Raw genomic sequence first — 72,089 nt, 5'->3', positions numbered from 1 at the left:
ATTGGTGGTGTTGCGTTATAGGTCTGTACGCATGTGTTCTCGCCTTCGCTCCGAGACTTGGCCGCTTGCATGTGTATACATCACTCTGACATGGTGTCCGAGAGAGCCGCTGCCTGCTGCCGGGGTTTCTGTTTTTAACCACTTCTGGCCTAACTGGTCCTACAAACAAGACTAATCTACTGCCAAACCCCTCTAATTAATTTCAGAGTTGGAGTCGGAGCAGACAGGCTAGCCCAGAGAATTGATTTATTAAGGTTATGAAGAAGAATCCTATAATTGCACCTCTGCCAATTCCATTTGTTAAGTAAAACCTGTAGAGTGGTTTATGAAATATGAATGGGTGCGAATCTTTCACAGGCACAAACTTTTAATGAGTCAACAGAGAAGTGAAAGTAAGAGTCTCCCTTTATTTTTCCAATGTGTAGGTAATACCATCTACCTGTGGGAGTTTCTTCTGGCTCTGCTGCAGGATAAGAACACCTGTCCTAAATACATCAAATGGACCCAGCGGGAGAAAGGCATCTTTAAGCTGGTGGACTCTAAGGCTGTGTCCAAGTTATGGGGCAAACACAAGAATAAACCAGACATGAACTATGAGACCATGGGCAGAGCTCTCAGGTCAGTGGAACATCAGGGATTCTGTTACTTAGTAAGACCAATCCAACAAGATTTGGTCAAACAAGATAACAGCCTGCTAAATTTCGAACATTTATATTTCTCTAAAACCACAAACGCATTGGAATTGTGGCTGAGAAACACAATCCCATGATTTCTCTGTCATAGGCTTTTGAGATGAATTTGTTGTTTTTTTTTTTTTAAACAAATAGCATGGAAAAAATTTTGAATGGACACATTTTTGCCAGTTTTTCTTAGAATCCTTTTTCTACCAAGAAGGCCATTTTTTTTTTGAAAAAATACAAACCTTCTAGAATAAGTGAGGCTGAGAAAAACGTGCGCCCTGAAAATTTGATTGTCCAAATACATTTTTAAGCACATTTCTTACTTCCCATTGTGTCCATCTACTCCTTTAAGGTATTACTACCAACGTGGAATCCTGGCCAAGGTTGAAGGGCAGCGTTTGGTCTACCAGTTTAAAGAAATGCCCACCGACCTGGTTGTCATTGATGAGGAAGACAGCCAAGGTGGCGACACCAGTCCTGGGTATGGAGGACATCGTGCTATTCCTCACAACAGGGGTCTGGGACGAGGGGCATCACGGGCTCAGAGTAAGGGATCTGGACACACACAGGTGAAGTCTGTGAAGAGAGAGCCCAGCCCTACTCTGTTTTACCAGAGTAGTGACGGCAAACAGGCTGAGCAACTGCTTCAGACGGTACATGTCCTTCAGCCCAACCAAGGAGCGGCTGTTCCCGCACCCACTGTTAGGTGAGTGGACTGTTCACACAGCTCACACAGCTCGCACACACACGCACACACACACACACACACACACCTTCTGAACACTAATACACACATATAGACCCACACGTGAAAAACACCCAAATACTATAAATAAATATATTCAGACAGACAAAACTCATTTGAAAGTTTGAAGCTGATGTGTCTGAATGCAGTGTACACACAATCTTAAAACTGGTTCATTTGATATTACTTGTCTGTATTCATTGAAATATTCAGGTAAATGTGACTAAACTTAGAAAAGAACATGAAGAACTTGTATGTTTATGTAACTCTGCATCTGTGATGCAGTCTGGGGCAGCAAAGGTAGAATCTGTGTCATGGGTGGTTAAGACTTTATTTAACAGCCAAAGATTGGTAAATGAATTATTTTGAACTGCTTATACATCAAAACATCGCAGTCTCTCTCTCTCTCTTTAGAACTATCAACATGCCTAACATGGTCTTAACATCCGGAGCCCAAGGTGGTGGTCCCGTAACCCTGCAGACTGTTCCGCTCTCTTCAGTCCTGACCAATGGGGACTCCAGCCATTGCTCACCACCTAGAGTTATCCTCCACACAGTGCCTTCCTCCAGCCCTGGGGGCAAGGATGTCCTGACCATCCAGACAGCCTCTCTAACCACTGCTGCAGGCAGCCTGCCAGATGGCTTGCAGCCACAACAACTCCTAGTGACTAGCTTAGGGTCTACCGTCGGGGGAGGTATTAGCACCACCGCTCAGGAGAACTCCCTCAGTTGCATTCCACGGTTGGTCACCCTTAACGCTGCTGGGCAGCCTGTGGTGGCACAGCAGCCTGGCACAGTCATCGCCACGGTGCTGAAGCCCAGCGAGCTACAGGGCCTGCAGATGAAGGAGGAGCTGATTGATCCGCAGTACCTGTCCCTGGTTAACAGCACCCCCTACTGCAAAGAGGAAGAGGAGGCAGGAGCAGCTGAGCTGGGCTATAGGACTGTGATCATTGGCGCGGCTCAGGAACCTGCCCAAGCTGTGAATGGACATTCAGAGACAGCTATGCAGCTGACCAGCAGTCCCAGCGAAGGCCTCACCCCAGTGGAGGAATTGGAGGTACGAGGAGAGATGGCGTTGAGCCAGGAGCCGGTAGCCAAAGAGCTGCAGGGGCACCAAGACCAGCAGGAACTTCCCATTACTATTGAGCTCCCCACCTCCCACTTCATTCAGGTTAAAACAGAACCGACTGAGACCTAGACCAGAGGGCTGGACCAACAGTTGGATGCTGATACAACCAATAAATTAATTCCCCTTAAAAGAAGACCAGTCTCTCTCCTGTCAGAATTTTATTTCAGAACAGGGGGATTATAATTTATTTGCTCTTAAATGTCCAAGGTTATGTTGACCAAGGGCTAATGTTTACTCACAAGAGTTGTGATATTTGTGCCTAAATTTGAACGTTAAGGGATAGTGATAGTAATATAAAAGTGACACTGTATTATTTCATTTTTTTGGTTTTTATTTTTTTTTTGTCCCCTCTGAACCCTAAATGTACTCAACAGGAGAAGAGCCATTTCAGCACCAGGGTTACATTCAGCAAACGTGCCAGTAAAGATATTCATCTCTCCATTTGTCTTACAGTATCTGAAAACACATCCCATTAGAGAAAACAGTTTTTGTAAACAAACAAACAAACAAACAAAACAAACAAACAAAGAAAGAAACAAACAAACAAAGAAACAAACAAACCATTGGACTCAGGTGGAAGAATACAATTCCATTTGACTTGAGGGGGTTTGGGAGCTGCATACGCGACTGGATTTTCTCTGTGGAGAGGATGTCACATTTTCATTGTGACAGGAAACAAGAACACACACCTCACAAATTTGAGCTAAAAGAGTGCCTTAGGAAAACAGTTCAGACATGTAGAAGGATTTGGTCAGAATCAGCTCTGAGGGGGAAAATGGATGGAGTGACGCATTTTGACTCATTATTGAGATGTGTGCAGACTCACATGCCAACCGTCTTATTACAGCACTCACCATGGTATTCTCTCTCAATGACAACTGGCCTTAAAACAATGTGTTACTATGGAAATGGGCATTGCCTGTCCCTGAAACAGTTCACTTTGAGACATGTTTGTGTCTGCATACAGGCTTCTCACTGAATGAAAGAAAGAAAGAGAAAAACGAATATAAATTAATTCCTAGAATTTTTTGTTCTGGAGATATATTTGTCCCAGTTCAGATTTAGTCCTGTTCATACAAAATGGAATACAGTATATAAATATATAATTATATAATTTACAATTGAGATTCAATTTAAGACCAAAATTTATTTATTTTATGAATTTTAAAATTCTGTATAAAAAGACTCATTTTTTATTTGCTACATGTAAGGATGATGCATTTATGCAGTATAAGATAAAACAATATTACTCAAAGCAGGAGACAGAAATATTTGTGTTTTTTATGTTGTGTGTCTTTTTTTTTTTGTTTAAACATTCCATGTAACCCTGCACTCTTTTAACATTTATGTATATTTCAATATCAGAGGGTAAAATTGAAAGAGTAGCTTGATAAATCTGATACTATGTTGTCAATATCAACTGTGATGTGTTTAGATTATTTTGTAGAATTATAGCTTTGCTTTGATTTCTACTTTTGGGTTGGCATACTCCATCTCCAACAGACCACGTCAGAATACAAAAGCTAAAATATTTCATGTTAAATTCCACTTTACAGTGCTTGCAGCTCATCACATATTTATACTGAGTGCAACCAGAAATGTGGCACAGTGCTACGTAGATGTATGAATTCTGTGTATTTGTGGTCTCCCCCTTATGCAGTCCTCTATTTATGGGCTTTACAGTAGGACATTACTGATGTTAATACTGAATGGATTTTTCCAAGGTAGCACATACCATGCAAATTGTGCCTGTTTTCAACTTGTGCTCAGGTTTTGCTATAACGGCATTTGTGCATGAGGCCACTGCTGGGCAGTGTGAAAGGTTGGAGGACCTGGACATGATGAAGTCCTGAACCTAAGGATAAGCAGTAAGCCCTTTCTCCCATGTTTAAATAAAGGATGGATAAAACCCATCTCTACCAAAGAAGTTTGGCTGTGCGCGGACAGTCAAAGCAGAATGTCATGGAATATTATGTCATAATGACAAAACGTTATGATGAATTCATAATGATTCTTTTTTTTTTTTTTTATGCTAGAAACGATTGTTCATATGCAAAACAGGGGTACAACCTACTTGTACCAGGTCCATTGATCGTACAAGGTTTTAGCTTATGGGGTGAAGAGTATGTCTGCTATTTTGTTTTCTGCCTTTAATTTCTTGTAGCTTTGGGTTTTTTTTTTTATTTTATACTCCATACGCTTAAAGTAGTGTAGCGTTTTTTAAGAAGGCATTCACAAAAGGCTATGTAATAAAAACAAATTTTGTTAAAATGAGAATCCATGTGAGTCATATTTTCTGCTCCACTGAGAATTCAAACTTTATCTGACAAGCTGGCTGCATTGTAAAACCATTTGTATAACCCAAAGAGCTAATGTATTCACATTGTTCCAAACAGGTCTGATCCCTCCAGCTTTCATTTTGTGTCTCCTCTCTGTTAACATACGTTATTATCCAGCTTCTTTTATGATCAGATCCACAGCTGAAGTTCTCACACTGTCTTGCTGAGAGTAATGAGTGTGGAGGAGAGCCCTGTTTCATGCCATATGTCCTGTTCTTCTGTCCCCCTGTTGAGTTGGGGAGTTTTAAGAGCTTTGACTCAAGTTGAAGAGACAGCATGATTGCAATCTGTTTAGTATATGAGAAAACAAGAAACAAAATAACAGTTTACACAACTTGACTCAGAACACAGATTATCCTCTTTAAAAAAAGCTGGAGAATAAAATAGAGAAAGAACGTTGACGAATTCAGGGTATGCGTTCATGTGGTCTTGGAGTAAAAACAAAACAAAGCAAAGCAAAGCAAAGCGAAGCAAAACACATTTTGTTTGTGTGTGTGTGTGTGTGTGTGTGTGCGTGCGTGTGCGTGTGTGTGTGTGTGTGTGTGTGTGTCTTCTGTGTGCTAAGTGTACGTGTAAGAATGTGAGATGTGAGATTTATAGTGCGCTACACAGATTTTAGACTGCCTTGCAGTCACATAGCATATCAATACTGCTCTTTGTGAGGCGTAGCTAGTAGCAAAGATGCAAGTGCCAGTGTGTGTGATGTGCAGATGAGTGACTGGTAGTGGGGTGTGTGGTGGGTAGTAGGGTTTAGGGGTTGCTGTGACTATGCCAGGGGTGTGTATCTGCAGCTGGCAGCTGGTCTCAGCTCCATCTTCCAGCCCTTAGGTCTCCTCACACACAGCTGCGGAATACACAGCACTCTAATACCACCTGGCAACAAAGACAAAATAATTACAACAAGCCAAAACAATGGCAGACTACCACCGCCAAGATGAGACAGAACCCAATAAATCAAACATGACAAAACTGAAAGACAGACAGGCAGTTTTCTGACATTCTCTGTCAGCATAGTCTGTAAAGCTATTCAAAGACAGAGAAGGCACTTTCAGTTCAAGCTATACTATCTCTCCTCTCCCTTGCTTGCTTTCCTTTGCCTGTCATCCCCACCCCTAAATGCACACACACACGCACTCAGACAGACACACACACACACACATCTCACAAAACATTTTGTTGAATAATTCTATATAAGAAATCAGTATTATACACTTATTGTCCATGCTTTGTCTGGTGCAGCTTGACATAAAAGAGGGAGCCAGACGTGGTGTTTGGTCTGTAGCTCAAAACCACAGAGCACCAATACCTGAGCAGGACATAGACTAAACAGGTTTTATTGTGATAATGGTGTGTCCTGGCTCCAGTGAAGAACATACTGCAAATTTTCTGAAATATTCTCATCTGCTATGAGATCCTTGTAGCTCTGGAAACATAAGCCTGAAGAAAAAGTGAGCGTTTTGAGTGATGCAGCCTCTTTCTGCATCACTCAAGGTGAAGCTATTGAAATAAGATGAACCACTGTAATCACGGATATTATGACTTCCGGAAAAGAATCACTCATACCAGAAGACCAGAATACATACTGACCAAACAAAACAGCTGCAGCTTGTTGGTGACAACAATGGCTCCATGGGATATGCTTTCTGAGATCCTCATCTTAGGTCAATTTACTAAAGGATGAATGTAACAGGATTTAGTTTTGATAAGATCATGAGAATAGAAACAATGATTAATTCACTGAATGCATTAGCATGGGTCCTTATCTTGAAAATGTATGAGGGTTCCATCAAGCTAATAAGACCTTGTGGAGATTACCGCCATTGTTTCATAAGGATCTTTTACGTTCAGCTAATATTCCACTGTAATTTCCACCTGTGACCACAGGATGACAGTCTTACCACATCTCAGAGCTATGAGTGCAAATGCCAAAATACGTTTTTTCCCCCCCTCTTTTTCTCTCTCCTCCATTCACTGAACACTGTGTACTCTACTTGTGTAGCACCATTTCCCCTTCAGCCTTTCTGTGCAGCAAAACCTACAAAAATAAATGAATGGACACATTAAAGAGAGGGGTATTTAAAAGAGATAGTTTGGAGGTAAATTACAATACACTTTTAATGTGCTCGCGAAAGGAATTCATTCATATGCCAGCCTCTTTCATGGCTGATCCTCCGGCCATGCAACTGAATCTCTTTCAGTTAGCCAAACCTTGGAGACAGCTACTGTATCCTGGAGCAGTGTTTCTGTCAGCTGCCAGATCAGGATGGTAAACAAACCAAAGGGTACATTGTTCAATGTTTCTGTTTCCCTCTAAAGAAACTGGTCAAATGTATGGTAGGCATGTAGAGATTCTCCTCAAAACAAAATCTCATTGCTAGCACTGTTTATTTACGTATTTATGTGTTTATTGTTATTATTGTTATTATTACTACCATTACTACTCCTCCTCCTCCTCCTACTACTACTACTAGTACTACTACTACTGCCACTAGTACTACTACTATTATTATTATTATTATAATTATTATTATTATTATTATTATTATTATTATTATTATTGAAATAAACAGTGTTCACACTCGGAGTTGCTCACATTCAGAACAACAATGATAATTCTGAGATATAAGTTTTATTAAACACTTGTCTTTAACAACCTGTGATCAGACTTTGAAATCTGCAGCTACAGATATTCATGTCTATAATACAAACACAGGCATGCCATCTTTTTTCCTTCGGATCCTCTGTCACCATAGTTACCATTTTAACAGTTTCTAGATTTATATAGTCAAAATAAGCAGTGAGTCATTCTTTTGTCCTTTTCTTTTAAACTGATATTTAAATAGATATGATAGACAATTGATATTGACAGTCCTTCGGTGTAAGGGTCACTAACAGTTTCTGCAGCTAGACAGAATTGTATGGAAAAGCAAACTCTACTTATGATATAACTTGCCTCACCTTCTTTGGCTTAAACGCAATTATGTTACAAATTTCTGAGGCTTCTTTGGGAGTCAAGTCATGCGATTCCCTGATAATGACTGTATATTTCTGCAGGCCTCGCTGGATTGGCAATACATGGTAGGTGAGTTAATCAGTTTACACTATGCAATAACCACACACACACACACACACACACACACACACACACAGACCAAGTTGTTCAACAGAGAAATTTTAGAAAACAAGAGCTGAACTAAACTAAAAAAATTTCTGTCCACAGTATTAAAGAACTGAGAAACAGAGATGCATATGAAAGGTGTCATGTAGTTTTCAGTATTGTGTCTGAAGGTGTCGAAACATTTAAGCAGTTTAATTCAATCCTCCAACTAAACATTTTGTTCCTTTTGCTTGTTGACCAATAGTCTACCTTTGGTGTCTCATTCTATTGATTCCAAGAGAAAATATTATGGCTCACTTGCTGCAAGCTTTGATCTCCTGTTAAATAATGCACGTTTCAAGAATAGAACTTTGAATTCCTCACATGGTATTTACTCAGACTTTTAGAATCCTTAAAAAAGATCATGAAAAACAAGAAAAATAATGATAAATGCAAAAAATACCCTCTCATAAATCACTCTGGATTATTAAATAATTAAAACATGCATTTAACTTGTTTAAGAACCTTTTACCAGAAATCTACAGAGCTAAATTTGAGTGAACTCATTTAAGACAAGCTATTGTTACTTTTCATTCTTTTATTTATTTATTTATTTATTTATTTTTTTTAAGGTTAATTACAATACTGCCGTAAATATTGCTGCTCTGGAATCAAACATTCAATGTACAAATCAACATGATCAACGCAGCTGCACAGCACACAGAGTCTTACTGGCTAATGCAATGGAGGGTTGGCTGAAAAATGGCAAACTAGGCATGTTAACTCATCACAGACGTGATTAAAACTATGAAATTAATAATCATAAAAAAGTGCACATCCACAAAACATTTTTAAACCTCACTAGCTCCCTTCAAATAAAGATAAAAATGGTTACGAGGGGGATTTTGAGAGAAATTATAAAATAATCATTACATTTTTCAAAAGCCTGTTTCACAAAGTTTTAAGAATGTGCATTTTTTATGCATCAGTTTTAAATGGAGCGTGACGTTAGCTACCACCTCTGTGCTTGTGTCATACTTGATACGGCTCAGAGGAAGAGAAATAGGACCAGGTTAAACTGTGTATAGTAGCAAGTTAATTGGCAGTGAATACTACTCTTTACACTCTGCTTGCTTGGCCTGTGAAAGTAATGTTGATAGGTATTCCTGTCACAGTACAACTGACAGGCTATCAGCTCAGAATTACGATTAACTTAATTCATTGCAATTGTATCAATATCTCAACGTTATGATGATGAACTTTGATTCTGTTTCACTGCTTTACTTATTTTTGTTGTGTTTTGCTTACATTTTATACAATTCAAAAAAGTTTAAAAAAGCAGTCTCAATCTTCTTCACAAGTTCTTGTTCTTGTGCTTGTTCTTGTTCTTCTTTTTTCTGTTCTTTTTCTTTTTCTTCTTCTTCTTCTTCTTCTTCTTCTTCTTCTTCTCCTTCTTCTTCTTCTCTTTCACTGGCAGAAATGGGCTTGCTCTCAATGACAGTAGTAGAGGCATAGCTGTAGAATTTCCATCTTTCTAATGGGTAGACTTGATTTACACGCTGGCACCTAGCTGGGCATGGTCAGCTGTGTATGGTTTGCACTTGATTACACCTTTTTGGCATGGCAAGTATGGCCAATTAATCAAACGCCATGGTATTTGTTTTCCCCTATGATGCAGGCTGCTGCCAGACGTCAGTTTCAGCGACAAACTGAGGCCTTGCTGCCTGTGATACTGAAGCAGCTACTTGTGTGTATACTGAGCTCAAAAGCTTGTTCTGGTCAATGGACATGAAAACTTCCAATACTGCTATTTTGCCATACTCCAATCTCTAGTTAGGCCCATGGGAAGACTGGGGCTCTATGCTAGTAGCTGACTGACTTCATTGCATGAAATGTTCCTATTTGGTCTGAATCAATGTCAAGATTAACAATTAACTATAGTTTACACAACTAGGCTTTCTTGATCCAGTGTGGATGCATTCCTATAAAAGGGGTGGATCTAGCACAAAATCCAATTAGTGTGGTCTACATTGGCTAAGAAGAGCAGTTAACCATAATGAAAAATTTGGACTTGTTCAAAAAAGCCATAAATGCCAAAATTAATATGATTACTGCTGCCTAGCCAGAGATGTGTAGAAATGAGACGGAAAAAGTATGTTATGGAGAAATGAATATAATGAATAGCTATCATGATCCATGATTTTAACAACATTTTCTTATTTTGGGACTTTTACAGCTTCAATACACCTTATAATTCTCTCTATGGTTTCAAGTGCAATGGTATTACTTCATCTAAGCAGTATATACAGATCAAACGTAAAGAGCTTACATGTAGCAGCCGGTGATAAAATGTTTTAGTCACACACTCCATGGATGACACATACGGCAAAAATAGTGTAATCATTCATCACAGCAAACAGGAAAAAAATGAAACAAGTCCACCCATAATGGAGGAAAGGTAGAATCTTCTGGCTCAACATCCCTGGAGGTGCTTGACTTGCACACTTCACAGCTCGGACCAGGATGGACGCAGGTTTATGTGTTGTATCCTTGCCAAAAAATGTCTGAGCATCACCACTGTTTGTAAAATTTATATATGTTGGATAGGTGTTAATGCATTTTTCGTCTTGTTCATTTAGGCCACTTATTAACGTAGCCTATTTATTAATTTATATTCTGGCATGTTGGCTGCCATGCTAGCTCAGCTGTTGGGTCTGCAGATAATGCCTACCAAATCTGTACAAGTAAAAGTGCCCAAGCACATGACTTAGATGAAGTGTCTAGACTTGAATCTACTCTTCAAAGGCTGATCCATACAGAGACTGGGACAAAGTTCATAGATTTTGAATTAAGATGTTTTAAATGCTGTAATTTCATAAAATAATAATTTTCTTCTTCAGAGTGTAAATTTTGGTTGTACTTTTGACCATTTATATTAGTACATGTAGTATTCTTACCAAATATATTTGTTAAATGTAGCTAGTTATATGAATGCCAAACAGAATTTTAAGGAAAATGTGATACCAAGGTTCATGATACCAGTTTCAAATCTGTTTTCATACTAAGGTGATCCTGTGAAGATCTCATGGTCTGAATTATTGCAACTCACCTTTCATCTTCATTCAAATGGCCCAGTGAAACAGGAAGTGGTGCAATAAATTGTAAATTTTCTTCCCACATCTAATAGGAAAAACCCACAGATTCATGCTGTGTAATTTAACATGGATTTCTACAATTTATCCAGTTATTAGACTCTTAAAAGTCGCAGAGAAACCTGAAAAAGGCTTTGAACAATGGTACATTCTATGCTGTGAAGGGGAAATGAACTGAGACTCCTCCTTGATTTTTCTATGGCAGTGCCCAGTCTCTTGACCAAAACAGAGAGTAACTTCAAGTTGTAGTTCACAAAGAATGTTCAGATTTCTGAAGTTATTAATTATGAATACAGTTTCCTAGCTGAAATGACTAAGGTAAGCAAAAGAAAAAAATGTCTGGTTCAGTGATAAGATGTGGCAAACCCTCCGAAAATGAAGAGACCTAAATGAATGACACCACTGTTTGTGCATCATGCCGAATGAATAATAAAATAACTTTGTTAGATGAGTCATTTTGCCACCTTCAACATCAATTAAACACAATTCTTCACATGGTATAACTTTTCAGCTATATGACGTGAGACTGTCGATCAATTTTGTCGTTTGTATAAAAGCTTTAGGAGGTACATCATCATCAGTCTGTCTTTATTAGTGCATTGGCACTTAAAAGAGTTAAGATTGATCACTAATGAGGTTCTTTTTTTTTTTTTTTTTTTACATGTCTTCTCCTTTTTTCACAGTTCAGTTGTCAGGTGTGAGTCCATACCATTGATGCTCTTTCTAGTCACGCATGATTGAACTTAGACCATGTTGTTTATTACAATAGCTCGAAGCTCTGACTTTCAGGCGATCCAGCAAGAAGACTAGTTCCATGAAACATCAACAAACCTGGCAATAGCTAAGACTCTCAGTTATTGAATGAGAGGAATTTCAGCATGAGTATGAATCTGCTGTACTGTTCATCGGATGTAAGTAAACCTTTTTCCCTCTATCACTCTATGACGGTGGCATCTCAGAAAAGCAATTCCAAGTTTCTCAGTATTCAGTATTCGACTCCTCTTGCCAACGTGAATGATAGCTGTCAAAAACCTTATCTAGTTTTAACTGAAAAGGAGGTAAAGAAAAAAACCCAAAACTTTCCTTTATAGGGATATTCATGTAAATGATGTAGCAACCCTTCTGTTGACATCACTTCACAGCCATTTATTGTAAAATCTTGAGCTTGCAATTACAGTACCATTAATGGTAGCCTTAAAATCTAACATTGTGGATCTATGTACGTACTGAGAGTATGGTTCTGCTTAACACTGATTGCAGAAGGGCTGTATTGATGTTTCTGAGGTCTAGGACTTTTATTTCAGCGTTATCTTTAGAGGTTATTGAGCTTGTTGTATTTAGGCAGTTCACTTGCACATCTCTGCATCATTGAACATAAAAAATAACTTCAAAAGAAAACATGCTGAGTGCTGTAAATAATACATCAGAAAAAAGGCTTTACAGTGTTATACACCATATTTTAATAACATACCTACATAATTTGAGAAAGATCATGCAAACTACTAGTTTAAGGCTACATTAGTGTTCCCCGTCAAACTAAGAGGACCTAATCAATAAATGATTTTCTGTTGGCAACTCTCAACACACCTATTACAGAAAATGTGGAAAAACAGACATCAAATAAGACATATTATACAAACCAATATAATTTTACAGAAATACAGAATTACAGAAATTCTAAACAGAATGTTTAGGCACTGCATAATTATTGATACAAATTAGAACTGCTTTGACTTTTTAATTGTCTAGATGCACAAGAACTAATACAGATGTCATGACAGTCTAAATACCCTGAGCTGCATAGCACCACTCAGTTCAACACTTATTTCTTCCAGGTTTTTCTGCATACTTCTAGACTCTTCCAAGCATGCGTGCAATCCACCAGTTGCAGGGCATAACAATCTGGCAAATGACTCGGCCTCCTTGGTACCAGTATGGATATGGCCAGAACCCACGCAGAGGCTCATGGTATTTCCGGCAGTAGCGGTAACCACGGCGACAGTACTGGCAGCAGTAGCCTTGCTCATCCAGGCTGTTGTCCAGTTGAAGTCCAATTTCACTCTGCAAAAGGCATAATGCGACAGGGTCAACCTGTATCTGCTCTCTCTATATACAGAGCGGTGACACATGAGCGATGGACTGATTTCAGAGTGACAGTGGTCCTGCTTTGAAGGTAAATGAAGAATGATTTAAAGGGAGAAGAAAAATATCATGGGATAAAAAACCCCCCCCCCAAAAAAACCCTTGCTGTGCTACTTGATGTCACAGGCGATCAAACCGGTGTTGGCCTTGATTTGAGCTGCAGGAGCATAAAACATGATATAATACCTCTGACCTTTCCATTGTGCCTCTGGGAACATTACTTTCAACTGTATCTGTGTTTCAGGAGTTCCTTACCAAACGCCCCCCACCCCTCCCCAACCCAGCGCTCCATCAAAGTACCTTTGACACTGCCAGCCACTGCTATAATTATGCTATTTCCTTCATCTGCAACCTCACACTCCCACGTGAACAACTGATGCTTGCCCATGGAAAGGGGCTTTTGCCTCCTAATTTGAGCCCTCAAATGAACACCCCCCCCCCCACACACACACACACACACAAGGCTGCCTGCTGCTCTCTCCTGACCTTGCCATAAAGAGGATGGCACACTCCTAAAGCAATTAGTGGAGTAATGATCACCTAACAAGGATGTGCTTATTTGCTCTCTCTCAGACAGGCCCTGAATTTATATAAGGGGCAAATGAAACCCAAACGAAAGGTAAATTGGGTTGAATTAATGGCCCTTGGCCTTGTCCATTGTGTGTGTATCTGTGATCACGTATGTTTGTGTGCTTGTGTGTGTGTGTGTGTGTGTGTGTGTATGTGTGTGAGTGTGTGTATGTGTGTGTTTGCCTCTCGTGACACAGCCAGGCTGAGTGCCATGGCTTTGATCAGCCACAGCACTGAGATGGATTCGGAGAAGTGCCACTTAACTCCAGCGTAGTGGCGTAGGCGACGGCAGCCTTGCAGTTTCATTTGACTGCATTTCAATCCCCAGCAGCAGACGCCTCCTCCTCAGAGACAATATATAGCTATTTGACTGATTAAAAATACTCCATTGTGAATCCATCCACCTTAATTGATCTATGTTACATGAACGGATATAACAGATGTTTGATGGTAAACTGATGTAAAAGGCTTGTTTTGCTTGACATCAGTATGTTTCGCTGACAAGCGTGGTTGTCATATGGTCAACAACATGGTGTTTTAAACTTTGTTGGTTGTATATTGCTGTCACTGTTTACTTTTCCAGTAACACTTCGAGAGTGTACACTTCGCATTAAAATACAATGTTGACATTCTTTTTAAAATGTAAGATGTAGGAAATAATCTCCAATAAGTCATGTAATTTTTCTTTCACAGTGGCACTTTCCTCATTGTCTATTCTGTATTGAGGTACCATAGAGGTCATTCCAATCACGCTATAGCTTTCAGGACTGCTCTGTGCAATGATGAATGAGTGGAAAATGACTTTCGCTTGATGATGAGCACTGTAGTATTAGACACCACTAGACAACGTCTGCTGCGTTTGATTTATTACACGGCCAAGTATATGTAGGCAATTAGAGATTCATGATGTTTGTCAGGTTTAGGGTCGACAATGTTGAGCGAACGATTTGTCGCAACAAAAACAATACACAAAACGTGCCAGCAAAATCGCTGATAATTTTATCAGGTCTGCACAGCGACTCCATTTGTGTATTTGGGAAAAAAAAAAAAAATGGGTGTAAGGAAATATGATGTGTGATTTGAGGGAATGAAAAAGATAGACAATAAAATGTATTGTTCCCCAAAGTCTTGTTCATCAAAGCAATGACTTTAAGAGAGTATCACTCACACCACCTTTGAAACAGCATTTATAAGGAAACACAGCGGCAATCAGGAAAGGCTAGCAGGGGAAATATCTTGCACTCACAAACAGGCTGCATGTATTGCAACAGAAGTCATCAGAGCTGCCTCGCAGACTCGCGCTCAAAACAGCCCCTTAAGTTTTAGGTCAGGGGTTTAATACACATAATTTCGTGAAGTAAAAAACTTTGTGTGGCTTAAAGGATTGTGCCGTCTCTTCTTCAGTTTTCACACCTCTAAGAGGTAATTTACTCACTTTTAATTGCTTTTAAGAGATCAGACATGTATTCAGTGAAAATGATGTTAATATAATAACATATAATTCAGCAAATCCCACACACAATTAAACTGCGCTAATCTCACAAGTAAACGTTCTCAAGTGTTTTTAATACCTTGTTTAGACCTCGAGATGTATTTTTGTATTCATTTTATTTATTTTTAGATTGAATTTAGGGTTCTGAAAGAAGTCATACAAATAAAAATAATGTTTTTTGCCAAATGAAGAATGTTTGGTCTTGTGCGGTACAAATATGTACAATGTTGTTTTGCTCTTTGTGTCCTGAAAGAGTTCTCGGAGGTTCCTCGCACCGTTAACCCACTACCGCCTAACACCTCAAGCCATTTGATTTATGCAAAATGGGTTTTAATTAGCAATTAACAGGCCAGAATGGCCCTGGGAGAGTAAAATGAAGGTGAGGACACTAATGTCAAGTGGAAGGTTTGGGAGGCTTACATTTAAGCTTGGCTTCATTAGAATCAGCTCTTTGACTCCCGTGTAGACCTACTCGTTCAAGTGCTAATCTTATCTTTGGGAATAACCCAAATCATTTTTGTGGTTCACAGTGAACCCAGCCAGTAAACAGCATACTCTGAATGCTGTCAGGTTTACGTGAGCCATCCGGTCTATGGACTAGCCATAGCAGCAATATCCATTCAGTGTAGGTCAAAGACGATAGAGCAGTTTTTCTATGCAACAGGACAATAGTTATGCAGTTTGACAGATATCAAAGGCTCACTGTGTGTCAGCATGACTGAGGCAAGGAAAGGTCAGTAGTGCATATTTCGCAGCATGCATCACAGGAAGTTCTGATGATTGTATATAAAAGCTTCACAATGGGAAAAAGACCAGCAGCAAAGTATGAGTTTTGCTTCGTGTGGTCAGCAAGGTGCCAGCGAAGAAGCGGTCAGAAGCGGGAGTTGACACTCTGTGGAAAGGTCTGGAATATCTGGCATCCTGCTGGCATCGACAGGACTCCAGACTCCAATTACTGGGAGCCACTTGCCTTCTGATGCTTCACAAAGGCCTTTTATTATCTCTGGGCCCACAAACACAGGCTGGGAGTGCAGTGCCGTGGAATGGGATGCACTGGTATGTATTACTGAGCTGATAGAAGCCAGCTATTTCAAAAGGGGGAGTGGGGTTTCATCTCTGGCCTGGCTTTAATTATACGGAACATTGCTGCTCAGCCTGCTGGACCAGGCACGCGGGCAAGGCATCGCTGGTCCTGTGCAGATAAATGTTAGTGTATGGAACTCTTTCTTGTCTCTGTCTACCCCTCCCCTTCATCTCTCAACTCAATGGAAGTGACTGTGTGTGTGTGTGTTTGCCCGCAATTGTGTGTTACTGTCTCTGTGTGTGTGAAACATGTGTGTTCTTGGTGAGTATGCAAGAGTTATGTAGGTGTGAGTCAACGGTAATTAATCACAGAACATCCACTGCACTTGTTGGAAAAGAGGGTCTTTTGCTGCCAGATTTTTCTCGCCTTGATAATTAAACCTTGGTTAATAAATGTATCCATTCATTAATGAGTGACCTTGGGAGGGCTTCTTTGTACATCACTAGCTGCTTGTGTTTGAAAAAAGAGGGGGAAAATCAAGAAAGAGTCTTATGTGAGCTTTGGGGAAAAGTTGCTGCCTTTGAAGACTAAATATCGCTCTCCATTAACTGCAAGACATTAAGGGAGTCTTAAATGAACTGGCCTGATTTTAGCAGATATATGGAGCAACTGCAATGCCCCATGGTACACATAGTCCGTTTCAAGTCATAGAAGGGGATTTTGACTAATGAACAATTTATGTGAAGAAAGGGAGCATGACTAGCCTGCTTCGTTACAGTCAGTGTGCATTATAAAGCATGTAGACTGGATCATCTGGTACTTACATAGTCATTTACTGGCAGATGATCAAGAACATCCCTGGTTTCACGCCGGCCTTTCACCTCAATCTCGGTGGGATCCTCAACATCCTCTACATCGTGAAAGTCAGCGTCTGTATCAATTTAAAACATAAATTAAAGGAATATGTGCTATCTCTATAAAGTAAATATATTTTGAATATATCAAATATTTTGTCTTTTGTGGCATGGAAGATTACATGCAGAAATGGTGAATTTGGGTAGGAACTGAAGTCTGTTGCTGGTATGAAAGCAATAGATTGTAAGTCATTTATTTATTTCCAAAAACTTCTAGGAAGTTAACAGGAGGGGGACATGGGGCATTCTAGGACAACTTTTAGGTCAATAGATTTTCTAATGAGGCAAAATAGCAGTGCAGCCCAGAAATATTGAAAGTGTACAGCTGCAGTACCTCTGAGAGGAGATGGGTGGATCCAGTGAATAGGCAGATTCTGGCAGATCTCCCAGATTTTCGAGTTGAGAAGAAAAGCTCTGTTAGCAATCGGCTCCTCAACAGGAATCCACACCTGGGACTCCTCCACCTGCATGTCAACGTCTCCTGTCTCACTCACCTTATCAGTGTACGTACACAAACAAAACACACACACACACACAAATTTAGTGTGAGATATCATATCAGTTTCAAGTTAATGCCTGGAATAAATGAAAACCACTTCAATGCTTTAAGAAATCGGAAAACTTATTTAAGCCATTTACATTAAAGCGAGAGTGAGGTGGACTTTCACCAGGCTGCTTGAAATGTTGGTCTTAATGACATAGAATCTGACACTCAGAATTAGTGAATTCATCCCTAACCTGTACATAATTGTTACATAACTGTTTTGTAGTCCAGAGAAACCTGACAATTGGTAAAATGTCGTTTTTGATTGATCCAGATTTCTGAAAATGTTGAATTGTTCCACGTAATTTTTTCCATTGATTTTATAATGATACTTAAATAAGACCCATAGTAATGACTTTTATGTCAGTCAAGAGAAACAGTGGATCAGCAGTTTCATTTGTTGAAATACTTTTTTATCAGTTTTTTTTAACATTTATAACTGAATCTGTGCTTGAGTGATCATAGGAAATATGGCAATATGAAGATGTTGTTAAGCTTATGATAGCAAACGAAGGGGAAGATACTGTTTTGGTCTGTTTTTGTTATGTGAAAGTAACAAAAAGAAATTTTTATTAAATTTTCAACAACTTACAAACAACTTTCTTAGAAAGTACAGGGTTTCCATGATCAAATACTTGACTTTTTTTTTTTTAATCTTGAAAGTGAATTTTCAGTCTTTCACCTGAGAAGTGTTTCTGGGTTGCCTTAGAAACACTGCAACACTCTATAGTATTTTAACAGTATACGAACTCTACATTTTTCTTCATGTCTTACTGCAAGTTGCACCTGTTGATGGAAGCTGAAAGTATGTACTGGCTTGGTAAGAGGTCAGACAGAGCTATAGTCACTGCCCTGCAGTCTCCATTATCCTGTGGGAACCCATTCTGTCACCCTGTACCACACACTGTTCTCCAAGAACCACGGAGACCCATGCGAACACTGAACTCTTTGACCTTTCTGAAAAACCACAGCAAAACCTTTTTTGCGCTGCGGGCAAGGCCGGTGTTGCATTTTAATTCTTATGGCAAGAGGAGAAAAAGTGACTTTAAAATGACTTTACATGTGTTCCTTTATAGACTTAGGGAGCTGATATTATATGTTGTTAAAGGTACAGACAGAGTAAAACTATGTAACACAGTGTCCAACTCCCCCCTTTCCTCCCATGCCCTCTGAACACTATTAATATGCTTAATTTGTTGATACTGTAGTTCATGAGCTGTAAAGCAAACAATTATTGCTTAATGATAGGGAATACATGTCAGTACTGTCTAATAGAGATATATGAAAGTGCTTTGGTAATGTATTCCCATAAAGTCTTTGTTTGTTTTGCTTGTGTTTGTGTTAATACAAACACAAACAAACTCTCTTGCAGCTCCCTTGTTAATTAGTGGCGAGAACGGAAAAACGGTTCACTTGACAAATGTTTTTACAAGGTGATTTTCTCCTAGTCTGTGGCTTAATTGCACATTAGTTAAGCTTGATGTAGAATCCTCGGGCTATCGTCTGAGCTGCTATCATTTATACTGGGTCATTCTCTCTCTCTGTCTCTCTCCGTCTCTCTTTTTTTTTTTTTTTTTTTACCCCTGCTACTCCAGCTTTATTAGGAGTCACTTTCTGTGCCGCGTCTTGTTTGTTGTATAGTGACATTCCACTGACCTGTGGAGAGGTGAAACCCACACCAGTTCCACCTGATTAAAAGCTCTGCTCACTGTGCCGTTCCCTGTGCTTAGTCCAGGCTTTTGACACAGTTTTCTCCCCTCTGGCCTCTTTCACATCACACAAAACTAATGATGACTGCGAGGGAACGCGGTCTGTGCAGACCTCTGCTTTAGTCTGAAATTAAAATCAGAACCAGTGGTAGAAGCAGATGCTTTTTAATTGGCCGACTAAAGTGCTGAAGCCAAGCTTGCCTCCCCTTGTGAGTAAATAGAGGATGATTCCTCTTTACCCTACTCTGGAGACCAATATCCCCAATAAACAGCAAGAGGCAATGCCTGGAGGGACTTGCACGGGTCACCATGGTAGCATGGATGAGATATAAGAATGCTACTTCACGCATAGCCCGCCTGCACAATAAATATGATATGGCCGGCAAAGCCCCACAGATATAAGGCAGATCTTATACACCTGTCACTGGGCTGTTTATTACAAATTGAAATTCTTCTCATCTCTATACTGATTTAGTCATGCTGTAGTTTCAACTGAGACAGACTCAACCATGTGTAGGTAAATTATTTGCTATAACAAGTGAGGTGTGCATGGCAATTGGAATAGTTAACACGTTTTGTGTGTGTGTGTGTGTGTGTGTGTGTGTGTGTGTGTGTGTGTCTGTGTTTGTGTGCATCTGAGAACGCCACTGTAGACCTCATAACAAAATAGCTTTCACTTATCTCCCTAGTTTATTTTTTCTGTTTCTACGCAACTTGCATATCATCTGGGTGAAAGTTTTATGTTCCAGAGTAATTCACACCCTGTGGGTAGAGAGACAGTTATTCCAGAAACACTGTGTACCTCTGTGAGGCGGACAGTGATTTCATCTCGAAGCACAGCTGAGAAGCCATAGAGAAGCCCAGGGATTACCACTTTCATCATTTCACAAGCTGAATAAATTGAAAATGGTGAAAATACTGGTGGCAAACAATTCATGTTTGTCACCTGGCCGCACTCTCAGGCTGTTTTATTTCCTTATCAACCACTTGCAGTTTCCCCTCCACCCATATTGTTTCGCGCCTGAGCAGTGCTAGTCTGTTGGCCACAGTCAGGTACCCTGCAGAGCAGATGCTCGGAGCTAATCACATTGGAATAAACCCCTACATGCTTTTCATACCCAGCAATTTGAAAAGGACATCCCATTCTGTTTAACCATTCCCCTGAACTATCTATCTATCTATCTATCTATCTATCTATCTATCTATCTATCTATCTATCTATCTATCTATCTATCTATCTATGTTTGCTTTTATTTTTGTTGTAGCAACAAGCTGTGTTTTGTACACCTTTACCATTACACGAACCAGTTTTTCAGCAATTCAACATTCATCAATATCCAGTCACAATTATTCTGTATACATCTTTGTGCATGATCTTATGCCTGTCTTGGGCTGACCTGGACAGGGAAAGCATTTTCATTCATATCTAGCGATATGCTTTGACCTTCGTAATACAGGTATGCTTTTCTTAAGGTTAGATAGTTACGCAATGGACCATTTTGAATGTAATGTATTATAGCACAGTTACATCAGTATAGTAGGACTAAAAAGAGAACTATGTATAAGGACTGCTTCATAATAAAAAAATCTGAATAGGTCACTAATGTGTCAAGGTACACGTAGCATTGTATTTGTATGTGTTGATGGCTGCTTGAAAACTGCTGCATGCAATTTAACTGCTCTCAAATGACTGCAACTGATTTGCCTCCAATTTGTTTCTAAATTGCGGGGGAATGTAAAACAGTGAACTACCATTATGTAGCAACAGCTTTTGTGCAAATTCACCATTTCTTTTCTCACAGGTGTTATTCTGGAGTCAAGGTACAGTGTGTTCCATACATTAGATCTGGTGTTATGTGAGTATTAGAAGAGGCATCATTTACATCAACTAATGTGGCTCAAAGATTGACTTTACATTTTGTCCGCGAGTTGGAAGGTATTCATGCAAAAATAATTTGAAGTTTGCAATGACTGAGCTGAATTTTCTGAAATCAGTTGAAACTTAATGTAATATGTATCAAAAATCAAGCAAATATTTCCTTCTGAAGAAATTTTGATCATTTCTGATTTTACATAGAGAGCAATACTGTTTCTACTCGGCACTCAAGATTAAAATGAGAGATCATGGTTTGTGTTGTGTTCCCAGTGAAAAACTTCCGTTGTAGTGGACAATTGTTACAATCATTCATATGTCTCTCCTCTCCTCTCCTCTCCTCTCCTCTCCTCTCCTCTCCTCTCCTCTCCTCTCCTCTCCTCTCCTCTCCTCTCCTCTCCTCTCCTCTCCTCTCCAGCCCTGGCCCACTCTGATTGATTTCACATCTGTGAATTATAGCTTAACAGAAAAATCTAATTAGGTTTCACAATGTGCAAAAAAGTGGGAAATGGCAGCGACATATGGCGCTTGCTCGGCAATTAGTATTTGTAAATACAGATTAGACATTAAAGAGATGAGAGGGAAAAAGACACAGGCTGCTTTGTCTCCTGTACCTTCTGTCGCTGAAGCCAAAGAGGAGATTTGGGATCTCAGATGACTACACATCATCTTATTGTCCTGACCAAAAAGAGAGATTTGAATTATCTGCTTTGTTCTTCCTACAAATTTGAATGGAAATATGTTAGAGGATGAAAATACTTGAAAAGGCTGCACAGGACATGTTGCTAACTGCCTGCCATTCTCTGTGACATAGATAAATTGGATGTTTGATTGATTGAATTTTTCCTGTCACCTCCCCCTCCCCCAACCCACAAACCCACCAACGTTACACATGCCTGCTAGAGCAGAAGGAGACAGATGAATCACTTCATCCCTGAGTCAAGTGAAATTTACGCAGCAAACATCTTCAAATACCATTTTAATGGCTTGCTGTTCCCAAGAACCTCTGTCTTCCTCCTTCCCTCTCTCTCTCTCTCTCTCTCTCTCTCTTTCTCTCTTTCTCTCTCTCTCTTTCTCCTTAAGGCTATTTGGACTAAGCCTTCAGAAGAGATGATTAAAAATTAATATTAGTTCAAGATTGACGGCAAACATCATTTGATGTGTGCCACTGTGGGGTTAGAGGATTTCTGGTGGTTTCTTGGACACTGGAGATCCAAGTTTATACTTTTGTGGAAGATGCTAGAGGGAAGGGGGATGGAAGAGGTGAGGAAGAGGGAGAGAGTGATAGCTGGAACAAATTTTACTCTGAAGCTCTTGTATTCTAATACAAAATTCATGATGTTTTTTTTTTTTTCGGTCCTTAAAAAACAGATAACTGGAAGCAATGCTTCTGGAGATTTTTTAAAGCGCACCTCAATTTCGGCATCTTCGTTCTTCAGTTCTGTGAGTTTTGGCAGCTCTTTGGTTTGGGTCCTGATGTAACATCTCTGGTGTTTGGCAAAGCGAATCCCAGTGATTCCCTGAAATACACAGATGTATTTTTAATCAGTGAACTCCAGCTTATATGCATACAGAAATTTGAATCACATTTAGCAGGTTCTGAGATGAGGGGATGTCGAAGCCGACAGTTTCAAGCTTAAATGTTGTTATGCTGATTGAAAAAAAAAAAAAGTTTACTTGTCTTATATATTCTGAACTAGAAAGGAAGTGTATTCTCCTGAGGTTGTCTTGTTATGGTGGCTGAATCCATTGAATTCAAGCTCCTATGACCTGCACAGCTCAGCATTTCTGTTCACTAGAGTGAGTACTCCTTTTTTCCTGAAAGCCATTGATGATCTGCCATATAGAAATTCATGGCTTCTCAATTTAGAATAGAAAACCCATTTTAGTGGAAATATCTTTTTAAAAAATCTCTCTGCGACACACTGAAAATCTTGGGTTAAGCATTTCTGCTTGAAAATGAAAGCGTATCACATTGTAATCTGTGCCCCTAGAAGTGTAAAAATGATCTGTCATACCATGCGGAAATAGACTGTGGAATCTTCACAGGCCATAGTCACTTTGACATTTGTATTTCGATAAGCAGAACTATGAAAAGTTACACGATTGTATCATAGTTTAATTACATCTACATGCTGCACACTGCCTTTTTTTTCCCCTGACTGATTCAATACAGATGGAGACTTTTGCTGCCCCCCCTCCTCTCTCTCTCTCTCTCTCTCTCTCTCTCTCTCTCTGGCACAACTGTCTCTGCTGACATCATGATCATTGAATAAAAAAATATAATGTCAAACGACACCTGTCATACTCTGCTATGTTTTCTCAGGTAAGAAAAAACAACAACATGATATCAAAGAGAAAAAACCGAAATAATGTTCACGCCTCAAAGGATTGAGATAGATTACTATTCAATTTACTGTAATACTGAGCGTCTAGTCGAAAGAAGGGACGAACTCCTGATGAGATGTAGCGATTGCTGAGCCTGGTCAAGCAGAAAATGAAGAAAAGACACTTCATTAAGAGGATAAGAAATGGGAAAAGGATGTGATTGAAGAGGCGGCATTAGAATACAGGTTTCCCATTATTAAATGTAAGCATGTACGGAGACAGCTCTCCAATTGAACAGACATTTGATTGGAAATGTCGACCACCGAGATGGCAAGAGAAATTTAAGAGACTGCTGTAGTAATCATGGCCACATCACTGTCATGTTTCTGATACTTAGTTTACTGACTTTCTTCACTCTTGGATAAATATTTTAATGACTACTTTTATTTTTATTGTGCAATTAAAAGACTTTCTGATCTATACAGAATATTTTTTTTGAGGGTGTGAATCATTCTTTATTTTTAGCCGTGTGTGTGTGTGTGTGTTTGTACGGTCTTTAGCGGACTTTAAAGAACATGTGCATATGTCAAAATGTCAGCAAACATTGCTTTTTCTTTTTTAATAACATAATTCATGGCTTTAAATGAGATCCCCCATTTTTTTTCTTCAGTTAATCTGTTTTTGATGTTTTTCATCTCAGCTGAACAATATATTTTTTCTGTAAACATGGTTTGGGGGAGGTATTACGGAGGACTTCTTTGAATAACAGAAGATCTTCCTTTATTTCAAATAATTGAACTTGCTGTTGAACCACTGTTTGAGGTATGGTTTTTTTTACTCATCATATTTTGCCTCAGTGGGACAATTCCATCAGCAAATTCTTTAAAAAAACCTCTATATTTCAAATTTCATCCTCAATGAACATTGTTTTTTTTTTTTCCTTTTTCTTTTTTTTTTCTCCTTACAGAGCTTCACAGAAATAACAATATAGAGCTCCGTGCCCTCTCCATTTCAAATTTTTCTCATGTTGTATATTTTCATTTCTTTGTCTTTCCACTGAGAACTGCATTAAGTGAAACTTCAGTGGTAAAACAGAATCCAGGTAAGGCAAAGTCTGATAAAAATTCATCAATAGCCCGCGGCATAGGCAGAGCTAGATCATATGTAGTGTTACTTCTTGTCTTCATATGTGCTGGAGGATACAGCGGATTCAAAACAGACTATATTCAGTGTTTCTTTCTTTCACTCTGTGATCGTGCCGTGGAATTCTTATCTCCAGTTCCTTGTTCCAAGGAGCCTGTGGGATGCTCAGAGTATTCTTTTGATACACTAGAGAGGGGATTTGGCCTTTGCTCCTGAAGGCATTTTCTCCCCATTTTCATTCCTGCTATATAACCCTGAGGCTCTAGCCAGATTGTTTTTAAGGTGGCTTTGAAATGTGTAATGACTTGTAACATCCTTCCTTTATAAAAATCAATTCCTAACTGATCCAAGCTAACACAAAGCATAACTCATAATAACATAGATCTGTTCTTTTGCCTTCTTGTTTTAATCAAAATGTTCTTGGAGTGGTTTTGACCACTGCCTTGTTTGTTCCTATGTGGCCAAAGCTTTGAATCAGACTAGAACTCCTTGGTGGATTTGCTTCACTGTTTGAAGGGGATCATTTGGAGACTAGGATAGAAGAGAGACAAACAACAAGCTGTGTATGTGTGTGTGTATGTGTGTGTGCTTGTGTATCTCAGTGTGTGTATTTTGGATTTTCTGTTCTATTCAAAACCTGACAAGAGTAAGAGAAAAAGTCTAGATGAGAGATTGTTCTTTTTCTTAAGAAAATCCTTTATTTGTTTGATTATTTATTAGGATGGAGAACATTTAAAGAAGAAAAATGTCTTTCGTATTATAGAAATACAAACCAAATGAAAACCTTAAAATAACTTTTTGGTAAAATAATGCTTACATTTTTAAAGTCGTGGACCTCCAGGACTTCATCACTGCCGTTACCCATTCTGAAGACCTCCACGTGGTGGGCGGGGTCAATTTCCATCACGCTGTCAGTTTCCATCCCGTCCAGCACTGCTTTATAGGGCTGGTCATAGACCTACAGAAGCAAAACCAATCAGCATTTATCTTAACTGTACACAACAATAATGTACATGGCTAAATTACATAAGCGTAATCTCTTCAGGTCTCAAAGGGGTATGTACGCTCTGAATATATATATATATATATATATATATATATATATATATATATATATTTATATATTCACACACACACGCAGACACACACACACACACATATGTATATATTATCTTATAATATTATATTATATTTATGAGGGGCCAAACAGGAAATATATAAATGTAATTCTGAATATATAAATACAGTTCCTGAATATAAAAAAGTAACTCTGAATATATAAAAGTTAGTTTATGCTCAGCATATCACAAGACAATTTTTCTTTTTTGAATAATTTCTTTTTTTTTTCTCCATAGACTACTGAGTGAGCAAAAGAAGTTTAACAATAAGATCAGTAAAAATGTTGCAGTACACTCAAAGATAATCAAACAAAAATGTTAAATTATATACATATATAAATTAAATACACACACACACACACACACACACACACACACACACACACACACACACACACACACATATATATACAGCATATATACTCACTCACTCACTTACTCACTCATTATCTAAGCCGCTTATCCTAATTAGGGGTGCTTGGGGTGTGTTGGGGTTATATTTACATATTCAGAAACTGAGTTTATGTATTCAGAGTTACATTTATATATTCAGCTTTCCTGTCTGGCCCCTCATAATTCACACACACGCACACATACACGCACGCACACACACGTCACGTATATATATACACACACGAGGACTACTCAAACCTCTAAATCATGAAATCATGCCAGATGTACTGAAGATTACTGCTCCATACGTAGATACAGTGTTTCTATCATCCTTCCCTGATTAGGAGTTCAGTGTCATTATTCTATCCCTACAGCTGGAGTTGTAGTGCAGACAAAACAAGCGCATAAAATACATCAGAGCAATAGGCTACTCAACCAGTAATCACATAATAAATTATATTTGTCAGCATGCATCTCAGTCCATATTTGTGCCTCAAGCTAACTCAGCAAAGTCATTTGTCTGAATAACTGACTTCTCTGTATCGCCTTGGTGTGTAGCTCTTAATTTATTTATTTTTTATTCCTTTTCAATCGCTTACCTATGTTCTGCCCGTTTTAGAACACTAGTGTAGTGAAGAATTCTCAGAATTCCTGCAATGTAGAGATGATTCATGCCTATGAGCTGAAAACCAAGCTATTAATATTTATGTATGTGTTGTGTTACGATGAGAAATTACATAGCTGAGCTCCTCTTAATCTTTCTCAGAGGCAGTGTGGAGTAGTATATTATAGCCAATGAAGACACTAACGAACACCAACATGCACACACACACACACACACACACGCACACTCTCGCTTTCTCTCTCAAGCACACACTCTCACATACACAGCCCTGGGACAGATTAAGATTAATATAATAATCAGCATGTTCTCTGATTGCTTAAGTGTTCAGCCAATGTTCCATAACTCAGGAAACTCATTTAAACGTAATTCTGATTTGTCAGCTTTTACGCATAAGACATTATATCACTTAAACATGTCGCTGCTGTGGATTTGATCGTTATTCAAACTCAACTAAATAGTGTTGTGATCTGTTTGTCAACTTTGTGTAAAATATTAAATCAGTTGCTGCTTTGGATTTGATCATTATTCAAACTATATTCGTTAATAACTGTACAGCAGTGATTCAATCAAAAATAATTGAAACAAGCTGCCTGGATGGTTCGAGAATATATATGATCATTAACACATGACAAAGGGTGTTTTAGATACACTGCCTGCCAAACTTTTGGGAACACCTTGGCTTTATTTATTTATTTATCAACTTTTTCTGTGTAATATTTGTTTTTCTCTTTTTACTTTTCAGTTAAGTAAGAAAAATGCCTGCAAACATAAAACATAAAAAAGGTGTTTATTAATACTTTGTGTACATTTATGCAACATTCAGCTTCATGTTCATCAAAGTGTCTTCCCTGGTATGAAGAGTAGGCTTTGACTACATAATGATCAGTGACAGATGACAGCGCACACTTAAAAGCACATACTGAAAGTCCTTTCTCTCAAAGGTACCCACGGATGAGTGCTGACATCACAACAAGGGTATACAATGGGTGGGGTATACCATTATTCCCATAGCAGTACTTTTGTCAGTTGTTACTTCAGTTTTGCAGTTTTTGCAAAGAGAAATTGCAAGATATAAGCAATTTTCTTTTGAATTCTGTGAGTTAGTAGGTTGTATTAAGAGGTGAAGGTTATTATTATTGACAAGTACTTAAGTGCCCAAAAACATTTGACTGACGGTGTACTATAAATAGTACAAACACACACACACACACACACACACACACACACATATATATATATATATATATATGTATAGCTATTGTACCTATCCTCATTTTGAAATATTTGTGTAAAATGAAAGAACAGCTTTTATTCATTTTTCCCCCCAAATCTATTTGTTCTGAATAGTCATCTAAGCTTGCATTCATTGGACTGTTAGAGAGGCAAAATATTACATACTGAAAAAAAAGCTAAAAGCATGCACCAACGTACGTTCTGAATTCACAATATAGATCTTACATTTGGAACTATTATTGCCTTGTGAGCAATATCAATAAAGTCCATCATACTTGAGAGTTATATAAACATTATAATTGATTCAAAGCTCCGAGCTTTCTAAAGCCTCCACCGGTTTTTAATAAAGGTTAAGGTTATATTTTTGTTTTTAAGCACTTATGCTTTCTGCTTCAGACTGTTTTTCTACAAAACAGACAGTCCTTCTCTTCCTCTACTGCCTCCTGTTTTCGTCCCGTCTTCACAACCCTTATTTGACCGGGGTGAAGGGAACTTTTTTCCCAGCTCTGACTGTTCTGCATTTGCAGTCTGAATACTTGACAAAAGGAGTTGGACTCAGCAAAGAAATTATGATAAAGAGAGTTAATTAGCTTTCTCTGCCAATGCAGTGTAGATGTTTGTGAAGGACTGCGGTTCATGGTTAAAGAGCAAGGCAAGACTCATTTGTTATCACTCATAAGTAGGTTCATCATGAAGATACACGGAGACTGTGTTGATGAATACAGTGTCATGTTTACCGAGGCTTTTGGGGCAAGGATAACCGCTTTACTTCTTCTGTTCATTTTTGAATAACCGTACAGCTTCTTTTCAAAAAGTCTTTTTGATTAAAGATAGGGAACAGTGGACGAAATTTAATTTAATTTTCCAGAATGTACCATTTATGTTTGTATGTGGTGTGTTTGAGTTGTTCTGGAGGAAACGGTTTAAGGGAACATTTGTATTTCTGTCAAACTGCATACACCATGTTATGAGAACTTGACCATCTTGGTTGTGTTATTTTAGTTTGGATAAAGATATAATAGTACTGTATTCCAAAGAGACCCCAAAGTCTCCACCAAACCTGGCTAGTGCTCTGCATAACACTATTTCTGGCAGATGTGTAACTATTACAGATGTTATATTATTGTGGTAAATGGTATGTTAATCTTAAAAAAAAAAAAAAAGTTTGATACTGTAGTTATAATCTATATATCTATAGTCATAATGTAGTTATAATACATCCCTGAGTCTAATTCCTCAGGAATGTATGCTTTTTATTCACATACAATCAACTTCTCAATGAAGCCCTCTGACTTTGATGCACTTTGGTCGCACACTGTAAGAAGCATTTACGTTTATGTCTTTTCAGGATACAGGTTGAGTCAGAAAAGAGTCCCATCAAAGAGGAAATTAATGACTGACAATATTCCCAATGAAGCCTTTGGGTGGTTTGCCTGATTGAGCCCTTCTTTTTCCCAGGAGATGGTTCAGTAAAGGTCAGGGAGACCCGGTGGCAGGTAAGCTGAAGAAAGAGGCTAGTATGCTCATGACAGCATGTCCCCTGGTTGTCATTCTAGGTTGTGAGATACGGCTACCATTGGAGCATAACATGATGACTGTCATTCAGAGGTGATGTGAAGACTTAACTGGAATGTGTGTGTGTGTGTGTGTGTGTGTGAGAGAGAGAGAGAGAGAGAAAGAGAGAGAGGGACAGACAGAGAGAATGTGTGTGTAATTTGGGTCAAGCTGTCAGGTTTGTGATGAATCGGAGTTGGGTTGTCCTGCACTCAGCCTCACCGGTCACCAGTTATTGTGGTGAACTGGACATGTGTGATAAGGAGAGCTATTTGAGCAGGTTAATGGGTGTTTGCTGCAGCTGTACCCTTGTATGTCTTTTCAGGCCTGCAGTGTTGGCATGACACTAGAAAAAAGCTACAGCTTTATGCCATTTGGGTATGTGCACCTGTTGAGAATTATACTGAATAAGGATATTTTTGTACCCTCTTGTATAGAGTTGTCATTTACGGTTGGTTGATTGAAATTTCAGAATAATGGTAGACAATGAAATCAATTGTTTAGGCAGAATTTTGTGGCAGCAAACATTCACTGTAAGGCACTAGATCTCAGCTCCTTTTGCCTCTACAGCTACCAGTGGATCCCTGTACTCCAGCAAATTGTGATTTAACCACTGTTGCTCACATGGGCAGTCACATGAGCAAAGCTAATTTCTCCCCAGGGTTAAGCTCCTCTCTCAAGTGTTCCGTTGCCCCGCTTGTCTCCATTTCTTCTCTCTCTTTCTTTCTTTTTTACTTATTTATTTATTTATTTATTTTTCTGAAGGCGAGGTACATCTCTCTTAGAGATTGAAAATGTCTACAGCTACCATCACAGTACCTCCATACAAGCCTATTCCCCCCCAGCCCCACTTTTACTTGTTCCCCTGTCTCTACAGCCATTATGGAAATTAAAGACACTGTGAATTAAATCTACTGCCTCATTCTCATCTCATGGGGATTTTCCGTCTTGTTCAAACAGACAGCAAGCAGCAGGGCCAAAGACACCAGAAGATGAACTGTAATGAAAACAAAACAAGGCTGAATCTCTGAAACATGACACAGATGAAAGGGAGAGAATAGAGGAGAGAGAGAGAGAGAGAGAGAGAGTTCTTTGCTACCTGGCTGTGGACACATTGCAGTAAAATGAGGAACCTCTAGGGAAATAACTTCTCCACACATCAGTCAGAAAGAGCAGTGCAGATGGTGCTCACATGTGTTGAATGCATGACAGAGTCCACAAGACAAACTGCTATTGTGGTTCTACAGAGAATTAAATGATATTATTGTTGTATGTTTCAGTTGGCCCTTTCTGATGGAAGATGACAGTTGGAGCATTGATAGGCACTTCATCACAACCCTGATCTATTCTGCACACATTTGTCAGCACTGAATGGAATAGATTACTAAGGGTTCATTTCAATTACGGGCTCAGCTCTTTGAAATGTAGATGTCTCTGCTTCCTTTCATTTCCTCGACTAAAAGCCCCAGATATGGCTCTGTGGTGCACTCTTCTCACGGAAGTTGTTATTGACCAGGATCAGAGGCAAATATCATGTTTTATTTTTTATGTATGTTTGAAAACAAAGGATTTATGCCAGTGGACACTGACGACAAAGGCCGTCAGTCTGGGTGGCTATTAGAGTTAAGACAAATGGACAGGGAATACTTTCATGGCCACTAGACGCGTTCAGCTCAGCATCTGGCAACACTCAAAGAAAACAAGCAGCTGTTTGTGCCCAGGTGCCTGGTTTGACGATAAGAAATTGACGGTCATTTGCTAATATTTAGCTGGTAACATTACGTACCTGTGAGAGTAAAATGAATATTTCAATAATAATTCTTTTGCTTGGTTTTATTTTTGGTTATTATTTTTGATAAAATTTGTTTGATACTGCCATTGACAACAAACCAGTATTCTGTATCGTCACAATGAGTTATGTTTGACTGAGAATTTGAGCGTTTTAAGAAACGTTATTGTTGCCAAGTTCCGTGCTGTTCTTGATGAAAAGCTAGTATACTACTGAATAAAGCAATTGTGTAATTGTGTAGTCTGTCATTTCAGTTTTTCTGCAAGGCTCTTCTAGATGTTGGTGTTGGTTTCAAAGCACAAAGAAGAAAAAAAACCCCAACAACATATAACATGATAAACCTATTTTTGCTTTCCTAGTTTTGTCGCACATGGGGATTATGGCCCTGGAAGTTTTCATCAGTTTGAAGTCAAACATAAGAGGTAAGACCTGCAATAAATCTGTAACACAGCAGACCACAAAGTCTGCCACATTTTGTAAATGAGAGACCACACATCAAACACACAGTCTTAAAATAATTGCATCTCTTACAGTGAGTTCAGAAAGTATGCAGTAAGTACACTGGCGCAATTTTGTGGAATGCTTAATTGTGGCTACGTATGGCTGAATGCAAGACTGTTTATGAGGGAAGGAGCCAAAGCTTTACCCTTTTGATTTTTCTGCTTTTTGTACCTCCTGAGGCACTTTTAATAGCTCTGTCAAAGGCTGAACTCTAGTGCCTCTTACTCCACTGAACCCTACACAATCAAGAAAGCTATGCAAACACACAACCTGACATTTATTTCCCCTCTAGACATTTTGTACACTCAGCAAAGAAGATATTAGGCCACAGATTAGACCCCTATGCTTGTTGCAAATGCGTTTGTTGTCTAATATTGTTTAGATTTTTGCTGGTCACAGTGTATGAAAGATTTTGCCTCAGTACCATTTGAGAAATACTTCAATATCTTTCGCATGATGAATTAAAGTTTAAATGACATTTTTGCTGTCTATTTGAAGTACAAAGGTACAAATTTGAAGCACATTTGAAATGTTTCATAGAAAAAAAACACACCTCTAAATCTAAATGGAGAAATGCTATTATCTTCTAGTGGAATTATAGGTCTATATTTAGAGGGAAATTTCAACAGTCATCTGAGCAGTGCAGTCTTGTTTATTCTGGAATCCTGAGGTTAAGTGAGCTTTCACTTTTAAATTCATGAGTGTAGGCTCTGTAGATGCTGAGCTCCTCCATTCCTCCTTTTCTCCTCCACAAAAATATGAGGGGAAAGTAATGACCCACTTTTTTCTCCACTCATTCCCCAGTGACATTCTGACGCTTGGCACATATGACCACCTTGCTGTGGTCGACAACTGTCTACAGCTGCTTTTAATTTGCAGGAGGGTTCCAGTTCTTTTTTTTTTTTCCGCCTCAACGCATATATGACTAATCGCACTGACCATTTTAAACAACTGGAGCTCTCCTTGGCAATAAATCACCTTGATATGAGCTACTGTGCAGGTAATAGAGCTATGTACTGGAGAGGAACTTGGGAAGAGGGCTTGGGGAGCAATTTCATTTTTTTCCTGGTCAGCATACTATTGTGAGGTAAACCCAGACACTGGGACATTGTTGTCTGAAGCATTGTTTGCCTTTATGATCTGAACAAAAATCATCAAACAACTTCAATGCTATTTTTTCTAATGGTACTACTGGGACCTCCGTCTTGCCGATAGCGTTTGCCTGTGTTACCTTGATCTCAAACAACACAGCAGCTATTGTGGGGTTTAATGTGAGTGTTGAATTTTTAACCAAGGACAACGTAATGGTGGGCTTCAATCACGGTAATGTTGTATAGGTGGACATGACGACGTTATTGTAGATGAAGAGTCTCATAATGTCTCATTTAATTGGTTAAAGTGTGCTAGAGCATCATGTCACCTGTGAGCGGAGAGCTATGACCTAATTTTCCCTCACCTGCAAACTGTAAGCACTGGCACATCTCTCTCAGGGCAATTCAGAAGCCTTGTCATTGACAGAACAAACGACTCTTTCCAGAGAGGGAGATTCAACTTCACTAAGACTTTTTCATCCTTCTATTGCAGATGATATAGGAGTGCCAGAGGTGAAGTTTAAAAATAAAATAGGCAATGTGACAAAATATTTTTTTTTTCTGTCTTTTCCATTTTGATCTGTATTACACTCCTCATTGATCTTTCCCTCTTTCTTTCCTTCTTTCTTTCTTTCGTTCTTTCTTTCTTTCTTTCTTTCTTTCTTTCTTTCTTTCTTTCTTTCTTTCTTTCAGTTTGAGTGTGTGATAGTGAAAAACACACAATGAATTCTGTCACTGATTGTTCATCTGAATGGCTTTCAAGTGTATGAATACCAGGCAATCTTCTGTCATAAAAGACCACTGAATGGTCCATGAAATATTCATCAAAGGCATCTCCTAAGACTCGGGCACACTCTCTGATGCCTCTCTATGAATGTGTAACAGATTTCACATGGCCAAACATTCAGCTAAATGTCCAGTCAAAGCCTGAGTTGCGAGCCAGACACTCCTGAGGGATAACACCTCTAAAGCAAGCTAAGAGGACATCCAAATTGTGGTTGGTTCCCATCCTCAGCACATGTTAATAAATTAAGTGGGTATGTACTGTGCCCCTGTGGCTAGGTGGCCTTTAGAAACAGCTTGTATGAGTATAGAATCTGTTCTCAGTCTTTTTGTTTCTCGGGATAATTTGGCCAGAAGAACAGAATTAGTCGCTAACGAGTACTGAAATATTCTTCAACCATTAAAAGGGCACCATTAGGCAATTCCTCCATCTTAAAGATCAAAGCAAAGTCTGAGAATGTGCGGTTATTTCCATCACAGCCACATTACATCCTCAACAACAGTTTTATGAACAGTTGCATCAAAACAAGTTAGCTCTGTGTTACTTGCATGAACGTTGCTTGTTACAGTATTGCCCACACATGTAAAACTATGACTTATAACTCAGTAGCTGAAACGTATATTAATCCTACAGAGTCTTTGCTGCAGAATAAAGTGAGTTTCTTGGCCTTTCTTTCTCTGCTCTAAGGTGCAAGGACATGCATTGTAATTCTCATTTGCTACACTGCAAATCCCAGAGGGCTTTGCTCTAAACCAGAGACATATTACTTATTTGACACTTTGGCCCGAAATGAGGCAATTGGGACACAAGCTGCTGAGACCAGCCAGGACTTCACGGGCTCACTGCTCTCCTAACATCATTTGGTCAGAGCTGTAGCTTTAAAGGTGCAGTCAATGTTGCAGCAGCAGCAAATTCATCCAGAGGCTGTGTTATGGCGGCAAACTTGGGCTTAATCTGAACCAATACATACAGAAGACAACAGAGGGACAATGAACCTCAGGTAATTTCACTGTGAATTATGCCTGATCTGGGTTTGCCAGGCCCACCAATGGATAATCAGACAGTTATGAATGCAAGTGTTCCAGGAGGACAGATGGCTTATGTTTGTACTTGGAGGGTCAAAACACATGAGGGGACAATTGCAAATTCACAACAAGACAAAATGAACATACACAACAAAAATGCAGGTGTGGATTCCAGTAAAAAAAAAAAAATTCTGGGAGATACACAGAATTATTATTTGAGTTATTCATCGATGGCATTTCCTAAGACATGGACAGACTCTCTGGTGCCTCTCTAAGAATGTGAAACAGATTTCATATGACCAAATATTGAACTAAATGTCCTTTCAAGGCCTGTGTTTAAAGCCAGGCACTTATGACGGAGGTCACCTCTACGGCAAGCTGAGAAGACACTCAGATACTGGTTGATTCTCAGCAACAGTATGTGTTAATAAATTGAGTGGGTATGTGCTGTACCCCTGTGGCTAAGTGGCATTTAGTGACAGCTTGTGACAGTAGAGATACTGAGTCTTTTACTTGGTGTAATTGGGCTAGATGAAAAGCATTAACCACTGAAAAGTACTGGAATCTTCCTCAGCCCATGGCTTACTTAAGCATAACACATGGGAGGCAGTGTATGGGGATGAAGTAGAAATACTTCGCTACTGTGCTTAAATATGCTTTGGGAATATTCCCACTTTACCTGAGTATAAATGTTTCTGTCAACTTCTGTTTTTACTTCACTACATTTTCAAAAATAAATGCTATTTTAACTCCCATATGTTTCCCCAGACACCTTTGTTACTTACTGCAGTATCAAATCAGCAGAAGAAAAAACAAATATGTAAATACACACAATGCTTTGCTCAGTGAATCATTTAGCCAAATTACATGTTCCCCTGGACTAGTATTCTCAAGGCTACCATAGTTATGACCAGCTCGCACTGCAAGGATAACATGAGTCTGCCCCAGCCTCATTTCAGCCCTGCCTTGTATTGCTCTCTTCTTTAGATCACCTGATTATAGGTTTGACTTGGTTGCAGTTATTTTACCCATACGTGACTCACTGTAACAGGATTCCAAAGCATTTGTGTAAGGTCACAGAGGTATAAAAAATTTATTAATAAAACAAAAAGAAAAAAAATGTACCAGGAGCATCTATTGTACAATTGGCACAAGGAAGATGGCAGACTGGATTTTTTTATGAACAGTTTGAGAGGAAGACTCTTTTCTTGACCATATAAAACAACAAGGAAAGGTCCTGCTGCTTTTTCATGTGCCATTTACTTGTTCTTTTATACTTGAGTAGATACATTATCAGATACTTTAAAACTTCTACTTGAGTAGTTTTCTCATTGTTTAATTTTTACTTGAGTCATTTTCCAGAGAGATATCTTTGCTTTTACTCAACTGCTACCTCAAACAACACTGCACATGGGCAGGAAATCTGAAGGCCCTCCCTTAGAAACTGTTGAAAATGCATTTCCTGCAATTTTGTACAGATTGACTGTTGAACTTTCCTGAAACCAGTGAAAGTAAAACAAACAAGTAAATTGAAACATGCCAGAAAATATTTAAGAGAAGTGTTTTATCTCAGTGTGGCTTGATCTCATGAATACAGCAGCTTTTTCATTATAGCTTCGCCTTTAATTAAACTGAGTCAAAGATGAAATGATGTTAATGTGAGTTTTTCTCACAACTTTTGGTAGTTATTTAATGATTCATGGTATATAATGCAAGAGAAGATAATTTTTCTGCTTTCTGTTGTGTAAGGCATTAAGGAACAGATTTGCTTACTCAGCTTGCGTGCATTTGAAAAACATATGTAGCTTCTAGCTTTAAGATCTTCCTTTCCCAATTTTAAATACCCTGAATTGAATAAATTATGTATCAATATCAAAGACTTGCAAACAGGCGCATATATGATACTGTTACTGCCTGTGAGAGGCAGACAAGGAGAAGTGATACCTTTCAAGGCTATGCATTTAAGCCAAAGGCAAGTAGAGTGGTCTGCTGAAACAGTAAGACAGTGCACTGAAAACTGACGCTTGTACCAAAATAGCGGGATTCACAGAGAGTGCAAAAAACCCCCCAAAAACTGTCAGTTCTTTGTAAGAGAGGGGAGGTGGAGTTACATCAGTGTCTTGGGCTTTCGTTCTCTGCTCTTATGTGCAAGGACATGCACCGTTATTCTCATTTTTTGCTCTGCAGGTCCCAGAGGGCTTTGCTCTTGACCGGAGGCACATTACTTATCTGACACTTTGGCCTGAAATAAGGCAAACAGGGAGACAGAGGCTGCTGAGACAAGGCAGGGCTTTACAGTTTCATTGTTCTTTAAACATTGTTCAGACAATGCTGCAGCCTTTGAGGCACAGTAAAGGAAGTCATAGTGTAGAGCAAGAATGTTCAGAGAACTGCCAGAGCTTGATTACTGATCCTTCTGCTCTAGTGTTGTTTCCAGCTTCTTTGAGTGTGTGCACTAGAGGATTGTGGTGGCAAGCTGATTAAGTGACAGTGAGTTAATAGACAAGGAAGGTTCTGGAAGGACTATGTATCTGAGGTAGTTTCACTGTGAGAAGTGCCTGATGAAGTCCAGCAATAGACAGTTATAAGATCTGGAATGCAGGCCATTGGGTACTATACTTGGTAGATCACAGCACACAAGGAAACCAGAGGCTCTGCTATCTAATTCCTCAGAGTAAAACCTCGATCATCACTCTTACCCTGGGACCCTTGATACAAATGGCCACAGACTTCTCATACAGCAAACTTTCTAGTGTTGACTGGCATGTAGAGCTTCCAGGAAATACCAGAATATTGGTCACTCAAGACTTGATATCAGGCCAGCCACTTCCAGAACTGAACTGTTTCTCTCAACTAAGTTTCTGCAGATCTTCTCTAGCTTTTTCTGTCCCTCCCTCTCTTTATCTGAATGTTCTTTATTAGAGAATGTCTTTTAACATCAGTTTTTGGTGTTAGTGTATGGCCACACGAACTGCTACTGCATTGGGTTGTCTATACCTCTATATATTCTTGATTGGAATAGCTCTTTCCAAGAGCTCATTGTTTCATGTCTTCTTTTTTCATATTTCACTCCATTTCACTCTCCCCAGTTTGACATCTCCAATTTATTCAGCTGTTGGTAAGGCTGGGATTTGTCACCTGTGCCTGTCGTACAGATTTTGCATTGGTATCGAATATATACAAAATTTTTCCTACTTTGTGATATAACTCCAGAATTTCAAATTGGCTTTAGGATTAGAAAATCAGTTTTTCCACTTCCTGTCCTTATTAGTATGTTCTTGTCTGTCCCACCATCCTGGCCAATAATGTTTCACAGGCTCAGGTCCTCTAGTGATTCACCTGGGAAGATGTCATGTTCTTTATTGTTACTGATCATTGATGTGTATCATCTTTGTTCTGTCTTTCATAATGGTGAGTCCCATGTTTACCAATGTTGTTTCTAGATAGGAGCTCTTGCAGTATATCTATTCAGGTGTTTTTCTGTAACTTAGGCTATGTCCTCTGCAAAAATCCAAATTATCCAGTTGCAACCTGAATGTCACAGGACACTCCCTAATTTGGGCTAGTAAGCTGCAGCTAGAAAGAGAAATGATGACACCAGATGGTTATGCCTGACTCCCGTGCCCTCACTGAAATGACTGGTACAGTGGCCCTGGTGAATTGCTCCATGATGACTATATACGGTATATAGGTTGACCTCAGTTCTGTTCTAATAACTCCGTTGAGAGCTGAATACACTGTAAGTTGGAAATCTCCTTATATTTTATAGATCATAAAGATATATAAAAAAAATAAAGCTACGTTTGTTATATTTTTTTCACTAAGTTCATGTATTTTTCACATTAACATACTACTCATATCAATAATACTATAATGAATACAGTACAGTAATTATACAATGAAATAAAGCAAACAAAATGCATGAGACCAGACAGCCAAACACACTGAGACCCAAACCACAACAAATCAAGTCAGTGGTCAGTGGTACTGCACAGCACATGGAGCTGTCATCATTAGATGTCATTATTAGACCAAACATCGTTACTCGAAAATAATATAATTAGGTTAATGGGATGGCCACCATAGGTCCAAGTAATCATATACATTGTGGGTCAAGGACAGCCTTTATTATTTGATTGATTTTGGATTTGTGCCACTGTGTTACCTACAGGGTGGTGCTGTGTTTGAGTGCTCTCTAATGTCATTTACTCTTGCGGGTGTGGTATTATATTAACACTGAGAGGGTATTTTTACAACGTACACTCATCAGCGTTGATTATATAAAAACTCAGAGGCAGATTTTACAAAAAGCATCAACAACTAGTTTTTTGTGCAAGAAAAAAAGTGCACAAGCAAATGCCTTCCAATTTGCTGGAACTGAGAATGATAATGGCTCATTTCAGTACCTAAGATGCCTTTTAAGATTATGTGATTTCTTGCTTGTGCTCATAGCTTAATATATACTGAAACAAGAACAATTTACAAAATCTGGTGCCTACAGTTAATTCAACATTGACAGTTTAACTATTTATTATGTCTTTGCAAGAACTGGTCAAGATGCATTTGACATGAACTATCTCAAACTGACAATTAGTTGTAATTTTTCACTGGTGAGGCTAGAGAAATTTTCCCAACAATGGAATGTAGAAATATAGCTGCAAGCAGAAATGAAAGGGCCAAGCACCACAGGGCCACCAGGTAGACAACTAATCAGAACTACCCTTGAACAAGACACCAGTCCATCACAGGGTGAACGGACACATTGAACCCGATGGGATGCCATAGAAACCCATTGAAAATCAAGAATGCCAAGATGGCCAAAAAGCAAAATGGCCAACACCCAGGTTCCATAATGTTCCAGTTAGGAGCCTTTATTGCGATGATGCACAAGAAGTTTGGTTGAAATGTCTGCTTTGGTTCCAAAATAACAGGCTTTTAAATATGTTTTTCTTTGTTTTTCTTGTATAGAGCCCCCATGCAGCCAAACGTTGTGAGACTTGGTGGGCACCCACTATTCTCCCTGGCAGTTAAGTATGCCAATTTTGGCATCAATCCAACCTAGCATTGCTGAGATATGGCTCACTTTCTGTTTTGGAGTCTTTGCCATTGAAATTCATTGGACTACAGTGGACATATCTTTCAGCCTAGCAAAATTCTTTTGATAACTTTTTTGGTCAAACCACTCTCTAGATGACATGTACCAAATTTGGTGGTGATAGGATCAACGGTCTAGGACTAGTTCGCAAAAGTAGATTTTTTGAAAAATTAAAAATGGCAGGAAATCCAATATGGCACAAATGCATTCAACTCATCAGGAACCAAGGATTAAGGGGAAAAAAGATCACAACTCTAGGACAAACAGTTCAAAAGTTATTAACAAAAATACATCTTGAAATTTGGCCTGTTGATGGCACTACAGGGATGCATGGATTGACCCTAAATTTGGTGCCTGGGTACCTTGGACTGTCCTCTATCAGTGTGCCAAATTTCATCAAAATCCACCAAGGGGTTCCATGGGCTGCCATAGACTCCCAGAAGAGCAACAATAATAGTGAACAATTCTAACGATTACAATAGGTGCCTGCAACTTCGGTGCCTGACCCCTAATTAAAAATGACAAAGTTCTGTAAAAGGCCAACAATGCAGCAAGTTATGTGATTTTGAGGAAATATGTGCAAAATTGTCTAAAGGAGCCTTATTGCAGATGATTATGAGGAACTGCAAATGTCACTCTTAAGTATATAGGTTGTACAATATACAATCATCATAAATTCTTATCTTTCCTTGCATTTATCTTTTTCAAGTTCATTATAGTCCTCCAGCGAATCCACTATTTACTCCTTATTTGATCAGTGCATTCAAAGTGTAACACCTCAAAATGAACTAGAGATGCATTTCCACGAGAAAATGTGAATGTGATTGCACTGCAGCATCATCAAATCTTAACTGTAGAAATACTGGATCTATCTCCAGGTGAAGTGTAGTCACGGAGCAAAAGACCACTGAATCCGGCTATCGACTGCTGCTGTGTGCAATTCGTTGTCATACCACCAGTGACCTAAAGCTTTCCCCATTCATTTTCAATGGAAAAATAAGCGATTAAAACAGCAATTAACAAAAAAAAAAAAAAAAAAATGAGTGGACAAATCAGTTAGCCATATACAAGCGCACTACACAGTATTAGGGCAGACCTGTTACCACCGCAGAGGAATCAATAACGTGAAAACTGTGGGAGTAGAAATAGTGAGAAAAACAACCGAAAATGCAAAACCTTGTCCATTCATTTTCAATGGAGTGCAATACTTTGTCTTACCACTAGAACTAGAAAACAGTATATGATTGCTTACGCAATCACATAAAAATCCCTCATCTCACCACTAGGGCAAGGAGACTATTAAGAGGGAGCAGAAGCAGTGCCGAAACTGCAGTACCTCGTCCTACCACCAGTTATGGAAGAACAATATATGATTGCTGCACAATCACATAATAACTACCCCCAGGGGTCCCTTTGTATCACAATCACATAGACCCTTAATGCAAGGGCGTAGGTTTGGTCTCAGCATTGGTAGGAACCCCCACCCCCCACTGCCCACCCCCATACATTGCAAAATGTCCAATCCAAAACCAATGAATAGAGAGGGTCACTGCAAAGAAAATAAAAAGCACTGTTTAATGCTGACAACCAAATGGTTTATTAACATGTAAGATCTGTATTTAAATAAAATCTATACACATTAACAGGTCAAACACTAAAAGAAAGTAAACTTTAGGACATTACTCGTTAACGGAAGAGAGACACTAACGTTTAGGGTTATCTGTATAATATGGGATTGTCCTGTATTGAAAAATAATCTGCACTGTCCCTTACTGAATCAATACGAGACACGATTTGTCCAGTATTTTCGTGCACAGAACTGTTAGTGTAAGGATGGTGTCCTCCTCACTTAGCCGAGACACACATCTAGTTGACAAAGTTCGGCACTTATTACAACCAGATGTAGCTACAGCCTCTCATACATTAGCAAGAAACGGCAAAGCCAATCCTATTACCTGATAGAGCTCGTGGCAGAGGACGATATCTGTTAACCATTTGTGTACCAAACACATTGACTAGATAAACACTGATGGACAACAGTGGTTATATCTTAATTTTTCGATCGAAATTATTGCTAGGGACAATTCAGTAGTTGCTGGATATTGGTGGGGACATGTCCCTACCGTCCCTACCAAATTCTACACTCTTGCCTTAATGCAAGGTATATCTGTATTTTGCCACAAATCTAAGACAGTCTGAGACATTTCAAATTACTATCTGAAGTCATGCAATTCAGGTTCATGTTGCTGCTTGTATTCAATACCTTTAAAAGCACAGAAAATTATAGACTTATGTAAAGCAACAGCAAATCAACACCTTATATTTATTCCGTTCTTAGATGCTGGCTGTGTTATTAGCAGAGAAATGAACTTCACTCTCTGATGAAAATGATTTCTCATTCATGCTGAGCTGCGAAATATCCACAAGGTTGTTGATAATTTGAATGCATTTGGAATATGACCGGAAAATACATAACATTTTCGTGTTCTGAAAGCTAAATGTTGAGGAATGCCATCTCACTTAAAACCAGGGAGGACCATACATGTTTTTATTGAATTATTTTATCACTTTAATGCAATGTTACATATGGTTAATAATTAGCCACCTTTATCCCACTTTGTGTTCCTTGAGTACACCTTTTTTACATAGTTGTGTATCTACATGACAATTTCAGAATGGTTGGAATCTGTATTTAAATGCAATTCCTTTAGTCTTGCATAATTACAGATGGATAAATGGTGTGAATTCTGTAATTTATAGCATTCTATTCCAATCTGTTAATTTGATTGTTCTTGTCATATGCAACAGACATGTTACTTCTGGACTCAGCAACTTGACCTCGGTCTAATTTTTGGTCTATATTATTATCATTATTATTATATTATTATTATTATTTAAAAGCATTTAAATTAAGTGTAAGTGTACATATATGATCATTACTTAGATTTGTGAAAATATCCAACTGTTTTTATTCAAGCTCCTTCATGGAGTATGATTAGACAGCCTCTCAAGGAAGCTTTATAGCTGAAAGCATTCAGTACATTTTGTGTTTGCTAAAGATTGAGACAGTTGATTTTTGCGCTGCTGTGTTTGTGATTGTTCTCAAAATCCTGGGGGAAAATTGACAAACTGACAGCGGTTTTTACCACTCATGATTGTGCTTTCTTACTGGCGTATCTGGTATAAAAAAATGTTAATTTTTGAGGCAGGACAAGGCTGCTGGATCTGTTATTAAGATCTGAGTTAAGCAAACATTATTTTTCATGCATAGGAAATGTCTTCTCTATGTGAAAATCACTTCAGAAGTGACCTCAGAGTGCCAACAAAACCAAGGGAAGGATGCTAGTTTAGGAGGATTTGCTATACGCAGCATGGTTCCCTGACATGGTAGTGCGTTCCTGCAGCGGCACTCTCAGAGCTCATTGACTCCTTTACACAAAATGTCAGATTGCATCATCTCCAGCACACTGGAAGAATAAATTATGCAATGATCAATTTGAGGATGTTTGTTGGTGAGATTACTTTCATACGCAAAAAAAAAAAAGAAAGAAAAGAAAGAAAGAAAGAAAGAAAGAAAGAAAGAAAAGAAAGAAAGAAACAAATAAAGAAAGAAAGAAAGAAAGAGAGATGCTTTGTTGTGTGGTATTTTATTTATGAACACATCTGAGACTCATTGTCTGGGAAGTCTTTGTTTCTGTAACATGTCATAAAAATGTGATTTGAGCTAGCAAGCAAATTCTAATAATCAACAGCAGATTGTAAAGATATAGTTTACTACACCTTTCAAGTAAAAAAAAAAAAGATATAAATTTAGTAAAGGCTCTTGCCCTGAAACTGTAAACTTTCTGGCAGACTCCACTCTTCTCAGTGTAAATCACAACAAGCTGCCCTCAGACACCAACATCTTGTGTTAAATATGTCAGCACTGAATGAACTGAAACCGAAACTCCCAAGGGTTTATTAGCACTGAGTGACAAACCGAATCACATCAGCCACACAGAGAACGCATTTGCATACAACCTATGATGAATTAAGCTGCATGAAACCACAAAATTACAGAGGGCCTCAACTTGCAGAGAGACAACATTGCATTCTGCGAGCAATAAAAAAACAGGTGATCCAAGATATCTCACTAGGTGATAAAATTACAACTATTTAACATCTTTTTTTTTCTTTCATATTTTGTTAAATGAGAACAATGCTGAACGGTCAGACATAAGTGTCAGTGCGCGGTATATAACAGAGAAGGCTGGCATCATTTTGGAAGGCTGTGAAGCAGTTTAAATACAGGGAGGATAGCAGGAGGCCATTCTTCTTACCATGTACTCCTCCTCCCTCAGTTCAATCAGTTCACTAAAACAGGATGTGAAAGCTCTATCAGACTCTGAATTGTACAACAGAGCGGGGAAACCTGGTTGGTAGTCACACTGACAGGGAGGGAGATAGGGAGGAGGACACCGCGCCTTCAATCTGCTGCAGCGCTTGAGTTTAACCGTTGTAATTGTAGGTGTTCATACGTGAGATGTTTCTAAAGTAGAGAGGATAAAAGCCACACAGCATGGAAATGTTCCAAAAATCTCCCATGGATGTGGCAAAAGTGTGCCATAAGTATATCAATAATCTGCTATAACTCTATAAAATCTGCTACAAGTGCTATAAAAAGTTTGTATTAGCATACCAAACCGACAGCGAGAAAGAGGAGGAAAAAAATCTGATGTCATTCAGTGATTGATGATAGAAATTAATTTGTGTGTAGTGGAGTATATGATAGGATTTGAATAATTTGAGTGGTACATCTAAAAACACCATCAGTAACAGGTAATTCCAATATGATCTCAAAATTTACAGTTTATGTGAAATGGCATAAGCAAGGTCATATGACAGATTTTGAATGATTAAAATTATTAAGGGTGACATTAGCTTTCATAAGTTTTCATGTGATTTTACTGGTACTGTTTTATATATGTGTCACATTTTTTCTTATTTCTGCATAATTTCATCAAGCGAACCAACAGTGAGTAAGATTTAATTTATGCCTTTGTTCTCCCTCTCTCTGTCTCACTCTCCATCTCTCTTTCTATCTGCCTTGTGTCCGCAGGTGAAGGATGAAACCATCATCACAGCCTAGCATGTGGAATCGTTTACACCTGTGTGTGTGTGTATGTGTGTGTGTGTGTGTGTATGTTAGTGTTTGCAGCTGCAGAGGAGTGGACGCTCCTATGAGTAAATGGCTGAGCCTGACTTGTAAAATCAAAGAAGATTACAGCCTGAAATCCCCTTCAGCAGTGTCAAAACCAGCTGTTCAGATAGCCCAGTCTGCCCATTGGAATAATTACTCTCTCTCGTAAGACCGCAGTGCGGAAACAGTGCTCAACAACACAAAAAAAAGAGAAAACAAAAAAGAAAAAGAAAAAGAAAAAGAAAAAGAAAAAGAAAAAGAAAAAGAAAAAGAAAAAGAAAATAATAATCAGTTAGGGTTCTCTCTGAGGAATCATATTCCTTTACATCCATAACCAACAAGGCATGAGTTCATAGCCAATGTCATTGCGGTGCACTGAAGCTATTCCCCTCTCACTCTGTGGTGGGTGATATAGCAGGCAGTCAACAGCAGTGCCAAAAGGCCAGCAAAGCAACACAACTAGTAAACAAACCCACTCAGGAGAGCCATACTATACGTTGCACCTGTGGCCATTACCGAAGAGCAGGTGCGGCACGGCTCATTAGCAAGCGCATCCTGACACTAAAGTCCTTCAGAGCCAGTTGGGGGCACATTGTGGAGGGCTGCCTAGTCCACGGGGCAAGACAACAGGGTGAGCCATGCAATTTCAGCTTGAATAATGGGGGAGATTCTGTCAAGCAATGACAGTCATGTGTGACAGTGCTTGCTTGAAACAGCATATGTGAACTGATTTAGAACAGAGTGATGCTGTGAACAAACACAATGACTGCCACTTGTTATTTACACTCAGTGACTGTGAATCAATGCACTGTTTAATGTATAACAGGCATTTTAGATGCTTAAAAGCGCTTTGTATGACACAGCAAATATCAAAAGGCATTGCACTGTATAAAACAAAGATGAAGGAAAAAAATATTTTCCTTTCCAAATATCACAATGCTGTAGTGACTTCATTTACAAAGGAAGAATCTATTAAGAGTTTTTTTTAATGAAAAAGGCAATATGTACAATCATTGCTGTTGCTAAATATCCTCAGCCCAGATCCACTTCGTGGTTTTACGTGTTTGAAGATATAAAGGCATTCTAATCCCTTATGGAAGTCTCAGCCCAGTACAATAATTAGGACATAGTAAACATGGAGGCAGCAATATGTTGGGAACCAAGGCAGGATGTGGACGGCAAGCGTGTGCGCACACACACACATACACACACATACACACACATGCACACATACATATGCATGTGCACACAGACAGACAACACACACACACACACACACACACACACATACTCACACACTCTCTCTCCCTCTCACAAGAACACACACTGGCAAGCAATATGATGGCAAACTCCTTATCTTCCCTAGGCTTCTGTAACAACATATGTTTGCAAGTAATTAAAAGAAGTTCCCAAGTGGTTAACGTGTCATATTGAAATACAATACACTGAACAAATTACCTTTCCATAGCAGTTTATGTAAAGCTGGGCACAGGAGACCACTCTACTCCTGCCTGCTGTTATAGTAAGGAATAGAAGGAAGCAATCTCCAGCAATATTGATGTATTGACTTCTAATTAGTTTGTCAGGAGTAACAGCTTTTCAGAACATGGGTAAATAGGATGAGGTGAAAATGGGCCAGATAAGCTAAGAGAAAAGAGGCTCACACATTAGTTTCCCATTTTAAAACCCGGTCGAATCCGAATAAAGAAAGGCGGGGCTGATGAAATATGCAGAACTGGTCTGAAATATTCATACAGAGCTGTGAGGTTGTAATGTTTAAAGCTGTAACAGTTGCACATTGTTAACGTCAGCATTTGTGGGGCGCTAAGAGCATGAAGCTCACACAGACACACACACACACACACACACACACACACACACACACACACACACACACAGACACACATACACACACACGCACGCACAAACGCGCCACTCTTAAATTGTTCCATATACAATTCTTTCGTTATGTTTTCCAAAAGCACTGTTTCACATAATTGTATTTTAAAGTGCTACTACAAAAATAATGTACAGGGAACAAGGAATACGCCTCAGCATGCCTCAACCTTCCAGATCATATCAGAGACAAAAGAAAGAGCTCTCACTCGTTATAGCTTTGCAGAACTGGTCTGGTCAAATGTAACTTGTGTTTTTAGTCCCTTACTGGTCCAGTGGAGATGATGTCAATTTATCTGAGTGACTCCTCTACCAAAATTAGGATGTGTATGAGAGGATCTAAATATAGTTAAAGAACCACCTATGTAGTATCAATATGTAATTAAAAAGCAGTAATCTTTAAACTCCAGATATCTACTTTAAGTTTAATTACGATGTTACCAGAATACCCAAAACCCAAAACCCTCTGTATCATTTGGATCAGAACAAGTACAAGGTTGTAGTGGGATTGTTAGCCAGTGCTGCTTGTGTAAATTCCTCTCAGAGCAGGGCTTTCCACAGTCATCTTTTTTTCCCCCAATTTACTGCCACTTCTACTACTCAAGGATTACAAGAATGGTTTGGTCCTTTACATGTGCAGAATTTATGAAGTTAATATTAATAACACTTAAATCATTCGGGGGAGGGTATGTATCCTTTAAATAGCGTGCACCAAAGTGATGCAAGAATATACTCTTTGAACTCTCAGCCCCCCCCCCCAAAAAAAGAAAGCTGCAAGAGAGAAACATTTCCACATGCTGAAGTCTTATATTTGCATAAATAAAGTCACAGAAATTGCAATCTAATCTAATAACAATCTAAATCATTTCCATTAGTTTCCAGAGAAATGCTGCAGAAGATACATAAGAAGCCATATCATTGCCCTTCTATATTGAGATTACACTCAGTTTTGACTGTGCATAGCATATTTTATTCTTGTTTCTGTTTGGTTCCAGTGTCACACACATGCTAATCATGCCTGGCATACTATTTACTGCTGGTGTTGGTCATAAAAGAATGGGAATAAGATCATTTGAACATATTTACTGTTACAAGAAAAATGTTCTTAGTTCTTCTATTCAGCAGTCTTTATAATAGATAGCCAGCTGTAGAATTATCAGATCGTGAGACATCTCACCTTTCCTGGACTTGGGCTCCAAAAGTATCTCAAAGCAAAGAAGCATATGGCCAAGGTCAAGAAAAGCAGCCCAAGAATTATGGCCCCCCATTGGTAACTTCGATACCGGGCTGTTTTCTCCTTTCCACTCTCAACCTAACAAAAGAGCATAGACCAACGTAAATAGCATTCCATCATTTCATTGATTCTCTAATTGATGTCAAAGATGCTAATACATGTAGCTACAGTGTATTAACAACTATCTTATATAATGAATTTGCACAGCGATTTCATGAGAATATCCTGTGGGGGAAAAATGATATAATTCAAACTGACCGGGTCACCACCCCTTTTGGTCAAATCTGTGGTATCTGTCTATCAATCAAATTAGTTCCTGGAGTGCAATTCCTCATGCACGCAATAGATACAAATTACAGCAGATTTTTGATTTGCACATCTTAAAAACCGGTCGTGCAAACCCATCTCATGCTAACATTTAAAGACTGAATACACCATTCTGCACAGAAATGAATAAATCAATAAGCATTCAAGCAATCTGAATTCTGCAAAAGAAATATTAAAGGTCACATTTATTACAACTATCCCAAATTAAAAGTTTGCCTGTTGGATTTAATTCCGAAAGCTTAGTGCCACAAATTAATAGAGGATGGCTTTTGTTCCTGACTGGTTCTAAAAAGGAATCTTAAAACTCACCATTCACAATGGGGAGATCTAGAGGTCTCCAAGGACAAGGCCAATCAGAATTATGAAATATGGAATTGAAAAAGCTTCAATGAATAACATACGTCTCTGAAAATGGAGAAGTCTGTTTAACACTCTTTCAGAGATGCTATGAAAGGAATTAAAAAAAAAAAAAGAAAAAGAAAAAAAGCCACGCTGCTCCTTGCTTTATCTCAGTGTCAGTGTTGGACAATTTTTTCACTCTATGGAGTAAAATTGCTTTCAAAATTATTTGTAAAGTCTATTTTTCTTCACATAAGCAATGTGAAAGCGTCAGATTTGAGTCCATTAATTGAAAATTGCAGGGGATGTTGAGACAACTGTGGCTGTAGAAATTGATGTGTCTTGAGATCTGGTTTTGAATCCTGTTTAGTTCTCAGAAGTCACATATGAGAACCATCATTCCCCATTGTTACAGTCAGATTGTCAGAAATTTGGTCTTGCAGAGACAGCATAAAATGTCAATATCTGAAAAAGGCAAAGAAAGCCTTTAATCAAAACAAATATGTTTTTTTTTTTGGTCTAGTCAAGCTTTCAGCATTCAGCATAGGTATGTGAGTATTTGCTTCTATTCAGAGTGAAGTAAAAGTCATAAACTTCCCTAGGGGGACATCAAGGCATGGGATCTACTAGTGGGGCAGGAACGAGAAACAGAAGGCCAAATAATCAGATAGCCAAGAATTCCTTGCAGGGAGAATTTCTCTCTATATCTGTGCAGAAAGAAGAATGTGGCCGATTCCGGAGTTCTGAACACTAATCCAGAGGTTGCATAAGCAGTGGAAACTTGACTAGAGGACAAAGTTCCATCTGCCTGGAATATAAATTGATAGAAAAAAACTCCGAAAAAACTACAGACGGCTAGCAGCAAAAAAACGCCATTAAACCAGTTAAGCACTTAGAATCAACCAGGCAATTCAAAGACTCTCTATGATGAGGGAAGCCTCAGGCCCCCTAATGCTTAAACGCACACAAACACATGCACACACAGGAGGAGAGAGAGAGAGAGAGAGAGAGAGAGAGAGATGTGGTAGACAGAAAGAGAAAGCCAGTGGAGGTGTGTTTATGAGTGAAAGAAAGAGAAAAGGGGGAGAATGTGGATGATGGTGTGGAATAGGTGGAGAAAAGCCTGTTTCTGAGTAAGAGGGAGAAGAAAAGAGCAAGGGGCCCCTGGTGCTGCACAAGTAGAGGGAAGGGAAAGTTTCCTCTCAGCTCAAAGCAGTACATCAGAGATGGGTGGGAAATTTTTAAGAGGTTATGCTCCCGTACGTTCCCTATCATCCGAATTTCTCTTTAAAGCGAATTCTCTTCATTTTGACTTTTTCTCCTTTCTTTTTTCTTTTAATCTCTCTCTTTTTCTTTCTCTCCCACTCTCTGTCTCTTCTGGAAAAAAAGGGAATAGTTAAATAGTTAAGGAAATAGTTAAAAAAGGGAAGCAAAATAATACTGAAAAAAGACAAAGATATTTGATTCACAGAGGATCTGAAACCTCTGAAAAGATAAGGACGATATTAATTTTGCATACCAGGTACTAGCTGGTAATTAACCCTTCTCTCATCGATATGCTTTAAAATCGGAACAAATGTAATTTTGGTCATGATTTTCATTCCTAGACATTGTGGTACTCTTTCCATTTTTAAACTCCCATCGCAAATTTTAAGTTACCATTTCCACTGGCTGTTGCCTAATTTTTTATCTATGTTTTGACAGTAAAAATATTAATGTCCACTTTTTAAGCACAGTTATATGCATATGCATATATCCATTACTGACATAGTGATGAGGTGCAGTGATCATGCAGTTTTGTTTTGTTTTTTGGATATACACATAATAACAAGATATTAATTTTAGTGCAACCAAAGTACCATAACAATCTTGGTACTGGTAAAAAAAAAATGCTGTAATAGCCTTGAAATTGGTTTAGGAATAGTCTGAAGACTCACATCTTTCCACAGAGTTCGTTGACTGCTGCTTTGAGAATTGCTCTCCATTGTTGTGTTGCAGAGAATAGTCCCTTTAGTTGACTCAGACTGAGGAGAACACTGCGGCTCTGGAAGGCAAAGAGTCAAGCTTCATTCCTCTGATAATTTGGGAGTACGCTCAAACGGTGGGTTGGTTTTTCTGAGGAGATGGAATTACTTTAACACTTGCCATTCCCATTATAGGCAAAGCAGATGTCTACTGTTTGAAAATACCATGTGCTTTTGAATGAAAGCGTTGTGTGTATTTGAGAACGGTGCGAATTGGCAAAAAGGGAGCGAGAACGATGAGCTTTGGAAATTTCTGTGTCTTTACCACTTTTCCCAAGAAAGCGTAACACATTCAACATTTCACTCCTCTGACATCTTTACCGTCTACAGCTACTGTAGTCGTGCACGATCAGAGTATATGACCAAGTTACTTCACATCTGGAGACTATTGGCAAAATCCCAAAATATCCTTAAAGGAGGAAGAAGGAACCAAAAAAGTAAACAGTCTGAAGCTTCTTGTGAGCTTTATTGCTTTGACTTGCGACTGTCTTATGCTTGATATGTAAAAATTGTAGCAACTTGGTATGTGAAAACAAACAAATAAAAAAAAAAGGAAACATTTGATTTAGTTGTATTACTTTATGAAAAACATACAAACAAACAAACAAACAAACAAACAAAAAAATCCCTTTTCTATCTATCAAGTCTAACCAAAGCTAGTTCTCTGAAGTGTTTACCATGAGAACACAGTAATTTTCTAAACCAGAGAAAAAGCCACTTGTGTAAAGAGTCTGATTTCTGACCCTTTGAACCTTTAAACCCACCTCCTCTTGTAATCAGTTTGAAGAACAGTTTGCAATTTACTAAAGCAGCATGTTGAAAAATCTTGTATACACTATATTTCTCAGGGCACTCTTGAAAAAAACTGTGTAATGATTAGGAGCTGAGGTATTTATAACCTATAGCCTCAATTATGAAATACTTTGGTGGATGAGGTGCTCTACATCTTCCCTCTGAGAAACAGTAAAATGGCGATGTAAATTCACCAAAGGACTCAAACTCACTGAAGACAAAAAATGCATCACACACGTACTCAGATAGGCCATTGACCTTAATGAATTACATGGGTAGAAAGCTGACTTACATGTTCACAGCTTCCATCATATTGTAATGTTGCCTTGAATCTTTGGAGATTAATATGATTGGCATTGGTATTCACCCATTCAGCAGGAATAGTAAAATGTGATTCAGAGTGGCAAAATAGACCTACTCTAGTGTTCAGTTTTATAAAGCTGAGATGTGTAGCTTATTTCAATGTATAGCTAACGCAAATGACAAAGGCAGCAGTGACCTAGATGTTGCAGGTGTTGCCCTGATATAAATATAAATGTATATTTACATATGTATGTATGTATGTATATGTACACACACACACACACACACACACACAAAAGATGTAAAAGATGCATAAGACGATCAAAGAATGACAAGGAAAAGAAAAAACAGAGGTAGCGGAAGGACATGCTACACAATAACACGAGATGATTGAGACACACAGTACATGTAAAAATGTGGGTCAGAGGAAGTCTATGTGGCAAATACTGAAAATGGAAAAATAATGGCTCTTGTCAATACAAATGAGAAAATAGTGTATATAGAGTTAGTGGTTAAATGGCCAGAGGCTAATGTTTTGACCAGAGATTGAACACGCATTAAGTCTGTGAGATCTGACAGCCTGGCTCTGTCAGCTTTTTACTTTCTTTTTAACTAAATGTAAACAGTTACTTTAACATTTTGCTTTGAGTAAATTATGCAGGTTTCTCAAAAATAGTGCACGCTCAGCGTCATCTCTGAGAAAAAGGGAGACCCTTTCTGCTTGCAACACCCTGGGGGAAAGAGCTGAAGGTTTGTCACGGCATGAAAAAACACAAACAACCATTTGGAGCCCTAGGAACTCCGGGAAATACAGGAGGGCCAAAATAAATAGTGAGTGAGATAAATCAACTTTGACTGCTGTGGATGAGGCAAGGAGATTTAACTTAAGGATCTTTGTGGTCCTTTATGCCAATTATTTAGTTTTTGTGTGAAATATAGAAATTAGCAATGCCAAAAAACAAACAAACAAACAAACAAAACTCTGCTTGTATTACAATGAAATATGTGTGAAGAAGTACGATCCATCAGTTTATCTGTTCATGAAAATCGTGCAAACAACCAAACCAACTCACAAACATAAGACTACTTTTAAACATTAGTCTACTAACTTGAGACCTTGGGAATGGAATTAACTTGTAAATATTTTTTTCCTGTCTACAAAGCCCACAGATGGCATTTCACAAAACTACTAGTACAGGAAAATAAATAAGACACAATTTCTCAGCATGCTCTAAAAGCTGATTTATTCTAACACTGTATTGAGCAAAGGGCAAGAACATACAGCTTAGCAGAAACAGCTTCTCCTCCAAACAACACATTGTTTAATCTGTTAATCAGTCAATCAATCAAACAATCAACCAATCAATCAGTCAATCAATCAATCAGTTAAACAAAATAATAATTCTTCGTAGCATTCCAGATTTACAATACAAATCTTAGAGTAGGATTACATATAAAAAGCTCAAAGCATCTGCCCAAGGTTTACGTTACCATCAGGTGAATATAAAATAGATAAATAAATAAATAAATAAATAAATAAATAAGGAACAGTTTCTGAACATGTTGTAAAAGCAGATTTATTTTAACACTGTATTGAACAGAGTGCAAGGACATACATCTTAGCAGAGACAGCTTCTCCCCCAAACAACAAATTGTTGAAAAAAAATTGAGAAAACAGTCTTCAGAGTAGCTTGACACTTGACCGTGGTCATTCAAATGTAATGAAATGTTTCTCATTTTTCTTTTTCTCAGGTAAAAATTGAGAAATGTGTTTCACTTTCAATGAACAATGACGATATTACTGTTAGTGCATTCTAGGTGGCAAAATTTACTGTAAAGATGTTTATACAAGTGTTTGTACGTTATCTTTCTATGATCACATTTAGCGCTTCAGACGCAAGGCAATCATTTGGAGCCCTTCAAGTGCTTGATATATTCAATTTGTCCGACGAAGAAAATTCAAGGGGGAAAAAAGATCTGTTTTTTTTTCTGATTACTTTATAGAAGTTGTTGGTACAAAGCAAAGCAAAAAAAAAAAAAAAAAAGCAGAGAGTCAACTGATTGTTCTTCTGTGAGTGCCAACACTAAGACAGTGCACTGAGTGATGAGGGCGGCAAAGAGAAAGTTGTAGGTGAAGTCTCTGTGTGTCCCAGAGGTCTTTTAATTTTATTAGATTTCCTGCAGCAAGCAAACTGAATCAATAAATGTTTGAGGGATAACTTTGCCTCAGTCTCTAAGGAGCTCCTTTGAACTGACATGCTGCAAAGCAAATAAATAGATATGAGGATTACAGGGTTGCAAATCTGTCTCAGTTTGTGCATTCACTCCCTGCCCCTCTACCTTGAGAGGAAAGCTGCTAGCTGCAGGATTTTCTCAATTTCCTGCATGGCGGAACAGGTGTATTTACTCTGGTAATTGTATTCCTCACTCAATGCATAATGTGATTAAATATTAATACTATTCAAAACCTCCAGGAAAAAAAATGGCAGATCTAAGAAATGATTTCAGCAGCAGTATTTTTGGAATAATTTTCTCTGCAATGTGCAACTCTCTTTCACAACTCAATATATATATATATATATATATATATATATATGTATATATATATATATAAATCTGCTTGATGAAGTCATCTGTTTAGCAGCTTCACTTTGAATCAGTGCGTGGGGTTGAGAAATGAGCAAATGTACAGTGAAAAAAATAGTATTATGAAAACAACAAAAAAAAAATCTGAAAAAGCGTCCCATTACATACTACAGAATGGTTCAGTGTAAAGCACTGCCTTAAAAAATGATTTCAGTGTTTTTCATAAGCACACATTTTGTTAAGCTCAACTAAATAATAGAGGATAACTTTAACAGGAAGTGAGTTATGCCATAGAACATATGACCTATATGGTGCACAGTGAGCCTAAGAACAAATGACTCATGGTGTATGAGAACAGAAACAGTCATACCACCAGTCTGAAACATTTTCCTTTGAGGTCAGTTCAGTTGTAATTCACCCTTTAGGTGGCAAATGTCACTATTTATATACAAGTACTGTGATAATGATACAGGATCGTAAATCTGAATACAATCATACAATGTATACATTGTTTGTGGTTAACCAGTCATCATCGTACTCTCAAACATGAGGAATGTGGATTATTAAATCATCACTGAGCGTAAGGAATTGTTTATACTTTCTATTCTGAGTGCAACTGTGTAAAACAAAGACATTATTATTACACATCATTAACATCAAAACACACATCATTATTATAAATGGCAACATAAGCTGCTCCAAAACATGCAATGGAAAATGGATGTGATCTAAAACAATTTAAACTCCATTCCGCATGCAGATGGTTTTGGAATTTATCAAGAATTAGCTTTTCCATGGGTGTATTATAGCTTACTTGTTGCACTCTAGAACTGATGCAGCAGAAAATAGGTAATTTTTTCATATAACTTACAGAATTTATAATGAGCATTTCAGTAACCATATCACGGTTTTAGTTCATCCCTCAGAGCATGACATGAACTAAACCTAGGACAATACATTAATATCTGCAGTTGATTTAAATAAAATGTCCCACTGAATCATTTTAATGTTGACATTAATGGCAACTTTTATCACAGGAATATTACTTCATACAATAAAATTTCATTACAATTCCACCTGTAGATGAGTGGAGGGTAATTTAGACTTTTTAATTAGCCTGAACTGGTCAAAATAGAAAAATGGAATAATAACTCTGTACCGCTGACCGATGCCAAGAAGTCAGAGGGGGACATCACAGACTCAATATACCTCTGTATAGAGGAGGGTGGGTTCATGAAAATAAATGAAAATTCCTCCATTAAAGGACACCAGCACAGAGGTTATGATCATATGTATAATGATAAATGTTTCAAAATAATTATATTTTTTTTCTTTTTTAATATGGAGGTGTACAGGTGAAGAACATTTAAATGAGGTTAGTGCTTTTTGTATTCAAGTACTGTATCTGGAGAATGTTCCAGAGAGACTAGTGGAATATCCAATAATGAAATAATGTCCTTGTTGGCTTATTAAATTTTTATTATAATGTATTCTCTCCAGTCTACTGAGTAGCTGCCTAAACATGTTAACCTCCATCATATATCAGGGTATGATTCCTTGTGCCTTACTCTCAGAGGATCCTTCTTTTATGATGTGTGTTCTATGAAATACAGAAATGTGACAAAAACAAGCAAATTAATTTTGATAGTGGCAGTATGGATCTCTAATATATGTTAAAATAGTCTGTAGTTAAACTGTGTAACCATGAGCGATCTGTTCAGTTTTCTTTTAAGTCAGTCTGTGTACTTGTTGTATCTCTTTTTTGGTATTAGTGATCAGTGCGCAATCATTGTTTGTTGGTGACCATCTGTGTGTGTGTGTGTGTGTGTGTGTGTTTGTTTGTGTGTGTGTGTATGTGTTTTATGTGTCTCTTTGTATCTGTGTGTATGCATGAATAGACAGTAACACAGAGAGATTTAAGGGCAATTTAATCAAACAGAATTAAGCTAATTAACGCATGGGGAATACAGAGATGAGGACAGAGGACAACATCATTCACTAATGCACAATTTCAATCAACCCACATGTACCTTTACCCCATACAGACTCAGCTGAGGGACATAATGATGGCATTATTAGTCAGTGAGATAATTAATCTATGATTGGGGGGTTAACATCTTTATTCTGTCAATAAATGTAATAAAATAAAGTAGGATTCTATTTCAAGGCATTGATATTACAATTCATGTTATTGCAATGACATTATGCGGTTATATTTTATATTTTCCTGACTGCTATGTGTTCATCCCATCAAGCATTCATCCCTTTTGGCTGGTGAAACCTGTCCAGACTACAAAACATAACATACCCAGCACCTAGTCACTGTGTGCATTTCATTGTTGGAAGTCTCCTCTGTGCAGCTTCTCTGTTTCCAACTCCTTCTGGATATATGGAGTAACTTCATGAATATTCAAAATAATTTAAATGCAGTTCTAGCAAACTTAGATGAAGGTAAACACACTTTTGAAGGTAAACACACTTTTGACATTCCATCAGGGCATTCTCTTCTTACAAAACATATATTGTCACACAAAACAGATGAATTTTTGAACCAAATTTTTGCCTAAAACTATTCTGAATATTACTGCTGTGAGGACTGACTCTATATGAGTAAGTGACATGCAATGAATATGCACTGAGGTCTATCCCCTTTAGACAGCTTTTCATTGATGGCCTTCATTGGCTTTATGTACACAAGAAATAAAGTTGCTTATTCTCTGAGACTACCACCACAGCTACACTTCTTCACTTCATCTGAGTGTCCTGCAAAGCGTGACTCTTTTCAACGACTAGTGCACAGAGGTCATGGTGAACGTCCGAGTCCCGCAGCGGTGGCTTCTCACGTCAAGCTCTGTGTGATTCAGGAAGAAATCCAAACGCTCACAGCCCTTCCCCATCAACGCTCCATGCTGCCCTTGGGCCAAATACCAGATTTTTCACGTCAGCTGGCACACAAGCCGTCATCTCATAAGTAGGCGTTTGACTTTCACAAGTCTCCGTTCATCCATGCTAACACACTCTCAGCCAAGGTTGCCACATCCTTGCTCTGTGATCCTGCCAGTATTAAGCCTGTCTGGTTCTACATACAGATAGCGTGTGCTCTGCATAGCTGAAATTCCCCGGCGGGTACAACCTAAGAGTTTATCTTCCAAAAGACAGGAAATTGTTTAAAGCCAACGTCTTGATATGCTAATTGCTTCAATTTCCTTAATGTCTCTTCTAACTGAGATTCATATTTTCCTTTTTAGTCATAAAATCTCAAAGATTATAGCACTGATTCAAAGAGAAAAGAAATATCTTTAAATATTTTGAGAAGACTTTAGAAATAGCTAAATGGCTCTTAAGAGAATTCATTTATTAATAATGTGAGCTCGTGAAACAGTTTTCGGATTGAACAATACTTAGCTGCTTCACTTTGTAATCTTTTATGGACTTGAATTTAAAAAGTGCACAATGGAAAAGGACATTTACTTTGTTAATTGAAGCTCATACTTAGAACTTGCCAGTCTTCCTTGACATCTCATGGGAGCATCTCCAACCAGATCTGAACAAAAAAATCCATGTGAATATTAGCAGATGAAGCTAGAAAATGAATCATCATTCTACAAATATTTCACTGAACCCTTTCAATGATAAGCTGAAATAATTAAGATATTTAATTGAATAAGCTATTTTTCTACATTAAAGTTTAACTACAACTCCAACGGAATGAAATTGACTGGAAGGAAAGTATATACCCTAATCGTAGATTAAATCCTTCTTTTGTTCAAGGGGTAAAACAGAAGCTGCCACCCAACTTCACAGTAGCAAAGTTAAATGGATCTGATAAATGGGAAATTTGACGCATAATTTGATGCAAACAAAAAATTCCCACTTGTTCCTTCTCATCACTTAAAGAGCTTTAATTGGACAGGATGGCACTTGATTGACCGTGACACTTCATGCTGGGGTCTGGAGACCGCACTGTGGGTCGTTGTCGACCGTTAGTTTGTTCTTATTAAGGTGGTCATGGCTTCTTTGTATGAGAGTGACTGCGGCCTCGTGTATTAACGCCTGGTACACTGGCGCATAGGAGACTTGTCATCTATGATAATATATGTAATTTGTCAGAACAGGAAAGCAGACTGAGATAATGAAATTGGATTCTGTGTTTGCAGTGAAATTATATTTTGTTTTATTAAAAATCTCTCTGATGGTCACTGTGTCATCTGTAATACTGAGAAGTAAAACTAAACCTCTGTTGCATGAATATAACTGTATGCTGTTGAAAATATTCCTTTGACTGTAGCCATCATTAAGAGATTCAAACCTCTCTACTGGGCAAGGAAAGGAGATTTTTTATGTAAGCCTTAATCATCATTGAGTGAAAGTCATCTTTATATATTCTGGGAAATCAGAATTACACTTGCAAGACAAAAAATATAGATTGATTATACTGTTAATTTACTTGCTTAATTTACAATGCTTATTTCAGTTTTCTGTTGCACACAGATCATCACAGCTAAAACTATAGGTACAATATCTTTCTTTGTACAATGTGAAACTGTTTCTTTAGGTTCATATTCACTGGTGGAATATTCTTTGTGTCAAGCATGATTCTCTTCATCCACCTTTTTAACACAAGGATTTTATGATGGTCATATACCATGCTTTGGAGTTGTGGGTGGGTGAAAGGGGCCTTAAAAAGGTCACAGTACTTCTCTGTACCAAGTGTGAAGGCTACTTGGTTTTGTTAGGCATCTGATTCCTTCCATGGGTATAAGAGCTGTTTGCCATGAAACCAAATGTGGCTTCTGAGTCAATAAACACAGTCTAGCTTCCAAGTCAACATACTACGGTTATCATCTTCAGTGTGTCTTCTTGTTGACTAGCTCCTAGAAAATTCATTTTATTGTCTTAATCGATCACTGAAATCAAAGATGACCTGACTCACAAAATGAAGGGGAGACTGAAGACTGATTTTAGCTAGGCATCGTCTTGAAAAGACTTCCTCTGTTTTCAGAGTGTCTGTGTCACGCATGGTAGCAGACGAGAATAAAAACTGTGAGTCTTCAGACAGATAAGCAACTGCCCAAGAGGGCTGTGGTCCAATTTAAAGAATAACCATATAAAGATTTAAACAGTGACTTCTACTATGCCCTTCTCCATTGTCTGGACCTTGAAATGGGGTTCAGGATGTTCTTTCACCATAAAACCTGGATTTTGCACTGTAAACCTAATGGAATTGTGTGTTACATGGAAATGCAGATGAAAAATCAAAGTGTCCAATATGAAGTACAACATGCAATTTAAATAAAGTGGCTTGGAGAATGACGATGGTGTAGAGCTCCGTGTTCTGACTATAGTGAACTTTCTACTTGACTCTTAGCCATTAAACTGTTAAGTCTTAGGTATTTTCAGGTTAAGCTTTTCAGTGTGCTTTTAGGTGAAACTGTCACTTTCTGTGACATGTCTGAAAAACTATGTGTAGTCTGTTCGAAGGCAGGATTCAGCTTTATAAGCTAAAAGAAATCTCTGATGCATTACTGACAAAAGTTTCCTTTCATTAATTGTTTGACATTTTCTGACCCAATTCTTACTTTTCTAAATGAATTACTCATATCTCTTTAATTTTTTGCAACATGGCATAATCTTTCCTGAAAGATTTGTGTTGCAAGAAATAAAACCACCTAATCAGCAATGTGTCTGTGAGTTTATGGGTTTAATTATTGGGCATAGGTGTGGTTACTTTAAGATAAAAAGTGCATAATTAAATCCTTAAGCAAGCAGATAACTCTCCTACAGAGATAAAACACACAAGAATGCCAATGATGTTTCCATGTGTGATACCATCTCATACAAACTACTCCAATGACAACAGAGTGAATGCATAGCATATTTAAGTCTTTGTGGAATTCAGGCAGAAACTAGGTTTCTAGGGCCAAAAATTCTCTAATGCTACTTTGTCATCATGGCTGTTGTAAAGAGCACAGGATAAAGTACTTTTCCAATAGATGTAGAACAGACTGTTTTTTCCACAGTAATTTCCATTTAAGATAAATTCTGATGAATGGTTAGATAGGTAGCTAATCGATGAGAAATGGAGTAAGAAAAGAAAAGGCATTGATAAAGGTAAAAACTAAGACACTTAATGCATGTTGGAGGGACTATTATATGTTTTTTTTTTTTTTACCACAGCTGATGGCTGATAACTTGTTTTATTTATTTATTTATCTAATTATTTATATTCACCAAGTGTGCGCTCAGGTCCTGAGAACTCTTTGGTCCTCAGTGACCAATATCTTCCTAAGTTTCTTCTTAAATTTGTTCTTGAGAAAGGTCCTAAGAAAAGTCTATGTCAGATTCATGACGTATTCTTAAACCGCAGAATTGTTCGCACCTTTGTTCTTGTAATGATGAATCCCATTGTCCTCATAAATTGAAACCGTATGGTGATTGTTCCTAATTAGCACAGGCAAACGCCCCATAAAAGGGCATGAGACTGCAGGATCATGTGCACACACAGAAATTAAAAAAAAAAAAAAAGCTTAACTGCCACTTCATTTCTCGGAATTCCGACTTTATTTCTCGAAATTCTGACTTTATTTCACACAATCCTGGATTTTTTTCTTGCAATGTCTGACTTTTTTTCTCACAATTCTGTGTTCTTTTCTAACAACTATAAAGTAGCTTGAGCCATAACTTCCGCTCCCGCTTTAATGGTTCAATGCAATGTGCATACAGTAGCAGATAGGAGCGAAGGCTAAAATTACGCCTGCTCTTCCATCGATTTTAGTAGTTATCCATATGTATAAAAGTAAAACTGACTGATTCTCACACACCTGCGCAACCTGTCTGATTTCAGATGGGATAACCCATAAGTAGTGTATGTAAAACTACTGCTCACTTATCACAGTCTCCATCAACCGTTATATTCTCATATTGTTCTTTTAATACATTGTAAAAAAGTATGAATAAATATGCACTACATTCTGGACTTTTACATTAAGTGTTTGTGTAGTGTTCAGCTATTTTAAATGCTTTGTAAAATAATGAAAATAATTATTTAAAAATATTATAAATTATACAAATATTATTGTAATTTAAATCCTATAATATTCTACAACTGTAGAATTGAACAAAACGCAATTATTTTGCACAAACATGTCAGCACTCAAAAGTGCGTAAGTATGCTCTTGAGTGTGTGTGGATTCTGTTCTTACCTAAGAACAAATCCCAAATAAGAAAACATTGGTGAATGCCAGAATCTTCGTGAAAACTGCGCAAAGTGAGTTTTAAGAAGAAATTTCTTTTTAAGAATGGTTCGTGAATGAGGCCCATTGACTTTATAACCAAATTTTGACTGGGATTACACAACCTTTTTTCCCTATTTGTTTGGTAATCCACTTGCAAAGCGTGTCAGAATATAATAGATTATGTGGCAGTCCCTTCTAAAGTTCAGTTTTCAGCACATCGTTTAACCCATGGGCACCTCATCTATGCCAAGTTGTAGGGAAACTGACCTGCACTACAGAAGCAAAATAAAACACTGTAGGAGGTAGAATGTGTTGGGATGACGTTACCTACAGCTGTGGAAGTGTGATAACAACCTGATCTCATGAAAAGATGTCAAATAATGATGTTTGGGAAAATGTCGATATTATTACTAGAAGTCATGATATGTTCATTTTTAACTGCATGAAATGTTACTCAAATTGTCATGTGAAAAGTTAAAAAAAAAATCTCTAACCTCAGCTGAACCCCAAATTTTAAACATCGTTTTTTCTTACGGATAAAAAACTAGGTCACGTCACACAGTCCTTTCCGCTGTAGTAGATTTTTCAAAACTTTGCCAATGTTCTGGCAGCACAGTGCCTTTGTAGGGGTTCAATGTAAGAGTTATCTTCTGCAAACATACACATATATTGGCCTCGTTTGTAGCATAGCATCCGTGAGATCATTTTGTAAATCAAAAATAATATCTCAGAGAGAGGACCTTGTAGCATTTAAAAGAAAGGGGGGAAGAAGTGCATGTCAGAAATTGGAGCATTCTCAGAGAATATGTTAAACATTGATGTCTTGTCCACATATCAATATTCAGCATTTATTTCATGAGACCAGATAGATGATTAAGGTCAGGATATTTTAGGGGCAATTTCATCTCATCTTAATCTACAAGCCCACTCATTCACTCACAAACATGCATGTACACACACACACACACACACACACACACACACACAAAATACCAAAAACAAAAAACAAAACAAACAACAACAAAAAAAAAAAAAGAAAAAAAAAGGGAAAAAAACAAAAACACACATCCACATGGGTCTACTGTGACAAATTTTCTCAGAATAAGGTAGTGGTTGATAAAAGCAGCAGTGTACTTACAGATTCTAACTTTTTATGCTTGGCCTACAGCAACAAACCATAATTTTTCATTTTCTCGTAAGGATCATTTATTACTGCATTACGCTGCTTTATAATACATATTATGGCTTAATAACTTTTTAAATTGCTCTGTAATGAGATTTTTAGAATAGAATCAAAAAAGCTTAGATGACATGATAAACTGCGGTGATGTAATGGGTTATGCCTGCTTATAACAAGTTATACATGATGCCTTTGTAATAAAGAAGCATCACTAAAAGTATATCACGAGAGGTGATTTACCCAGAAGCTTTCAGGAAGGTCAAAACATTTGAAAGCTATGTGGAACTATCCCACAGGTGTGCTCCATCTTGTGTGAGAGGTCCTGCAGTAAAAATCAATGGAGAGCACCGATTGGCTGAGAAGATAAGCTCCATTCTTTGGCCTTGTACTGGAGTGGAAACAGATGCTAGGCCATCCTTACTCTGCTCAGGGAGTGAACACATGAAGAACATCTCTCTGAGAGCACTACCTGCTGTAAAGAGTGGGATACCTCACATTTATGACTCTTCCTTCATTTACAGCTGTTCACATAATGTTGGCACTTGCCTCGCACAGTCCCACTCCAAAAGCGAGTGATTTTTTCTTGCACACTCAAGAAAGGGCAATGTTTTTTCTTTAAGTTGGTGACCAACATCTGCTGCACGGCTGCTTAAGGCCAGTGAATATGTGGCCTGCTCCACAGCTGATAAGCCCATTTCTCTGCTTACATATAAACCAGACTTAAACTCTAACATATGTTTTGGAAATGAACATCTGCTGTGGAGAGTGTTAATCCTATAGACAGGCCATTTGACACCCATAGGATCTGTGATGTGATGGATATCCCCCCCTCCACTCTACTTATGATCTCCCACAAACTGTTTTGGTAATATGCATAACGCTGAACCCCAGAGTTCCCTCATGCTAATGCATTCTATCTGGACTACACCGTTAAGCTTTTTTTTTTTAATAAGAGATATCCCAATAACCAGCGGAAGTGTGAGCTTTAATCATTGAACTTACTGTCAGCAGATGCTCTTACCCTTATCTGTTAAATCCTATCAAACTCCAGACTCCTGTGGTGCTGTCTGAGCTGATGAAAGGGGCGACACGGTGAATGCCAGAACAGAGAGGACTTCCAGAATAGTCTCTTTATCTGAGCAAACACTTTCATACGCTGCACAGCATGACTGCAACTACTGGCACAACAGTCCTTGTGGGTAGTTTAAATGGTAGAAATACTATATTTACAGTTTTTCTTAAGAATGGTTAAATTAGATTCAGTCGCTACATGCCTGAGTATTAGTTAAATACCCTCATCTGAGATGACAACTACCAAATGATCAATTTAAGGGAGGAATTCAAAACCTGTTTACTTCTTTAACAGGTAATATGATTTGATGGGAAATGGGTTTCTGGTATCAGTTTTTGTGCAAATACGAAGTGGCAAATATTTTTTCATCACATTAGCAGTTCAGTGGCACTTGTATATAATTAGGCCTAGAGTTTAATTTACTAAATTAACGTCATGGCTCAGCCAGAAAATTCTCCTCTGTGAAGAGACCTTCTTTTAATTCCTGCTCCCACTGTACTGTAGAGAGACATATGTGATAATCAATATGATCAATATTACAGTTTCCAGAACTTTCTTTACAGTTACTTAAGTTAGTTTGACACACTGGGGAGGGCAAAATTCTTGTTATTGTTGCTGTTGTTGTTGTTGTTTCTGTTGTTGTTGTTGTCAGTGGTGGTGACAAGGTTCTTGGGCAACTTCTCGGGAAAAATCCTAAAAAAATTTAAGTCAGCTACAAACAGTTTTGAAGGGATGTTAGCCCCCCCCCCCCCTTTAGAGCAACTTCACCTGACAGGAAATGAGAATATGTGGAAAAAAAGTTCAGTTTACTTCAACAGAATTTTAATTTTATTACAGCAGTTTTTCATGCCCCTTGTTTCTCAGTTATGTAAAAGTAATATGGGTTGCTATTGTCTGGAATGACTTAAGAATGCAATAAACTATTTATACACTTTTTTTTGCCAAGCCTCTGAATGAACTAGCATCCTATCTGATTCTTATTACTGACAATTTATGATACTTAATCTGCTTACATGGGACAGATATGTCTGAAAGGAACGTGGTACCTGACATGACTGTAAGCGTGAGGAAAGGGATGTATGAAAGCCTCCTGAAACATACCATCTCAAGTGCTCTGAGAGCTCACAATGATAGGTTAACAATAGGGTTTGCACAGAGAACTGGTTTTTAAAAAAATTAAACAGTCAGTTCTGTTGGAGAGGGGTGGGATGATAAATTTCCCCCCCATACTTTCTGTTGATTGTACTCCCATTAAAGACTACTCCAGTTTTATTTAGAAATGAGAAAAAGCAGAACCATTAAAGACATTGTTGCTATGACCACAAGCATCCTCCAAATGGTTTAACAGAACAAGGTTTTCTGAACAATTTATGGAGAAAAAGGAAAAACAGCATTAAAAGGTCTACCGTGTCAACTCGCCCATAATTACTGGAGTTAATTGGGCCTTTTAATATGTCTGTCATTGATTAATTGTAGAAAGTTTCCAGTCTGTGAAGCCCTAATGTATAAAGAAAACTATTCAATGGAAGTGATTTCCATATTGTCCAATATCGAGAAGTGCACTGTGAGGTAAAGTAGATGGTTTGACCTTGGAATATGTGAAAGAGGAATGCACAACACATTACCTTCTTTTCCTTTTAGTTCAGTAAAAGTTTCTTTACATCCTAAACAAAAGGAATGTGAAGTACCCCCTCCTCACGCCCCACAATATATGTCTGCAGTGACAAGTATGTCATTTTAGTGGAAGTCTAAAGTATAAGAGGAGAAATAATTTTTCAATGACTTGTTTAACTTATGATTTGTATGATATGGCATTCAGAGTAAAACTGGATATGCATATGTGGTCTTAAACTTAAAAGTAATTCTCTCATGACAGGTATTGCACAAATAATCTAATTCACATTTCCAAAGACATGCTGTAGTAACAGAATAAAGAATACTGTGGAGAAATGATAGCAGGCCTATTACTGTGTGAAGCTGACACCTCAGGCAGACTATCATTACTTCACAGATGTGTTTAATACCACTTCCTGAAGTGTCATTTACTTGTTTACTTGTTTAAACCTGCTAATTGCAATAAAGTATGGAGCAAGAAACTGTTTCATATTCTGCTGAATCAATGCAAACCCACCCACCACCCCCCGCCCCCCCCGCCCCTAACACAAACACACACAAACACACACACACACACACACACACACACACACAAACACACACCACATTCCTGCCACCACAAATTAATACCCATGTTTATTGAAGTTGCTCTGATAAAAAGTTTGTGAACTACAATTTTTTTTCCTTTATTTTTGGAGGGGTGGGGGGTGAGGGGGGGTGGGGGTGGAAGGGGGCACAGAAGCAAATTAAATGAAATTTTCCCGTAGACCAGTGACTGATGTTTTATCAGGGAAATTGCACCCTTACAACTGTCTTAATTTAAATGAAACACAAAGGGGAGTTTCATCATCACTAAGAAACCTAATAGGAGGATCCGGTGTGCTATTACCACATATTGCCACACACAACTAGTTTCCAAGTATCTATTTGCTGGCCATGGGTCCAGAAAAAAAAAAAGATATAAATATACGTGTGTGCGTGTGTGTGTGTGTGTGTGTGTGTGTATATACACGAATAAACAGTGAATAACTTTTCTGGTGCTGCCCATAAACAGATGCAGACAAAAACAGTGTTTTTTAACTTATTACATTAAAACTGGTGCATGGGTCACACGTGAGGCAGATGGAGCCAGTTTTGAGAGGAGCTCAATGCTAGATGCTTTATTATGGCGCATGTAATTCTGTAGGATTAATTTGCTTTCATTCATTTGCAAACACAGTTTAATTTCTCAGGCAGGATCCAAGGATTTCCTGGTGCGTTCAACTGTATTGATTTATTCTTTGTACAATTTTGTTTCGCTTTGGTTTGGGTGAAATAATACAGATTCTAAAATCTGAACTTGGTCCGTAGTAAAATATGCAGAACACCTTTTCTAATCTTTTATTATGAAAGCCTAAAACCAAATGGAGGACCTTAGGAAATGAAAGAGGCAAAAAGTGACAGGGTACTGTGAAGAATACCAACTTCATTATGAGAGTGCGTACAGGAATATTTGAAGTTGGTTTGAGAAAAAGTCTATGAATCCAAACTACATTTTTTTCCCCTTAGAAGACCATACTACAAACTCCATGAGGAAAAAAATATGAAATGCACTTCAATGCTGTTAAGGGGGCTGCTTCTGCAAAATATTTTCACAAAACAGTTGAATCATGACAGGGGCACAAGCATTTCTCAGTGGCAGTACCTTCCAGTTCTCCTGATCATTGCAGTGATACCAATGTAACCTGAAATGTTTGGCCTTGCTGGTCATTTCTGATCTCAGACCAGACTCACATTTCCCATTTGCATGATTCAAGCGCATAACTTCAAGGTGAAATGCTACGCTGGATAATTCCAAATCACATCGATGCGAGTAATCATGAGAGAGAATTGATAGAAAAAGACGAATTGCTGAAGGCAAAGAAAACAGAAATGAAACAAGGTGCATCCATGAAGGGGGCCTGTTAGCTTCTGCTGTTACCTCCAATCTGTGAGAGAGATGGATATCAGAATGGACAAAGTGACTTCCACAATACCAGACCCATCCTGAAAAATATTTAATCATAACTGGCCAAACCATGACAAATTGAGGCCTCGCTATTGGCCCAGACTTGACTACTTTTACCATATGGTAGACAGTGATATACCTGCCTGCTATTGAGGTGAGAGCAAAGCCACCAGTAGAAATGATTACTTCATTTAGTCATGTGTTATTGTCGGGGGAGGCAGAGGGAGAGGGAGGGCTGGTAAGAGGAACACTTTATCAGGTAACTATGGTATTGCTCACCCCGAACAGCTGGGTCTTCGGAGAGTATGATGGCATTCCAATGCTATTCGTCCACCTGTCATTCAAAAAAGCAAAAATAATTGCTGCATGAAATGTATGAAATATATATCATAGCAAAATATCCAAAATATCAGAGAAAACTGAATGAATTACAGTCAGAAATTTAGAATCTATCAAAAAAAAAAAAATTATGATTTATGACACAGAACATACTTTTCCATTACAATATGTGTAAAACAATGACTGAATGTTTAACAAAGATTACGGAAAGAAACACTGGAATGTCTTTAGCTTTAGAACTGAAGAGATGAAATTGTGATAAGACTAACCTTTCTCAAACACATTTTACCTGTCACAGCTCATGCATCTGCAGAGGGCCTGTTATTGGATTCGACCACTTTCTTTATTTTGTCTTATGTGATGCTTCAGTGCCTATCTATTGCAGACAGACCAAACTAATGTCTTAATCACATATTGAATCGCATGTGCTCTGGCAACCTCCAACCACACTGCTGTCGCGCACAGTATCTGATATTTCACTGAATAATTATTGGCTGTATGACTACTATCAGTAATGAACTAATTGGTGGGGATTTTGTGTCTAGTCAATATGCATTACTCTGAAGATCTCAGTACTGTGCAAGCTTCTTCAAATTCAACACAGCCTATTACTCAACTGGTATCTATTCCCTGTAATGAGCCATTGTATGAATCAGGCTCTAATTATGAGGCACATGATATTTAATGGCTAATTTGTACAATGATAGCGAAATAGAATTTACATATCGTAAATTAGTCACCACAGAAACAATCCGTATGTGTGGCATTTACAAAAATGTCAGCCAGTGAAATAAACAACCTTGTGTTGTCTTCCCTTTCCACACAGAACCACTCATTAGACCTGAATGTCAGTGTGGGTGTGTGTGTGTGTGTGTGTGTGTGTGTGTGTGAGATTCACCACTAATCCACTACTTTTACTCAACGAAGGCACAAATTATCAAATGTTAATGTCCCTTGACTTTCAGCTATCCAGTCAAATGATAGTAATGTAGGATGTAATTTAGAAATTATTCCTATATGTGTCATGAGTATGTTTGAAAGTACACACCATTGACTAATTTACTCATTAAAACTGCAAATCTAATCACATGGTCATTAGCGATGCTCTTATGGAAAAATACGGGGTAATTTTATGACACCCTGTTGCTTGGAGGCAAAGAGACAGTTTCAGTGTTCATAAAATGGATTATCATTTAACATCTCAACAAAGTGAATTCCTAAGACTTTTATTAAATTATCTATTGGCATTTAGATATGTAATATGATGAAAAAGACATTTAAAAGGGAACATTAAAAAGTGCGATTAAACCCAAGTATCAGGGGAATGGGGATTAGATTAAGGGTTGGCAGTACAAGAGTGAGACACAGCATGTGCTGTGATTTCAAAAGAGCTCTAAGAATTACAGCTCTATAACTGAAATAAAGACAAAAATATCAAGGAGACCAATGACTTACCACTTGCCAGGCAGTCATCACTTAGTGGACCTGAAAATGTGATAATTGTGCCTTAAATACACTGCAAATATGTATTTTATAAAAGAAAGAGACTATAGAATCTATTGATCAGCGCAACCATTTAGATCAATGCAAGCATGAACTACATCTCTGTACGCACATTTTGTCATTCAAAGCCAATAGTTGTAATCTTCTTTTGGCTCCTACGGGATGTGAACTGCAGAAGTCACTTTACAACAATCAATGTTGGAACTATTTCCTTTCTTTGACAGACAGTCTCCTTGTTGCAGTTTGATAATCATTGGACTCATCCATAATAATGTGACTACATCAGCTCCATTGCTTTAGCAACTTAAGTGAAATCTTCACAGGGCTTTTTTTTCTTGAGAGTCAATTTTAGACCACTGATGCAGACTCCATTTGCAGAAATGTGCTCTCATCTTGGATATGTCTGAGTGAAGCACAATTTCCTCTGTTTTACCCTCTGATGCATATGACAGCCTCTGAAATGACTTGTTTTGAACTTCTTTTTTTGTATATTTAAGTGCCATAATTATATAGAACAGAGTACTTAGTTGTAGTGATATTGATATAAGTGCATGAATGTAATAAAAATTTCTAATGCTACTCTAGTATTAGCACTAAAATCGCATTCCATACAACCAGATCGGTGTGTTCCACGACAGACATCAATACATACTATATTTTATGGGTGTCTGATGCATGGGCATATTGGAGGGGTCCGAGAAAGCATTGGCATGCTCGTTTTACTTGACCTGCTCCACCAGAGTAACTGGAGGGGTACAACACAATAAATACAGATATAAAATATCTGTAAATTAGTAAAATAATAAATACAGATATAAAATATCTGTGAATAAATGAAGAAAGAAAAATCTCTGCATTCCTTTAATATACCTGTATCTGTTCTGAATTACCTGAACATAACAGCGCAGTTTACCATTCAATATATAGTGCTTGCATTTGAAGATGTGCATTAAATCACATATGAAGCGATTAAATCACCTATGAAACCTGATTAAAATCATTACCATCCATAATTCATGATAGGGGAGCACATTCCTTTAGCCATGTTAATCTCAGTGCCTCGAACATTTCGTTCTCTCACTGATTGGTATTCTCAACCTCAAATGCAATTTGTTTGTCTCTATTTCTTTTGTTTAATGCGCCTGCTAATATCAATTACACCCAAGATTGCCTAGCATCTGCGTGCCTGCCACGGCAAAGTACACTCATAGATGAGCGCATGCTGGAAAGGGCTCACCTCCAAACCTGTGCTTTCTAATTGCTCTGACATTGCTCATGCCATTGGGCCTCATTTGAATGTTTGAGTGAAGGAGCAATTCAGACTAATTCATTAGCACACTCCATTTGCCCCCACCTTCTTCTCTCCTCTACTTACTCCATTAGAAAAAGGTGGACAAAATTGGAGAGAGAGAGAGAGAGGGAGAGAGAGGTAGAGAGCCAGAGAAAGAGAGAGAGGGTGAAAGAGGGAGAGAGAGAGAGAAAGTGTGAGAGTAATATACTGAACCCATCTGTTCGTCCGTCAGACCTTTTCTCCTCACAATTTATGGCGCATGTCTATCTGCCAGAGAGCCTGCCCCCCAGCTGAGACAGAGAGGAGTGTGGTACAGAAGCAACTGGATGCTCGACCTAGATCAGGAGCAAAGTTAGGGGACAGACAAGGACTGTATCACTTGAGGCCTGCAGATGTCACCTATAGTAACAGGTGAGTGTTATGAAAATGATACCCATTAGTGCCTACGTGTTTTCCATCTGAAACTATAACTTCTGTGGACTGGCCCTCTCAAGACACCCAACAAAAATTTGAAGGACTCTAAAGAGACTTTGTTAGGGACCTGTTTGTTGTGGTGGCTTTTGCTGGAACTGTTGTTCAGAAGCAATCAAGATGATATTTTGCTCTTGTCTTTCATTAACCCTATCATAAGGAGACCTTTGTCTTTTGAGCCATATTTAGTTCTGTTGGAAAATTGTCACTGAGTAGACACAAAAGGGGAGTGTAACACCTTCTTTTGACAACCTGTAGAATAATCATGTGATTCACATACAGAGGAAAAGTTGATACAGGGCTCTAATTATTATTTGCCAGAATTCCAATTACGGAGCAAGCCTTTCAAGTCTGAACAGTGGAAGAAGGCAATTAAATTAGTTTACTGTAAATCTTTAATTAGGTCATCACACAAGATGTTGCACATGTGAAAGGCAAAGAACATGTAGACACGTCCTGTAGTGCAGTCATCACATATTGTTTAAGTTTATGAGAATAATAATAGTAACAATTAGTGAGAATGAGAACAGTGAACAGTGGCATTCAAACAAGCTACAGGATTAAGGGAGTCAACTGATATTATTACACAAAAAGACTTTTAAGGTCTACAAAATTGGTTATACCC

The 72,089-nt window shown here is 38.2% G+C and overlaps 2 protein-coding genes across 2 annotated transcripts in view; one reads left to right on the top strand and one right to left on the bottom strand.

Moving 5' to 3' along the window:
- elf1 (E74-like ETS transcription factor 1) overlaps nucleotides 1-2,626 on the top strand; it is a 9,640-nt gene extending 7,014 nt beyond the window's left edge. The window contains exons 6-8 of the mRNA XM_030766451.1: nucleotides 426-618; nucleotides 1,033-1,386; nucleotides 1,840-2,626. Coding sequence (XP_030622311.1) covers nucleotides 426-618; nucleotides 1,033-1,386; nucleotides 1,840-2,626 — 1,334 coding nt within the window. The remainder of the gene's footprint in view (nucleotides 1-425; nucleotides 619-1,032; nucleotides 1,387-1,839) is intronic.
- A 10,370-nt stretch (nucleotides 2,627-12,996) lies between these two features.
- tnmd (tenomodulin) lies at nucleotides 12,997-51,052 on the bottom strand. Its single transcript, XM_030766837.1, has 7 exons — nucleotides 51,005-51,052; nucleotides 48,345-48,479; nucleotides 25,702-25,842; nucleotides 22,826-22,933; nucleotides 17,622-17,781; nucleotides 17,198-17,304; nucleotides 12,997-13,206 (listed from the first exon to the last, which is right to left on the bottom strand). The coding sequence occupies exons 1-7, from the start codon at nucleotides 51,050-51,052 to the stop codon at nucleotides 12,997-12,999; spliced, it is 909 nt and encodes a 302-aa protein (XP_030622697.1).
- Between the last annotated feature and the right edge of the window lie 21,037 nt (nucleotides 51,053-72,089).

Source organism: Chanos chanos, chromosome 2 (assembly GCF_902362185.1).
Source record: "Chanos chanos chromosome 2, fChaCha1.1, whole genome shotgun sequence".
Classification (NCBI taxonomy): Eukaryota; Metazoa; Chordata; class Actinopteri; order Gonorynchiformes; family Chanidae; genus Chanos; species Chanos chanos.
This window is presented reverse-complemented; position numbering and strand designations above follow the sequence as displayed.

Excerpts from the sequence above, each read along its gene's own strand:
- tnmd (XM_030766837.1), bottom strand. The coding sequence starts at position 51,052 with ATGGAGAGCAATTCTCAAAGCAGCAGTCAACGAACTCTGTGGAAAGAT. Across the intron at positions 17,305-17,621 it reads CCACCCATCTCCTCTCAGAG|ACGCTGACTTTCACGATGTA; the intron begins GTACTGCAGCTG and ends AAATTGATACAG. Across the intron at positions 13,207-17,197 it reads ATCTGCCAGTAAATGACTAT|AGTGAAATTGGACTTCAACT; the intron begins GTAAGTACCAGA and ends TGCCTTTTGCAG.